This window comes from Lissotriton helveticus, chromosome 7 (genome assembly GCF_964261635.1).
Source record: "Lissotriton helveticus chromosome 7, aLisHel1.1, whole genome shotgun sequence".
Classification (NCBI taxonomy): domain Eukaryota; kingdom Metazoa; phylum Chordata; class Amphibia; order Caudata; family Salamandridae; genus Lissotriton; species Lissotriton helveticus.
The window spans coordinates 476,587,714-476,659,802 of NC_136068.1; positions in this window are offsets into that span (position 1 = coordinate 476,587,714).

Sequence of the window (72,089 nt, forward strand, 5' to 3'; positions counted from 1 at the left end):
CTCGCGAATGCACAGACATTCTGGTTGATAGGAGTGCCAAAGGCAGAGCGTCAGGCCATTTAAGACCAGAGTTTGCTTGAATTTTGGCCAATTTTAGTTTTAACGTGCCATTGTAGCACTCTACTAGTCCAGCGGATTGGGGGTGATTTGCAGCGTGGAATTTCTGTTGGATGCCTAGCCCTTCACATACTTTCTTCATCACTCGACCCACAAATTCACTCCCATTGTCACTCCAGACCATTCTCGGCATTCCAAACCTAGGGAAGAACTCTTTGGCAAGGGCTTTAGCTGTGGACAAGGCAGTGTTGTCCTTTAAGGGATATGCTTCTATCCATCTTGAAAAGGCACAAACAACAACGAGTACGTATTTCAGATTGTTGCACCTTTCCATGTGGATGAAATCTAGCTGCAAAACCTCGAACGGATACGTTGGAGGCGCAAAATGACCAGCTGGAGTTGGGGTTCCCCTACCAGGATTGTATTTCAGACACACCATACAATTTTTGACCACGCTCTCTGCACACTTGGGAATTCCAGCATTTTGCCATACTGGAGCCAACAACTTACAGATCCCTTTCACACTGATGTGAGCCATTCCATGAGCCATTGTAACAACCGCAGGCACATACGCATCGGGTAACAACCATCTCTGATGCTATGATAATTCAACCAAACAACCATGCGCATCCAATTTACCCGTACGTTCTCTCCACACACTCAACTCTTTCTCTGTAGCTTCAGCTTGAATAGATTTCACACTTTCTATCGTGTCTTTACACATTCCCACGTCACCAATCCATCTTGCAGGGCCTGCAACATACATTCGGCTCATCACATCCCTCGCTGTTTCTTTTGCGACTTCGTCAGCAAATGCATTTCCACGACCAACATCGTCAGTCACCTTCTTGTGTGCACTGCATTTTACAATCGCGACTTGAACTGGCAAAGTAAGTGATTCAAGGAGCTCATTCACCAACTGACCATGCTGAATCTTAGTTCCATGCGAAGTCAGGAACCCACGTTCTTTCCACAATCGGCCAAAACTGTGAGCCACACCAAATGCATACTGGCTGTCGGTATATATGGTCACTTTCATTCCTTTCGACAACACACACGCTGTCGTAAGTGCAATCAATTCTGCTGCTTGAGCTGAATTATGTGGGACACGTGCAGCTTCAACAATCGTATGCAAAGTCGTAACAGCATATGCTGCAGTCGTATCACCATTCGAAAGCTTGAAGCATGAACCATCCACCCATAAGGTACCATCACACTTCACAAGAGGGGTGTCCTGGAGATCTACTCTCCCTTTCGTTTCTGCTTCTGTTCTGAGGAAACAATCATGCTGTTCAGAAGTATCTAACTCAGTTTCAATCGGCAACAACGTAGCTGGGTTAAGCGTGTTTCATCTTTTTATGTACACATGACTCGCTAACAGTGTTAACTCGTAACCTGACAACCGAGCACTAGTTAAGTGCTGTGTCTTGGTCCTGTTTAACAACGTGTCCACTGCATGTGGAACCATCACAATCAATGTATTATTCATGACTAAGCCAGCAGACTGTCGAATAGAAACAGCTGCTGCTGCTGTCACTCTCAAGCAACTTGGCAACGCTTTAGCTACCGGTTTCAAGGTTGACGAAAAATACGCACATGGACGCTGCCTGTTCCCAAACAACTGTGTTAACACTGATAATGCACAACCTTCTTGTCATGGACATACAATGTAAAGGGCTTACTTTAGTCGGGGGTACCCAACACAGGAGCCGAACATAATGCATTGCGCAATTCGGAAAAACTTTTCTGACACTCTTCAGACCATGGAAGGGGATTCGGTGTATCTTTACAAGTTAATGTCACCAAAGGTTTGGCCAACAACGAAAAATTTGGTATCCATTGTCTACAATATGACGTAATACCCAAGAAAGCACGCACTTCTCTTTGTGTCTTTGGCACACTTAGTTTCGCTATTGCCTGAATTCTCTCTGGGGTCAGTTTCCTTCCCTCCTTCGATAAGAGATGACCTAAGTAGGTCACTTCTTGTCGACAATATTACAATTTCGAAAGGGACACTTTGTGATGCAAATCAGACAAATGATGCAACAATGACAATGTTGCTTCTTTGCATATTTCCTCAGTATCTGCAGCGATGAGCAGATCATCAACGTACTGAATAAGGGTAGCGCCATCAGGTAAAACAATTGTGTCAAGCTGTGCTTTTAAAGCTTGACTGTATATCGATGGACTTTCACAGTAGCCCTGGGGAGCGCGTTTGAAGCGGAAGCTTCGACCTCCTAAACTGAAGCCGAAAATATCCCTACTTTCCTCAGCAATAGGGATGCTGAAGAAAGCATTCTTCAAGTCAATCACAGAGAACTAAGTAGCGGAAGCTGGAATCATAGTCAATAGGGCAGTGATATCAGGAACAACTGGAAATTGCGGCACAACTATTTTATTCACCTCTCTAAGATCAATCACGAATCTGTAAAAAGGTGGCTGAGAAGGGTCAGTGCGCTTCAAAACAGGCAGAACAGGACTATTGCAAACGTTGCCTCTTGTCTCTTCAATGACATCTTTTTCAGTCAAATCATAAATGATCGCTAGCAACGCTTTCTCACCTTCACTAGATATTTTATATTGGGGAATTCGTGGCATTTTAACATTGGCTTTCAATGTCGCAACATATGGCGGTATTTCCAAAAGACCCACATCATTAGGACCAGTAGCCCAAAGAATATCAGGAAGAAGCGACAATTCTGTCGGAAGTTTATCCTTTGACAAATACATTGGGGAAACCACTTTCTTACCTAGTGTAAGTTGTACTCCCGAAGGAGAACAATACAATGTCGCATACAATCTTTTCAACAGATCCAGTCCTAACAAATTTTCACCACAACCTGTCGTTAGAATAAGGGGTGCTCTTAATTCACACGGTCCAACAGAAAGGGACATAGGACTAGAAATCGGGTTCCTAACCGGGGCGCCAGGTAAACGTACTGAAACATTCATTTCGCCAGACAAAGGTGCGCCAGGGAGTTTAGAGTGCATAATAGAACTCTTTGTAGCACCAGTATCCAACAGAAAAGGCTCTGGGACACCTGATGTAATCACCTCAACGTAAGGTCCACTCTGATCTACTGGAACTGAAACAACTCCCTCTCTTTGTCTATGGCTATCCTAGCAATCATTATCTTCCATATTCTCATCTTTTGCATAGTAGACATCAGCATAGTACTGAGCTGTCCTACTAGACGTGTTATTCTGCTGATCAAACCTATTCAGTGAATTTTGAGGTGGAAATGAGCGCGCGTTCTGGGGGAAATTTCCACGTCCTCTACCTCTAGGTGCTGGTGAAATACCTCGACCTCTTGCGCTAGAGGCACCATTCATACGCTGTAATAAAGCAGGGCAGCTACTTTTAAAATGGCCCTCCTCTTTACAATATGCACACTGATTAGGGCCTACAGGAAAGCGTTGTTGAGGATATTTGGTCCTTTGCATGTTTCTCTGAAACTGCTGAGGCTGCTGATAGTTACTCTGACCACCACGAGGCGGGTACACCTGCTGTAAAAGAACCTTTGTTTTTAACTCTTTCGTTTTCTTGTCTGCTCTATCTTTCTCATCGTTATCTCTATTTTCGTAATACTGGGCAGTAGCCAATATCTGTGCTGAAGAGGAAACGGCCCATGAACTTTCTGAATCCTTTAATTTCTTACACAACTCGGGAAGCAAATTATGCACGAACTTGTCAACGAACAACCGTTGACCACCTTCTGTACTCATATCTTGACCACTGTGGTCGACAAACGTCTCTTCAAACCTAGTGAAGAAATCAGACACGGTCTCATCTTTCTTCTGCTTACACGCAGACAACTTGTCCCAATTCACCCTCATAGCAGGCATCAAAGTCTTCATGTAAGTAATTATCCTACCAGGGAGCTCTGCCACTAAAGGTTCGGGTTTAGCACCACCAACTTGTCGGTCATCTGCAGCACTAATATTAGCCCATGTGTCACTTAACTCCTGATCATGATCTGCATGACGAATCTTTCCCCATAAAGGCTGTGGAACAACATTTCCAAATAACATGTCTATATTCGCTAAATTCATAAAACAAGAGCCTGCAGTCTGTGACAATTCCTTGTAATACCCTGCAGGATTTTTACTGGATCAGGTAATGTCTGCTTAAGGGCCAATACTTCAGCGCGCTTCCACGGAACATGTACCCAAACACGCTGAAAGTGTGCCAGAATGGCTGGGGGAACATTATTCAGACCAGCCACCACTGCTTCCTTCCATACTGGGGGAACCTCCCTCATGGGGTATTGTCTCACCTTCCTTTTAACAGAGGAATCAGACTCAAACAAACCCCGAGAAACACCTTCACTCCTAAACGACAACAATGTAGCAACTGCTTTCTTAACATCTGAACCCACAATTGCGCCTTTCCCAAACTCGAACCGTATATGACATAACTCAGGTGGATTGGGCTCCAAATCATTCTCCTCTAAATCCTCACTCAGGAAAGTACACATTTTCTCAAAAATGTATCTCTGTTTTGGTGCTTCCCACTGATGGAAGACATCCATAACAGACTCTAGCTCATATTTAGTCGGTTCGGTAACCCATTTATGTGCCAAATAATTCAATGTTTCCTTCTCCCTAGAATCAGGCAGTTGGCTACGTAACTGTTTACGCTCTGAGACAGGAGATACACCTGTTGCTCCAAAGAGAGGATATAGAAGGCTAGCAACAGTGCTAGTCATTCTCTGGTGAACAGAGGGAGAAGTTGATGAAAGGACAGGCAAGGAAGCAAAGTGAGGCAAGGCAGATGCAGAGGCAGTGTCAGGAGGAATACCAGGAGTGGTAGTCGATATAGTGGTCAAAGTTGTAGGAAGTAAAGGCAGAGCAGATGTCAAAGTCGGTGGCCCTTGAGGAGGCTGCACCGGAAGAGTAGGAGCCAACTGAAGAGCAGCTGGTGGCTGTGGAAGAACTTGAGGCACAACAATCGGGGGTTGCACAACTAAAGGTTGCGGTGGTGCTGTAGCACTCTGTGCATAGGGGGGTGGCGAACTCAATAAGTGAGACATTAGGGGATCTTTTTCAAGTTCTTTTGCTGCATCTTGCTGAAGAGGCGGCAAAACAGGGTAACATTTATCGATAACCATTTTACGTTGCCTGTGCAACTGCTCATTCATCTGTTCTCTTCGTTATCTTTAAACTGCATGGCAGCTTGCATTATCGAGATACCCTTTTCTCTTTTATTTTTCTTCTCTAATTTAATTTCTTTCTGTTTGGCTTCCTTACGCCATAGGCGGAAAGAGTCAAACATCGCCGGCCGGGCTTTCTTCTTGAAAAGTCTAACTTCTAGATTATCTAGGATTTCCGTGTTAAAGCTACCATATTGGGGCCATTTTAAAACACCATCCTTCCTGGTGTATTTGATCCACACTTCATTATATGTGATGGGGCCTACTCCACGCTTCACATAAAGTTTATAAGTTGGAGTTCCAATCGGAGGAACCGGACACGAGTCCTCAAATCGGGAATCCCTATTACAACCAAGACAAAACAAATTTCCAAGTCTGCTAAGACCAGGCATCTTCGCTCACTAGTCTAGCTTCAAACTTCAAGGGATTATCGATTACGATATTCTCGGGAATACACGAGTCCCTCGGCTTTGGTACTTGCAAGTTCCAAATCAAAGATCCCGAAGGGATACTCAAACTAAGGACTGGGAGACGCTCCACTTATACTTAACTGAGGTATCGATGACGTCACCAGAAGACTCGTCTATCGTTTCGCTCTACCAATCATCAAGGGTCCAAAACAGGGCGATAGTCAGGGCAGCAGTCCTTCGTAGCTGTCGGGAAGCAGGGAACCTCGCAGCAAAGACTTTCGGACCACGTCGACATGCAGGGGTCGATGAAGTGGCGGCCTTCCTCCAGAATTTTCACACAAAGCTCCTCACGAATCTCTGGCTTGGACCGGTACTGCTGATATCGCCCCACACTGGGCGCCAACTGAAGTACTGGGTTTTTCAGAACCGGTACTGAACCGGTAACCCAGCGGTGCCAGGGACAAAACCCTATGACTTCGGGTCCTTCCTGTTTCAGACTACAGAAACACAGAGTCTTCTAGGTGAAGTCAAAGATCGAATTTATTGGCTGCAACCAAGTAACAGGTATCCTAGAAGTACAACACGGTGTATATTCTCAGGAGACTGCTCAATCTTACAAAGCCAGCATGCTCTTTTTATACAAAATATTATGCTTTAGGCAAACATTCTTAAGTTTACAGTTGACCATTGACATATTTTCACCACAAAGAAAAAGCAGAGTCATGATGATAATCCCGCATTTCAGTTTGTTCAGCCCACAATCAATTACCCGGCAAGGCCCAGTATTTCATCAGATATCGACGGACCCCCAATAAAAACGGACACCTCCTCCTCGTAAAGCAAGTCATATAGGAAAAAACAGAAACAGGTGTGTGTAAGATTAAGAAAGGTTTGTGTGCGATGAAAGGTTTATGGCACGTTGTGCCTTGATGCTATCTCGACCGGCCACTGGGAGAGGAACTGCCCAAACAGGTTTGGCCTGGGGCAGTGGAGTCAGCTTTCCCAGGTCGCAGAGAAGTCGGGAAAGGTGTACGTGTCCTTCGGGACCGTGTTTGGCCTTTATCATTGACCTATGTGAGGGCAACTCACAAAATGGCTGCCGTACACAAAATGGAACCCAAAGGTTCAGGACGAAAATGACGATTTCAGGGTGAAATCGTCACTCGAATATGACGAAAATGCTTGTGCATAGTATACTGGCCATTTTCGGTCTGCTGATATCAAAATCGTCTTGATACGACGATGTTTATGACACAGGTCCAACCCAGTACTTCAGCTCCCACGCGTCAGGTCGCCTCCACGGGTCTCAGCTTTGCAGGGACTGTGGATCGGGCCGTTAGAAGGCAGGCACGCTGGGTCTTGTCGATCTCTGTCGCTCGAGTTCCGGCGGGAACTGCAACAAAGCAAACGTCGAGGTGCTGTATGGTGCCTGTTTGCACAGGGTGGTCACTCCTTGACCACAAGGGAGATTCTTCAGTCTTCCACGTCGAGTGGGATGTCGAAGGGTCCAGAGTTTCGTTTCATAAGTTTCAGTCAGGATAATCTGATGTGCATTGGCACTGCTCCCACTTATATTCCAAATCTGGGGGCTGGATTACCTGCTAGGTCCCTCCTATGGGTGGGACCCAGGAAGGGGGTGGTTACACCCCTTTCCTTTGTCAAGTTTTCCGCCAAGACTGGGGCTGGAGTGCCCCAGAACCGGTTTGACTGGAATCTGCCCAGTGACACCTTGTGTGCCCCAGGCAGTGTCTAGTTTCATTCAACCCTCCCTGCTACAATCCACTATCTCCTGTCTGGGGCGGTGTGACACCTCCCTGTGACAGGAAACCCTTTGTCCAGGCATTCTCTGCCAAGTTTCGGTCAGTAGCAGGAGGTCAGACATGTGTCTGTGGCAGCAGCATCCATTTTGTGATGCTGGGGCTCTGGTTAGGATTAACCGCGTTTTCAGTAAACTAACATGTCTTCTCCCTCTAAAAGGGTGGAATGTTACCCCCGTCGCCAGAACTGGCGAGGGGGTAGTATTCCAAAGTGTATGACACCAAACACGACATGTTTTGATAAAGCCAAACCAAAGTTAGCATTAACCGCGAGGATTATAATGCACTTAAGAGTATATGGTATGGCAGTATCACTAGAACAGCTATAATGAAATGGTTCCGAAAGCTGCAGACAGGCTCAGCTCATGCTAGAGCACCATCTCACATAAAACCAAGCACTCTGCCTCCAGGATTGTTAAGGCCTGTCATAGGAGTGACTTATAGGTATATATGTGTCCAGATATAGGTTTAGACATAGGTATACTATATCTAAGCTAGGGGTGATTACACCACCTTGCCCCAGCTGTGTGAACAGCCAGTTGTGTCGATTTAAGTACCAGCCAGGGGTGGCAAAAGATATGCTGCAGCCCATGGTAGGCTTTGGATGCACCTATGCCCTTGGCACCTATAGTGCACTGTATAGGGGCTGACAAGGTGTCCAGTATCAAATTGGTTATGTACCTATAGTACATGGAGTCCATTTAAAGAGAAAGCAGATAGCCTGGGCCCTGATTAGCAGGATCCCAGGCCAACTAAGCCGAAAACCAGCTAAACACAAGGCAAAAAATCTGGGGTAACCATAGTCAGGTATCCACCTTCCTACATTCATGGACAAACACGCAGGGCGGGATTCATTCTGCCCCCTGTTAGACTCGTTTTTTGTGCCCTTCTGCCCTCTGTTAGACTCATTTTTCCCTTGTTTTTCTGCCCTTCTGCCCCCTGTTAGACTCGTTTTTTGTGCCCTTGTGCCCTCTGTTAGACTCATTTTTCCCTTGTTTTTCTGCCCTTCTGCCCTGTTAGACTCGTTTTTTGTGCCCTTCTGCCCTCTGTTATTCCCTTGTTTTTGTGCCCTTCTGCCCTCTGTTAGACTCATTTTTTGTGCCCTTCTGCCCTCTGTTAGACTCATTTTTGTGCCTTTCTGCCCCGTTAGACTCGTTTTTTGTGCCCTTCTGCCCTCTGTTAGACTTGTTTTTCCCTTGTTTTTCTGCCCTTCTGTCCTCTGTTAGACTGTTTTTATGTTCCCTTCTGCCCTCTGTTAGGCTCGTTTTTCCGCCCTTCTGCCCTTTGTTAGACTGCTTTTTGTGTCTTTCTGCCCTCTGCATCACCACATCATCACTCAGCACTACCCCAGCATCACTCAGCACCACCACATTATCACTCAGCACCACCACATTATCCCTCAGCACCACCACAGCACCACTAAGCACCACCACAGCATCACTCAGCACCACCACAGCATCACTCAGTGCCACCACAGCACCACTCAGTGCCACCACAGCATCACTCAGCACCACCACAGCACCACTCAGCACCACCACAGCACCACTCAGCACCACCACAGCATCACTCAGCACACCACAGCATCACTCAGCACCACCACAGCACCACTCAGCACCACCACAGCATCACTCAGCACCACAACAGCACCACTCAGCACCACCACAGCACTACTCAGCGCCACCACACCATCACTCAGCACCACCACAGCATCACTCAGTGTCACCACATTATCACTCAGCACCACCACAGCACTACTCAGCACCACCCTAGCATCACTCAGCATCATCCCAGTATCACTCAGCACCACCACAGCACCACTCAGCGCCACCCCAGCATCAATCTGCGCAACCATTCAACAACAACTGGTTCAAATATGTTCTCTCAATGTTTCAAACTTTATTACAAATGTCACAAAAAGATGTTAATATTTCACTTCTGTTCTTGGATTTTCGTCACAATAAAATACACTGAACATAATCTTCACAAAAGGTATTTACAAAAGTTTAAGCTATTGCCATTATAAATTAAAATCACTTTTATTTAAGTATTAATTATTTTTAAAAATTAAAGCCACTGTAATTTGTAATATCAATACAGCTAAGTCACATAAATACAAAACATGTTGCATTACAAATGCTATAGGTGTCACATTTGCGAAAGTTATAACTGTTGGCATTGTAAATGACAAAGCTATCAATTTAGCTATTTTCAAAACCAACACATAAATAAAAAAAATTGTCATTTACAAGACCAATAGCTCAAACTTTCCTAATGCGAGACCTATTGCATTGCAAATGCTTGTTTTTATATCTGTCAGTGCTTCCTGTTGAGGTTTAATTTTCGTGACAGGTGCCTCATTGCCTACTTGCAATTATTCTCTGACCCTGCTTCAAGGGTCAGAGCAGGGTCAGAGAATAGTTGCAAGTAGGCTACGAGGCACCAGGAAGCACTTACAGGCTTACAGCAGCAGGTGCCCAAGTTGAAGTTAATTTCTTGTAACCCTTTTGTAAAAGGTTACAAAAAATTAGCTTCAACTTTTGCACCTGCTGCTGTAACCCTGTAAGTGCTTGGCTGAAAATTCGTCCCCGCTGATTCGCGGATTTTACCGCGATTTCGCGAGATTCGCAGATCGTGAAATCGTGGAAAATCCGCAAATTCCGCGAGTGGAGCGAATTTTCAGCCCATGCTTACTTTAAAATCAAGTGTCCGAACAAAAAGCGCCAGGCAATTGTAGAAGTGTTAGAATGGGCTTTTGACAGAAATGGTATGTACAGATTTTGTTAAGTCAATGTGTACTGAAGTGATACAACGGAGCATCTCACTTCATGTAAGCCTGTTATTTATCCAGTGACGGTGCGTTAGAGTACCTGCGACCATTTAAGAAGCCCAGAACACTTCAAAGGTTCCTTCCTGGTTCCTTCCTGGTCACTGGCTTGTGACCCAGACTTTGTCCCCTCTACTTTCAGGTTCTCCACTGCTCCGATCCACCCTTGGATCCATCCGGACATCTTCCTTCTGGTCGCCTGCAGCATTTTCTTGCAGCTCTCCATAGGACTGATCAACGAAACCCGACACGAAAGAACACCTATGCACCCGGCTTCCCTGGGTGAGGTAACTCGAGTACTCCGGTGCTCCCGTGGGTAACAACTATCCAAGTGTCTGAGTTTAACTGGGTTTTCCCGTAGTCCACCAGGAAGTGTCCGAAATCTACTACTTTGTAACTTTTACGTTCCCATTGAAAGTCTATGGTAACCCGCGTGTGGGTTTAGACACTGCACACGCATCCAGCCTAATAGAGACATGTATATTAAGTATGGTATTCCTTCTATAATGCACAGCACGTTATGGAATAAATATACTCGTAAGGATCCTGAGTTGCGGGAAGCCGCGCCTTTGTATGTTCCTCCTAGAAGCGAGGGAACAGATGATGATAAAAGTTTATTTATAATTGGGTCTATACTCCTTGGAATAGAGCGGATGTCATGGCCCTTAAAAATGCATTGCCTGATTCGCGCAAAAATCCAGCAGCTTTTTATGAGGAAGTTGAGGGTGCTATTAGCTCTTGTACCATGACTTTGCCTGATATTGATATGTTTTTCGGATTGATATTGCCGCCTGACATGTGGAGAACTGTGCGTAAAGTTGATGATCGTGCAACTTTTGGGGCATTATGGAAAGAGTTAGAACAAATGGAGCCTGCACAGAAACCGTGTAAATTGATTTTAGATCTCCCTACAGCTATATTAGTTAAGTTAACGACAATTATTCCCCCTAAAAAGATAGATTGGACTGTATTAGGGTCGTGTGAGCAAAAGGCAGATGAATCGGTTTCAGATTTTTTTACACGCTTTGAGGAGGCATTCCACGATTTTAGTGGCCAGTCCTTGACAGATGACACAGGTAGGCATCTGTTTGTCGGTAAATATGTCGCAAACCTTTTGCCAGGAATAGCCAGTCGCCTAAAGGCCAGTGAGAGTTCATGGACTACCTCTTCTCCGGTTTCTCTTTTGACTATGGCTCAGTATTATGAACGCCAGGAATTTGAAGCGAAGGGTAATGAGGATAAAAAGACTAAAAAGTTGAAAACAAAGGTTATATTGGCGCAGGCTTATGGTCCGCCTTCTAGAGGTAATGACAGAGGTGGATGTGTATCTTATGGTTCGTCCTTTCCTTCCTATACTCGTTCAAATTTGTCTGTTGACCAGTGTGCGTACTGCAAAAAATGTGGACATTGGCTTTCTGATTGTCCAGTGCTGCGTGCTCAGCAGAATCCATGGGGTCGGGGTCAAATGAGAAATCGTTCAGGATATCCAGGGCCTAGAGGAAGCGCAAATGATCGTGCTAGGTTTGATGCTAATACACGTGGGCAGGATGGGTTTAACACTTTTGATAGAAGGAACCAATATCAAATGTCCGACTATGTGCCGTCTGATTTTCAAGATTCTGCTTATGCATAGGATTGCCTAGGATGGGGTAAGGAATCATTTGAAGTTCCAGTAGATCAGAGGGGTCCCTATGTTACAGCACATGTTTTGGGTTCTACTGATCAGTTTCTGGTTGATATAGGAGCTACTTGTAGCGCCTTATCTAAACAATTGGTTAAAAGGGCTCCCCTGTCTAGCTCAACCATTATATTGATAGGGTTCGATGGAACGCCTTCCCTTAGCCCACTATCACAACCACTCGCATTCCATGTTGATAGGTTTACTGCTCCATGTCCATTTTTGCTCTCTCTGAACACACCAGACAATATTGTGGGTCTTGATATGCTCAAGTATTACAGGGCTACGATACGATGTTCTCCTGAAGGAGTACGTGTTATTTTGAATGACAACTACCCCATGACTGAAAGATCTTGTTTGGTTAAAGAAGATACTGCATTAGCTTTATTCCCTAGTGCTTTGTGGGCTACTTCAGACACTGATGTAGGACAAATGGATATTCCACCAGAGCATATTAGTGTCAAGGAGGGCGCTTCATTGCCGCTCTTGCCTCAATATAAAATTTCTCAGGAAGGCGAAGAAGCACTCATTCGCATTGTCCATGATTTGATTAAAGTGGGGGTTGTGGAGGAAGTCCCTTACAATGTTTGTAACAGTCCTATTCTGACCATTTTGAAAAAGGATACTGATACCAGGATTTACAGATTCATTATTGATTTGAGAGAAGTTAACAAGATTGTAGTACCACAATACCCAGTGGTTTCTGACATAACGACACTACTTACTTTGGTTCCCCTGACAGCGACTACATTTAGCGTGATTGATTTGAAGAATGCTTTCTTCTCGATCCCTATTCATATGGATCGTATAGATTTTGTAGAGTTCCTCAAGGCTATACTGAGAGTCCTAGTATTTACAGTCAAGCATTGAAGAGACAGCTTGATTCTTTCATTTTGCCTAAAGGATTGGCTCTCATACAATATGTCGATGACATCTTGTTGGCTGCCAATACGCCTGGACTGTGTGAAGAGTGTACTTTGTCTTTGCTTTCTTTTCTTGCTACACACCATCATAAAGTGTCATGAAAGAAATTGCAATATTGTAGACCGAAGGTAACCTACTTAGGTCACCTTCTGTCTAAGGAGGGCCGTGCACTGACACCAAATCGCATTCAAGCAATTTTAGACACACCAGTACCTTCCACTCAGAAAGATGTTGGTGCATTAATTGGTCTGACCTCGTTTTGCAGGCAATGGATATTAGGGTTTTCTCATATTGTCAAACCCTTGCTAGCACTTTTGACGAAAGATACTCCAATGCCCTTTTCATAGACAGATGAATGTGAGAATGCTTTTCGACAGTTACGTCAAGCTCTTTGTTCTGCACCAGTGTTAGGCACTCCAGATTACACGAAGCCTTTTACACTCTATGTACACGAAAAAGATGGATGTGCATTGTCAGTTCTAGTACAAACACACAGTGACAAGCAGCGTCCCTGTGCATATTTTTCAGCCGTCCTTGATCTTGTTGCTCGTGCATTGCCGGGGTGTTTTCGTTCAGTTGCAGCAACAGCTGTGTCCATACGTCAGAGTGAAGGGATAGTTTTGTCACACAAACTGTTGGTGGAGTACCCCATGCAGTAGATGCTCTTTTAATCAGACCAAGACACAACACTTAACTAGTGCCCGATTGACAGGATACGAATTGACACTGTTAGCACCTCATATTACCTTGAAGAGATGCGCGACACTGAACCCAGACACTTTGTTGCCATATCCTGCGACTCAGTCTCAGTCAAAGGAGCCTCACGATTTTATATTGCTTACTGAGGAACAGACAAAGGGTTGCATCAATTTGCAAGATACGCCCCTTCCAGATGTAGATGGGGAACTGTGGGTTGACGCGTCCTGTTTGAAGTTACCAGATGGCACAACCTCAGCTGCATATGCAACCACGACACTTGAGACAGTAGTGGAAACAGCTTGCATACCACAGAAGTCGGCTCAAACAGCTGAACTAATAGCTTTGACACACGCGTGTGAACTTAGCACTGACTTGTGTGTGAACATCTACACGGATGGGAAACATCCTTTACAACGCAACTTTTACCACGCAGTGCTTTTACATCGCAACTTTTACAACGCAAACCATTACAACGCATTGCGCTGGGGGGCGCTCTAGGATAGGTAATAGATTTAATTTAATATCCAACACCTTCCCTACTATCCACGGGGACTGGAGTTGGAATAGTAAATTAAACTATTCACTATCCAGCACCCCAAAGCGCTATGCGTTGTAATGGTATGCGTTGTAAAAACTGCGATGTAAAAGCATGCGTGGTAAAAGCATGCATTGTAATGTCATACATCCACACGGATAGCCGCTATGCTTTTGGAGTGGGTTATGATTTTGGCCTACTCTGGAAGGAAAGAGGCTTTCTTACATCCCACGGGATGCAGATAATGCATGGAGAATTAGTGCGTAATCTTCTGACCGCGTTGACATATCCGAAGAAGATAGCGATTGTGAAGTGTAGCGCACATAAGTAAGTGACTGACAAGATAGGACATGGTAATGCTTTTGCTGATCGCGTAGCTCGTGAGACTGCGATGCAACGAAACACTACATCCATGTATGTATTGAAATCACAAGCTGAGCGTTGGCATGATGCTAGAGAGGAAGTATTGGATATACAGAGATCTGCCTCTGTGAAAGAACTTGAGCAATGGTCTAAAGAAGGAATGTTAGATGATGAGGGCTGTTGGCGTAACAAAGAAATGAATAAGTGGAAATTGCCTGCTGCTTATTTACAACCTATGGTTCAAATGGCACATGGGCTGGCACATGGAGCTCTAGCAATAACTAAATTGCTTACGCAAGTTTGGGAGCATCCTGAAATTGCCAGCACAGCTAAAAGAGTAGTACAGTCCTGTTTGATCTGTTGGCAGTATAATCCTGATAAAGGGACACGGACTCCTACAGGAGGGTTTGCTACACCAACCGCACCTTTTGAAGTTTTGCAGATGGATTACATCCAACTTGAACGCTGCAATAATCTGAAATACGTCCTAGTGGTGGTATGTGCCTTCAGTAAATGGATAGAGGCATAGCCTACAAAGGATAATACTGCTCTCACCACAGTGAAGGTGCTTCTAAAGGAGTTTTTTCCTAGATATGGTGTTTGTAAACTTTTGTGGAGTGACAACGGACCTCATTTTATTGGGCAAGTTGTTGAGCATGTCCTGAAAGGATTAGGGATCAAGCAAAAATTCCATGCAGTCTTCCACCGGCAATCAGCAGGATTAGTCGAGAGGTACAACGCTACTTTGAAATTGAAGTTGGCGAAAATACTGGCTTCCACGTCTTTGAAGTGGCCAGCTGCATTACCCTTGGCATTGTTGTCCATAAGATTGGTGCCACATTCACGATCTGGCCTTACCCCATATGAGGTGGTCTTTGGGAGACCAATGAACATTTGAGGAGTTCCTAAGCTACGCCCCATACATGATGTTCCATGTGTTCTGATGACTGATTATTTGGCACAGTTAACCGACAGTTTGATCTCTATTCATCAACAGGTTCGAGAAGCTCTTCCTGACAGATCTACAGGTGAGGCCCATGAACTCCGTCCTGGCGACCACGTGATGGTCAAGGTCTTCGACAAATCGAACAGCTTGGAGCCGAGGTGGCGAGGACTGGAGCAGGTGCTCCTAGTAACAAGGACAGCAGTTCGAGTGAAGAACAAAAAGAACTGGGTCCATAGCACACACTGCAAATGTGTGTCGCCTGCCTTGGTGGAACCTGCTGTATTGACCGACCATCGAGAGATACTGGAAACGGAGAAAGGCCAAGCTATTTCACCTGATGAATCTGAAGGAGTCTTCTCGGACCACATGATTGCTGAAGAATCCCGATATCAACTGAGACCAAGGAAAGAATCTGCTTTGCCGAAAAAGACTGGTTGAGCTACCGCCCTGGGTTAGTAAAACGGAGAGCCGACGTGGCAAGGGGGGGGATCAGTCCTGCGTAGTGTAGTGACACCCATCTTGGCCCGTGGAGAAGAAATCAACGGCTGCCCAGGGATAAGAGCTCCAATGATTGTTTCAACGAGTTTGTAGAAAGATCAATTATCGTTGTTGCTAAAATGCATAACAAAAGAATCATTTATGCTGTAGGGTTTGTTGTTGCTCTAGTGGTTATGGCATTCATCACCTGGTTTGTTGAGAAAGTGGCTCCTGTTCGACAGCTTTTTATTGCCACTACTCCAGTGCCAGTGAAACATCACTACTTCATGCTTCCGTACCATGAGCAGAAGCATCGACAATCCTACCTAAATAATACATTCATCCAGATGTTGCATCATACACACAATGCCACGAATACTACCAACTGTTTGGTGTGTGGGATGATACCTGCACACCAAAAGAAAAGAGGGACACCTTTTATTCCTCTGCCGTTTTCTAACAATGGTTCATGTCACGCTTGCAATGCCCTTTTGTTTGCTTCGGGAAAACCTTCAGTAGGTGGGGTTAACTTTCATCTGAATAAAGTATACTATCAAGATAAACATGGTTATCCTCAAGCTAAAGGGACTAAATGGGAATGGGAAGAGTATCAACCTGACAATATTTCGACACCATATGTCTTCAAGAACATGAGAACGATTAAAAACAATGGATATTTTGTAATTTCTGTGACAAGAGCTAAAGCAGATTTGTGTATTAGTAGTGTTGGGAGAATTCCAGTAGGAAGGAGTGAGTGTACAGTAGTTCTGACCATTGAAGGTGCTAATAACAGCAGTTTTACAGCCTCACATAATACTTATTTTGTGTGCGGAAATAAGGGATATTATCAACTACCTGTTGGGTGGTCTGGCATGTGCTATGTATCATTTCTATGCCCCCTGTATTTCTGACACCTGCATCTTATCACAGAGACTATAAACTTTATAATGATATCTCTAAGAACCGAAATAAGAGAACAATAAGTATGGACGAAGTCGATCAAACTGACACTGCTCTACAACAATATTTCGATTTTAACTTAGGATTGTTCTTCTTTGTGGGTGCTGCATTGAATAGCAGAAAGATAAGGCGATTGACTCGTGTTGTGGAAGATGTCACCAATCAAACAGCTATGGCACTTGGCAACATTACAGAGGAACTGCAAATTGCAAGTATTGTAGCACTCCAGAGCAGAATGGTGCTTGATGTGATTTTGGCTGATCGGGGTGGTGCATGCGCATCATCGGTAGCAGTTGCTACATATTTATACCAGATCACTCACCTTCAGTATACGACGCAATATCAAAACTGCATAAGATTGCTGCAGAGATTCACCCAGAGACTCGTACATGGACATTTTCGAACTGGATATGAACACTCTTTATCACTTGGGGCTGGAAGCTACTGACTATCTTATGTATACTATTGATGATACTATTTACATGCTGAGTATGTATACAATGTGGTCCCATGCTTTGCTCTATCTGCATTACTGCTTGTACACCTGCCAAAAGAAATGTTGCAGAAATGAAAGCCCAACAAATGCTAAATAAAGAGGTTCCTGGGCTAATGAGTATCGATATACAGGATGCATATCTAGATTACCCCAGATGAACGAATGTCTTCAGCTAATGCTAAAAGGGTCGTCTGTTGTAATTTGGCAGCGATTGTTAGCATTAGCAGAAGTCATTATTATTAATAGGGTTTTGTTAAGCGCATTCTACCCGGAGGCCTCGTAGCGCTATATTGTTTGAGTCAGGAAGGTGTGTCATCCTGTATTTAGAGACTATCTTGTCCGTTTTGTGGAATCCATTTTGTATTTCTGGCAGCCATCTTGTTTGCCATGTGCTACCGTGTGCTCACCATGTGCTCTGTCCTCCCTCAGTGTTGACTGCTCTTGTAATCTGCCTAGAAACTAACTATATTTAGCATCTTCCACCTTCGCACATGCTCAGTTGAGCTTGCAGCTGTCCATGCAGCTGCTGTTAGTCTGTAACTGTCAAGATGTGTTCACCAGAATTAGCAACTGTTAGCTCCTCCCACTTGTTGACTGTGCATTTTCTGTATGACCTTATATGTACCTAAACCCTTCTCCTTGTACTTGTACCACCTTCTTTTGAGCCCCTGTGTGGGTATAAAAGGACCAAGGTCCTTCCATTCAGGGTGCTACTTCATACATTACCGAAGGGTGTTGTGTGAATTTAGTTCCACCTCATGAGGTTTAATAAATCTTGTATTTTCTATTCCAGTTTCTGTGCCAACTTCTATTCTATGGTCTGAGGACTCTGTGCAGAGAAGGGAGAACCCCTAGCACTGGTAGGCCTTGCTGAGGCCCACTACTACAAGGTGACAATGGAAACATCGCCATTACCCACAAAACCTCTAAAAATGATTAAGCATCCACTTCCCCTCACATTGCTTGCAGCACATTACAGGTCAAAAGGACACCCCCTTTCAGTAACCCACTAGGAAGTTTCACACACAATGAAGGTATAGAGTGTACACCTAAAAAGAAGGCAGAGGAATTTTCCAAAAACTGTCTAAGGATGTGTTGTCTCCAAGCTAACCTTCAACTCAAAGCTCTTATTCAACAGGTCTGCAATCGAGCCATACGTGCACCATTGTTACAACGGCCCACTGCCCCTTCAACTGAAGCTCTTAAAAGGACTTTAACAGGGGCGTGGCTAAGCGGCCGTGAGGAATGGCCGCTGCTTGAACGGGCTCTTCCCGACCTGAGGCGCTAAAGTGTCCTGCAGCCTGCTGACCCGGACAACAGCCCTCCCGCGGCGTCCGCAGGGATAGCTGACACCCCCGTGGTGGCTGTGAGGTGACTTTCCGGCGGGCGGCTCGCCGTTTCCTCGACGTTCGGGCGCTCGGCCGAGGAGGCGCCCGGACGGCACAAGATGGCGGCTCCGATGCGCTAGGCAGAGCGCGATCCTCCAGGCCCTTTGGCGACCTCCTGGCGTCTTCCCCCCTCCACCAGGTGGGTCGTGGAGGGGGGCTTGGCCCCGGTGGGCACTGCGAGGGCTCCGTGTAAAAATTGGAGAGGCGGCGACCTGCTCGCCGCTGCTGGTTGATGCGGGGGTGCCGGCCCCGGAGCGAGGAGCAACTCTAGGCCCCGGCTTTGAGGCCTACCTACAGTGACGGTGGCGAGGCGCCGCAACAGCGGGGATGAGAGAGCGGCACGGACCACACTTCCTGGTGACCTCTGGGAGTGCTTTGTTAGGATCTGGACGGCGCTTGGAGAGACGACGCCTCGGCAGTGCCTGGGACATATTGCGACACTGGGAGACTACTGGGGCCCACTGGGCGACGGACGGGACCCTTGTGTCGCCCTCTCCCTCCCCACCTTGCTCAGGGCGGTCCCGGCTGGACTGCTTGGCTGAGGCCTGCTTGTCCCCTTCCCCGCCCTCCTCAGTGGACTGTGCGGTGCTGGAGGCTGCGTCAAGCCACTAAAGGATTCGAGGGTGAGAGGTGTGCCCCCCGGCGATCTGTCAGAAGTGAGACGCGACGCATATCATTATTTCGGTCCTGGAAGCCGGTGGCAGCACGCTGACGCATCTTCCTTGCCGCGTCTCATCGGCTGGCCTGTTACTGGGGGGTGACAATGGCGACAGGAAACAGGAGCTCTAAGAATAACGCCCAGGCAAGGCTGTCCAAGTATGCGTGGCAGCAGGGTGGAGACAAAGTCGACTCGACCAGAACGGACAAAGACAGAGCGAAGGGGTCATCTACACAGCCGAAGGAGCCCACGCTCCATGATGTTCTGGCAGCCATCGGGGAAATGCGTTACTCCGTGCTGATTTCAAGCAGACGAATGAAAAAGTGCGTGAACTAAAGGTGGTGACGGCGGCACTCCAGGAACATACTTCCGAGCTCCAACGGCAAATGTCGGACATGGAAAAACGACAGGCGCGTATGGCACAGCAGCTCGATGACTATGAAGGGAGGGCCCGTCGCAATAATGTTCGGATTCTTGGGGTTCCGGAAAAAACAGAGGGGCCGGCGGCTGACCTTTATATGGAGGAGTTAATCACGAAGCATTTGAAGCCCAAGTTGCTATCTGTATATTTCTCCATAGAACGGGCCCATAGAGTGCCGGGCGGGAGGCCTAAAGTCAGGGCCCCTCCCAGACCTATTATTGCCAGAGTCTTTAATTTTCGGGACCGTGACAATATTCTACAAACTGCCAGAGCGGGCCCCCCGCTAAAGATTGACAACTACGAGGTTTCCTTCTTCCCGGATTTCACGGCTCGGGTCCAGACGCAGTGACGCAGCTTCCAGGCAGTGAAACAAGAACTGCGGGGCAGAGACATCAAGTACGCAATGCTTTTTCCAGCGAAATTAAGAGTCGAGAGGGACGGTAAATCCTGGTTTTTCGAGTCGCCGGAGGCAACCTGGGACTGGCTTGATGGATGGACTAAGGTCGGAGGCAAACTAGGTAGACGCCGTGGTGCGCCGGAGCGGGGCCCTGGAGATTAACCGGAGCCAACAGCGTTGGGAGAGGATCTGGGGGCCAGCGGCCTCTCGGAACAGGAGTGAGAGGCACAAGAGACCTACAGACGGACTGCCTTGATGGCCACTTGCACGTATTGGGGGGGTCGAGCTGTTTGTGGGGGGTGCCACTGGGAGTAGGTGTTTGACTGCAGTGATTCCGGGTGTATAATGTGGTGAACTGTATTTACTTAGATATGTTATGGCGATTTTTCATAGGCAAATAGTCTTGATTGCGGGCTGCAATGTTATGACCTTCATTAGATATTTATGCTGAGGGAGGGGGGGACCGATTTGCCTCTACGTAGTTAGTACGGGTGGGGGACACACAGGCACTCTGCCGGGTTGGGGGGTGGGCAATTTGCAGTCCACAGGCGGGGGAGCAGGGAGGGGGGTGGAGGGGAGTCAGGGGAATGTTTTAGGGGTAAGATGTTACAGAGATAATGGTGAAAATGACTGTAATGATTATATGCAAATTCGGATTGAATTGTTTGAGGGGGAAGGGTTGGTTGCACTTTGTTTTGTGCTTTAGTTTTTGACTGTACTTCAAGGATGCAAGTGATTGCATGGGTGGACTGCTGCTGAGCTTTCAGGGATGTTTTGATTATGATGGCGGACGGGGTCTTGGCTGATGGGATAACAAATGATAGTGCCCCGATTGTGGCTCCGGTATCCCCCGACCCTGCTGACCTGGAATGTGCGAGGTTTGGGGGACAAAATCAAGAGGGGGCTGGTGTTGCAATATGTGCGTAGGGCAGCCCCAACATTGGTACTACTTCAGAAAACGCATCTGGTGGGGTCGACATGTAGGGCTTTGGATAGATGGGGTTACACAATGGTGATACATTCTGAGTTCTCCTCCGGTTCTAGGTGGGTGGGAATCCTGATGCGTAAGAGTTCTCCCGTGATAGTGCAACAGGTGTGGAAGGATGCAGGTGGGCAATTTGCAGCAATCTCCTGACTGTGGGAAGGGAAAAGATTTAACGTGGTATCGGTATACATTCCCCTTGCCCTGCACTCGATAGCTCTCCCCGCCCTCAGTGCATTTCTGCTTGCGCTCCCAGAGGGCGAGCTCATATTGGGCGGAGACTTTAATGCGATTCTTGATGTAGGGCTTGACCGCCACCCCAACAGGATGACAGGGATGAACAAGGCGAGGCTGAAAGGCTATGTAGAAGCTATGGGTCTTGCGGATGGGTGGAGGTTCATGCACCTCGGGGAGCGTGGTTACACCTTTTATTCAGGGGTACACAATAGTCTTTCTTGTATTGACCATTTCTTTATTTCTACTGACAGTTTGTCACACATACTGGATGTAAAGATAGGCCCGATGGGTATCTCAGATCATTTCCCGCTTCTCATGGTATACACCTCACATGTAAAAACCCGGAGACTTAGTTTCCCGATCTCACCCCACTATTTGCAGATTTCTAAAATTAGACGGGACCTAGTTACGGCTACAGCAAGTTACTTCCAAGAGAATGTCACTTCCGTGGACTCCTCTGGGGTCCTATGGGAAGCATATAAAACAGTGCTAAGAGGCCAGGCAATAGCCTCCATAACAGGCCACAGGCAGACTGTACAGGAAGACCTGGTAACACTATAGCGAGACCTAGACTTTTTGCAGGTCCAACACGATCAAGCTCCTACTGAGGCGGCCCAGCATCAACTATGCCTTAAACAGGCGGAATTCACGGAGTATCAGCGGGTGCAGGTCTGACAAAGGCTTCTGCGCACTCAGCATATTGTGTACGAAGTAGGCGATAAGGCAGGGAGGCTTCTAGCATGGCTTGAAAAGAAAGACAAGGCTCGGAAGACAATAGCACAGCTCCGTTCGGCCGATGGTGTGGTGCACACTTCCCCCTCGAACATAGTAAACACTTTGGCTGACTACTTTGAAGCGGTTTACACATCCTCTTCAGATATGTCTTCTGAGGAGGCACAGACTTACATTAAAGATATTCAAATGCCCTCCATTTCAGATGCCACGCTGTTCTTCTGGAAACTGACTTTACTGTGGATGAGGTCGTGAGCGCTATCCACTCCTTGCAGTCGGGTAAGGCTGCAGGGCCAAATGGTATCCCGATAGAACTATACAAGCGCGTCTCGGATCATGTAGCTCCACATTAAGGGTGGTCGTAGTTCGTGAAGTAGCGCTACGCGAAGCTACGCGAAGTGCACTTCGCACTACGCGAACTTCACGTAGCACTATGCGAGCTGCGTAGTAGCATGTTCGCACTGTGCAAGATGCGTTTTCAATGATTGCACAGTGCGGACAAGCATCCGGCACTGTGCAAGCATTGAAAACGGCATCTTGCACAGTGCGAGCTGTAGTTTTCTGCTGCTCGAGTATATTATTACTCGAGCGGCAGCTTTCTCAACGCGAAAAGGTAGTTTCTCATTGAGAGCGGTCGCGAGCATGCGCAACCACTCACAATGAGAAACCTGACTTCCTCGCGTTGAGAATCTCGTCGGGATGTCATTTTGCTTGCTCGCGGTCGCGAACATGACGTTCAGGACCGCGAACAAGCAAAAAATGACCGCTGCACTACGCTACGCTGCACTACGCATGTTCGCAATGTGCTACGTGCAGCTCGCGTAGTGCAAAGTTGCGAAAACTTCGCAAACTCCGCAAGCGTAGCGAAGTGCTTCGCCCAGGGTTACTCCACATCTATTGCAAATGTTTACCAATAGCTTGGCTGTGGGGGAACTACCTAGAGATCAATGGACTGCAACGATTATAGCCATACCAAAACCCGGTAAGCCCCCAGACGACTGTACGTCATATCGCCCTATTTCACTATTGAATGCGGAAGCCAAAATACTGGCCAAAATGATCGCTGCGCGCCTAACCCCACATTTGGAGACTCTGGTGCATCCGGATCAATCCGGATTCATGCCACACAGGAGCACTGCTTTAAATCTACGCAGAGTTCATGCGGTTATGGCGCAGATCCCAGTCCTATCAGAACCGGCTGTGATATTTATTTATTTATTTATTTATTTATTGTAAAGTTTTGTATAGCGCGAACAAGACCCGTGGGTATCAGAGCGCTTTACATCAGAATAGTTAACCAACACAGTTACAGTGTTGACATTACAAGAAATCAAAACAGATATGAGATATATTATAAAATGAATATGATTAAGTGACAATATAAGCAAACAAACACATGTGCAAATCACATTAATATGTGGGGTAATGCTAAGCTTATATCATATGTCCATATTCCCCGTCAAGGTGAGGTAGGCGATGGTACGCGTTTGGCATATCATGCAATTCAAATTAAGATGTGGGGTAAGGCTAAATTTATCTCCTATGCCATATACCCAGTCCAGAGTGAGGAAGGAGAGGGTAAGGTTTAGGCTGTGCGAAAAAGATATATTAACACTTTGTCCTTCAGTGCATTAGGCAAGAGTATCTCTGCGTCTCTATATATCGCCCGTCTTGTGTCAACAATTAGCCTCCATATTGTTCAGGTTGGAGCTTCTCCTTCTGAGAGCAATATTAGAACAGGGCGGCGTATTTATGCAAGGTATTTGCTCATCATGAGACTCTTCACTTCCCGCTTAAATGATGCAATATTGCGAATCTTCCTAATGCATGGAGGAAGAGAATTCCAGATTCTAGGGGCAGCTCCAGAAAAAGCTCTGTCGTAAGTCTTTTTCTTTTGGAATCTGGCTGGTCGCAGTAGTAGATCGATGGCGTTCCGAGCTGGTCTGTCACCGCCCGATATCTTAATTTTCTTGGCTAGATATCTAGGAGTGTTGAAGTGAAGCGCTTTATGGGTGATACATGCTAACTTCATTTGGATTCTGGCTTCATAAGGTAGCCAGTTTAATGCTTTCAAATGAGGGGATATGTGGTCAAATTTCCTTGATCCAGTGATCAGTCTTGCCGCTGCATTGAGGCAGGCTTTTAGCGGAGCCGTTGACATTTTTGGTAAACCTGCTAAGGTTGAGCAGCCGTATTCAATCCTAGAGATAACAAGAGATTGGATAGATAACTTTAGATCAGCTTCGGAGATGTAGGGTTTCATTTTCCTTAAGTAGTTAAGGTGGAAACGGGCACTTTTAGCCATTGCATTAATGTGAGCTTTCATGTTGAGGTTCTCGTCTAGGGTGATTCCAAGCGATTTAGCTGATTCAACTAATGTTGGGGTGCAGTTTAGTGCAGTCACTAGATTGGTCCATTCCCTTATTTCCGACTGGCACCTTGGTGGCGAAATTAGTAGGAACTCTGTTTTGTGAGCACTTAGCTTCAAGTGATTGGTGGATAACCATTGCAGTGCCCTTCCTAAGGACTCGTTCATCCGATCCATGTCTTCAACAGAGGCGACCTTTATGTAAATTTGCGTATCATCTGCATACATGTGGTAGGATATCAGTGATTCTCGGAGAATTTCTGTGAGTGGTTCAACATACAAGTTAAACAGGTCTGGAGAAAGTGTCGATCCTTGTGGGACTCCTATTGTGTTGGGACATGGAGTTGAGGTGGAATGATTGACCAGGAATCTTTGTGTCCTGTTCCTTAAAAAAGAATCGAACCATTTCAGCACATTTCCAGTTAAACCCATCCTATCTCGAAGTCTGGACAGTAAGGCTTCGTGATTTACCGTGTCAAATGCAGATGACAGGTCTAGGAGAATCAGTAGGCACGCTCGATTTTGGTCTAGGGCTTGTAGCGCGTCATCCACAATATGTAGTATAGCCGTTTCCGTGCTATGTCCTGCTCTGAATCCTGATTGGCAGTCGTCAAGTAAGGAGAATTTGTTGATGTGTTGGCTTAATTGGGCCTGCACACATTTCTCGATTAGTTTGGCTAGAAGAGGGATGTTAGTCACTGGGCGAAAATTATTCGGATCAGTTGCATCCGCTGTAGGTTTTTTGATTATGGGAACCACTTGACCTGTTTTCAGGCAGTCAGGGAGGATCCCTTGGGATAGTGATGCATTTATTATATTAGTCCATATTGGAGCCAGGATGTGGCTGATATCTCTTACGCATTTTCCGGGAAGAGGGTCTTGGAAGTGGTTATTAGGTTTAATTTCTGCAGCGTTTTGGCGATCTTATCCTGGTCGTATAGCTTGAATGTGTCCCAGTTTGCCTCGTTTTTGGTCTTGATGCATTCTAATGACTGGGTGTCATCGTTCGGGGGCAAAGGATGTATAGTGGTTGCCGCATTTGTGAGCTCTTCTTCAAGCGCTTTAGCCTTCTCGGTAAAAAATGTGGAGAATTCTTCACAGCCTAACGGAGTAATTGTGTTCTCCTGGGAGGATTTAGCTAGTTTGTTTGATTGTTGTTTAAGGATTTCAAAGAGTTTTCGTGGTCTGTTTTTGGCATTGTCCAGTTCTGATCGGATAAATTCCTTTTTGGAAGTGATGATCTTTTTGTTATACTGGCTTCTGATTTTTCTGAGAGCTTTCAGCTCCGGGGATGAGGGGTGTTGTCTCCATTTCCTTTCGGCCATTCTCAGTTTCCTTCTGTCTTCATTCAGTGATCCACTAAACCAAGGATTTTTTGTCTTCTCTGTGACTCTTTTCAGTTTTAATGGCATGGTGTTGTTGACGATATTTTCGATTGACGTATTGTAGTGATCTGTAAGCTCATTTACATTCTGTAGATGGTTAGGTGGCTTTAAGTCTCTCTCACATCTTTCAACCAGTAGCTCAATATTAGCCTCTTTCGTGTTGCGGGTCCATTTTTTGAACTTGGAGGGTTGCACAGTCGTTCCCTTTCTCACTGTGGGTATCGCAAATGAAATTGCATGATGATCGGACCAGTCGCAAGGGTCTATAGAATGGATCGAAGTATTATTGTCTCTTGCAATAATCCAATCTAGTGTCGATCCTTTCAGGTGTGTAGGTACCGAACATGCTTGAGTTAGGTTTAACTCGTCAAGGAAATCTTTAAGTTTATTAACCAGTTTATCATTGTGGTCGTTCCAATGTAGATTGAAATCACCTAGGAATATGTTATTGGCATCAGTACTGTGATAGGCGGTTATGATCTCCATTACCTGCTCTATGAACTTTGCGTTGTCACCTGGTGGATGGTAAAACGCATGTAGGTTGCATGTTTGATTGCTTGCCGCTTTTATCTTAAGCCCTAGGTATTCACATGATTCTAAGGGGTCAGCTTGAATTTCTTTGACCTCAATCTCCGATCTATGAATGCAGGCTATACCTCCTCCTGTTATTCTAGGTCTGTCTCGTCTCACAATATTATATTGAGGTGGTACTAAAATATCCATGATTGGAGCAGATGATTCCTTTAACCAAGTTTCCGTTAGGATTGCCAGATCGATTTCCTTATTGATGATGAGGGCTGCTATATCTGATGCATGATTTGTTGCTGATCGACAGTTAAGTAGAAGGCATGACAGGGGTTTCCCTGAGTTACTGAGGTCCCTATCAGTAGATTCCGTTGTTGTTAACTGGACATGTTGTAGATTGAGGAGGTTGGGTTTTCTGTTGTTCTTTCTGGATGTTCTGTTGGAATCGATTGCTACTGTTTTAATTATCTCCTCACTCCCGGGGTCAGAAGGTTCGTATGTTTGGAGTAAACCAAGTATTTCTTCTTGCGTCAAGGGTTTCGTCCTCTGTGGTTGATTCAGTCTGTTAGCTAGTGCAAAGGCCCTCCCATTAAACATTATATTTGAGGAGTGTAAGACATTCTGGATATTCGCGATCTTAGAGTGGGTGTCTGCCGTTATCTCGAGGATTCTTCTAATTGCTTGTGAGGTGTTACTAGTTTCTAGTGCTAGGTTGCTAACCAGATTCTGCAGCTCTTTAATATCTTTCTGATTTCGTGCCGATTTCTTCGGTATGTTTGGCCTAGTTATCCGGTGTTTGCATTCAGTTCTTCTCTTTTTTAGATCAGTACTCCTAGTCACAGTCCTTTTCTTTCTCTCCCTTGATATAATGTTAGTTCCGAGATTATATGGGTTGACAAGATATTGTCCTTAGACGCGCGAATGGCCTTTGACATGGTCGAGTGGCCGTATCTATTTGCGGTGCTGCGGCATCTTGGCTTTCGGCCGAAGTTTTGCGCATGGATCAAACTTTTATATACGAATCCACTGGCACATGTTGTGGCCAATGCCATATTTCCAGGGATTTCCGGCTGGGTCGTGGTACGCGTCAGGGATGCCCCCTGTCGCCCCTGCTTTTTGCATTAATTCTGGAACCGTTGGCAACATGGATACGATGGGACCCCATGATAACGGGTCTTAACTGGACTGAATCATGGGAGGACCGCATATCGTTATACGCTGATGATATTCTTCTCTATTTGACTCACCCCAGGCGTTCTCTCATGGTCCTCCTTGACATCTGTAAGATTTTTGGGAGGGCTTCTGGATACACCATCAATTGGGCCAAGTCGGTTAATTTGTCCTCAAAGGGCCCCCACCAACCCTCCCGAACGACTGCCCCTTGAGGGTTACTGACGGACCATTCAAGTATTTGGGGGTGTGGGTGACACCGAATCAGGAGATTTTCTATCGCCATAACTTGCTGCCACCACTGGAGCGACTCCGCACGGATGTGAGGCATTGGCACACCCTACCGCTGACCCTATTAGGTAAAGCCGCTCTATTTAATATGATGACGCTACCGCGGTTTCTGTACATCCTAGAAAACACCCCATTCCTGGTGCCTCCGAAATACTTTCAGTCCATAAATGCATTAGTCGCGGGCCTACTCTGGGGGGACAAACCTCCACGCATTTCCCGACTAAAGTTAGTAAGGAGTTGGTTTGATGGAGGCATCGCGCTTCCTGATGTCCAGTTATATTATTGGGCATCACAACTTAAGATTGTGAATCACTGGCTCCATGCCCCGCAGACAGAGCCTGCGTTCAAGGCGGACAGATATGACCTGGGGGTTGGAGGAGTGATGACCGCGCTCTATGATCCCCGGGGTGTAGCAGCCCTGATGGGCCCTACGGCCCATATGGTGAAGCTCTGGCACATGGCATCGGCGCGTCTTAAATGTCAGAACACGATCACGCAGATGACACCACTTTGGGCGTCACGCCGCCTCAGCCGTCTTTGTAATAGTGAGGGATTTGAGGCCTGGGACTGCATAGGTATTTCGACGATTGGAGACATTTATAGACGGGGCAAGGTCCTTACTTTTGACCAACTAGCGGCACAGTTCACCTTGGTGGAGACGGAACGTTTCCGCTACCTGAAAATCACTCATGCCCTGCGGTCAGTACTCCCGGCGGAGGGAAAACTACCTGAATCTACTCCCCTGGAGGATAGACTGCTCACGGAACACCTGCTTAATAAGGCGACCTCACTGGTTTACCGTAAGCTAATTAATGATATGCCTGACCCTATGGATAGACTTAAAACCGCCTGGGAGACAGACCTAGGTGATCTCGACTAATCAGACTGGCAGACCGCGCTCTCCTCACCTCAGGAGGTTGCTGTGTCATCACGGCTCAGACTGATACAATTAAAAGTCCTACACAGAATATACTACACTAGGGTCACACTACATAAGATAGGCAGAGCCGCACACCAATATTGCCTTAGAGGCTGCGGAGAGGAGGGGACGTTTTACCATACTATCTGGGAGTGCCCTGTGATTGCTAGCTATTGGACCAAGGTACTGCGAACCATATTACAGGTGGTTCATGTCTCGCTGCTCCCTGAGCCCGACAGTGTCTATTGAACATTTGGGAGCCGAATGACCTCAGTAACCCCTTGCAGGCTTGGGCAACGTTAGGTATTATGTACGCTAAACGAAATGTGGCCAGGGCCTGGGGATCCCCTGTGTCTCCAGCGCTCAGAGACTGGAGCAAGGATTTAGACTCCTCAATGGTTGCAGAAAAGATGGTGTATTTACATAGGAAATGTCTGCGAAAGTGGGAGGCAATTTGGGGAAACTGGAATGAATATAGAGGAAATATTTGTGAACCACCCCAGTTAGAAAGTGATACTGATTCGGATGGTTAGAGAAGAAAGATGGTGGTATTCGGGATTGAGGGGCTGCTGCTGCTGAGATGTGCTGATCGTGATATTTGTTTTCTCTTGTGAGCTTATAGTGTGTCCACCATGTGTCATCATATTACCTCTGAACGATTGCTGAGTATAATGTAACCCTTGAAACTGTCCAATGTTTACTTTTATTGCCAATAAAAAAGTTTTTAAAAAAAAGAAAATGAAAAACATTTTTTTTAAAAAAAGGACTTCAACAAGGCCAACCGCTCATGAACACAGTCTATAGGTTGACTTTATGGACATTGTTGTTTATAAAAAGGGTCTTGTTTGCACTTAATCAAGATAGGACACCCCTGGGCACCCAGAAGACAGGCAACTTCCCTGAAGACTATCCCAAGACCTACATATGTTTCCCAAGTTATGTATTTTTGCATTCTTGTTCACTCTCTGTTTTGCATGGGTGCACTTGCGGTCCGGAGCCAGAAATCTGCCTCATTTCATGGAACCTACCTTGCAATGTTTGCATAGGTACCTCTCCCACCTCCTTTATGCTGAACCAAACACTAGCATTCCTTACACAGTGCCCTCCTGCACAAAAAGTTGTATCAGCACATGACCACTTTGGGCACTCAAACAACAAACAGGCTGTGTTACATGTATTCGCTGATACTCTATGCCGTAGGCACAGACAGACTTTCATATCCCAAGAAATAGCCACAGAGAAAGAAAAATGTAGGATTAGGGCAATATACAACCCAATAGAGTAGAACCACATAGAGCAGCAGTAAACATCACCTGGTATGAGACCAACCCCACCGCACTGTACTTTTTTATATATACCTAGAAACATTCAAACAGAGCTAGACAAGATGCGAAGAAGGAGCACTATAGGGGAGGACACTGTTTGGCGCCAAGACTTTGTAGAAAAGTTGCTCTTGGAGGTAGCAAGACAAACGTACCAGTTCGCAAATAAGTCTGCTCCTGCCTCCGTCTGTGGTCCCAGGGTGGCCCTTAACATATTTGGGGCCACCTTTTTTAATTACAAATGGACCCCTGATTCAGAATTCCAGTGCAGGGCCATTCACCTCGAAGACACAAGGGGAAATAAGTCCCATGGGAGGGGGGTCAAACGCCAGCCCGGACACCCCATTCGATGAGTTCTGGGATATTGAGATTATTAGGCACACATGGATGGAATGGAAGGGTCAACCCGTAGTTGTACAGATACTTATACTGTATTCTTTGTGTTTCAGAGGAAAAGGAACCATACTGCTTAGTTCAAATGAGAAGTGTGAAGCACTATATATATTGGACCCGCAATGGGGCACCTCTACGTTGATGGATATGTATTGGCAATATGGCAAGCTTGCCTACACCCAGCTCATCCCCAGATGGCGGTCCTCTGCACCCTCGTGACCATACATACCCCACCCTGGTCATCTCTGGAGAAGATCTGTCTGAGTTGTCCCAACATCTGCTACATAAGAAAACAACTATGTTGCATGAGACTCAAAGAAGAAGAACTGCTGAATACTTTGGCCGGGCTACATACAAGGACATTTAGGAAGAATTTTGAATGTTTTCTGAAACTCAAGTAAACACAGAAGGGTCCATACCTTTTTCGAATTGCAAATGAAGGCAAACACTTACTGGTTACAGATAACCAGGTGGGAAATGCTGAAGATGATCAATGACACTGAGCTTGGCCTAAACACTATCAAGGAAGAAATAAGAGCCATCTACCTTGTGGTGATACAACATTGGTATGTGTTGTACTTGATTACCTCAATGGAAGGTGGGATTGGTGCCACGATTGGTGCTTCCTATTGCATGTTTATTCCTGGAAATTATCTCGAAAATAGAAGTCTTTCTCTTGCCATTTAAGCACTGTATCGTCTACTAGCTGACATGAAGGAGGTGGGAGGTGCCCCAGAGCTGGATTTGTTTCATAGTATTTTTTCCTGGCTCCCCCTATGCGTGCCCAAATTGTTCACAAAATTGCTTCCATTTATCAATTTTGTATTACTGTTGTGTGGTTTCCTACAAATGGGGGTGGTTCCTGCTGTAAAAACACAGTCCTCAAATTAGGTAGTTTGCAAATAGCTACAGAAAAGATAGGGGACACTAAAGACACACACACTGCCTCGAATAATGGGACTGTCATAACATATGAGACAAGCATAGGCATAGCCAATAGGTCTCGACTTTGGGACCTTATAAGTGTTTAGCCATGCAACAGTTGATGTTGTTGCACCAAGGATATTGTGCTGGATAACTACACACTTATAAGGTCCCAAAGTCGCTGCCACAAACCGACTATGTTCAACAAACGGAAGAAATACAGAAGAAAATGGTTCCAAGACCAAACACTTCAATGCACTGGGCAAAAGTTAACAGAAGTTAAGGGCGGTAAGAAATGAGAAAAGGGAGGGACTGAAAGACATATTAGTCAATAGAAAGGAAGACTTTTTACACAAGAAATCATGGTTATATAACGAAACTACCCTAAATAGTCACTTTAGAAACAATGCCTGAGCCTACAAAGAGCATGAGAGTATTGCAAAAAATGACATCAGTAGAACCCTTCCAAGCTCAGAGTGTGTGCAATTATAAGGGTGGGACGTTTCTAGTGCTAAACCTAAAACCTAGACCTAGACTTAAAAAATATCTCCAGCCATTCAATTAATAAAGTACACTAACTTCGCTCAATTTTTAATCGCTGCCACCAGCACAAACACAACTTAATTATGAGCAACAAAGTCTAAGCGAAAGATAATCTGTATAGTGAGGCTCTTTATCCTCAGAAAGCTCCTCAGAAAGCATCACCAAAATAATGTGCCCCATTTGCATGTTCAGTGCCAACCAGCTTAATGCGGTCAACATGTGGTTTTGAGGTACTGGGTTTTTCAGAACCGGTACCGAACCGGTAACCCAGTGGTGTCAGGGTACACACCCAAAGACCTCGAGTACTTTCCTGATTTAGACCACAGAAACTCAGAGTCTTCTAGGTGAAGTCAAGGATCGATTTTATTGGCTGCAACCAAGAAACAAGTGTCCTAGAAGTACAACAGCACGGGATGTATATTCTCAGGAGACTGCTCAATCTTACAAAGCCAGGCTTCTTTTTTTATACAAAATATTGTGCTTTAGGCAAACATTCTTTGAATTTTAGTATACCATTCACATGTTCCTATTACAAAGAAAAAGCAGAGTCATGATGACAAGCCCACATTTTAGTTTGTCCAGCCCACAACAAATTACCCGGCAAGGCCCAACAGTTTCATCAGATATCGGTGGACCCCCAATAAAAACGGGCACCTCCCCATCATAAAGCAAGTGAGAGAGAAAAGAGCAGGGACAGGTGTGAGCAAGATTCGGCAGGGTGTGTGTGTGATGAAAAGGGTTTATGGCCTGTTGTGCCTTGATGCTATCTTGTTCGGCCACTGGGAGAGAAACTGACCAAACAGGTTCGGCCTGGGGCAATGGTTTCAACCTGCCCAGGTCAGAGAAAAGTCAATTAAGGTGTACGTGTCCTTTGGAATCGAATTTAGCTGTATTATAAGCCTATGTCAGGGCAACCCACAAAATGGCTGCCGTACACAAAATGGAAGCCAAGGGTTCAAGACGAAAATGACGATTTCGAGGTGAAATCGTCACTCGAATATGACGAAAATGCTTGTACATAGTGTATTAGCCATTTTCGGTCTTTTGATATAAAAATCGTCATGCTATGATGAAGTTTTATTTACGAGTCCAGAATTTTCAGAACTACAAACCCTCCTTTTGCCCTTACATAGGCAATTTAACCTAATCTCATGCTAATCTGAGTCCAGGTCTATATTCCTAAAGTCATTGAGATGTTGCTGTAACATCATTCTAGTACTTAGCTCGTCTCTTGATACAGGTTTCCTTACACATGATGTAGCACAGAGGCCACATATTGCAGGAGCACACTGCACGCACAGACAGAACAGGAAAAAAATGGCTAAGACCATCCCAATGACCATCAGAATTTTCCATCCCCAGGCGGATATCAGTTCCCAGAACCATCCATTAAAGACCAATCTCCTTTATCCACATGAATAGATTCGGAAATCTTATGCAGTTTAGAGATGGCCTGGTACACTGTTGGAGCGTTATCTGGAATGAAAACACAGCAACTCGATTGGATCAATCTACATACCCCACCTCGGTCTGCAAGTATGACATCTAATGCGACCCTGTTCTGAAGGGTCATAAGACGATCCGACTGGAGCTCATCAGTCAAGTTACTAAGGGCACCAGCAGTTTCAATTACGGTGGACTCAACCACCCTTGTCAATTGCCTTATGTTCCTGCTGTTAACCATGGGTCCCCAGAACGGCAGAAAACCCTTTACGAAGTCCCCAAATTCTTGTCCTGCAGTGTCTTCTTCGCTGAAGACACCTCTAACTATCCTTGTCTTGTGGTAATCTGCTGCCGCTGTGTAGGTGGGAGACAGCAGGAACGAAACAAAACATGTGCCCGAAAAGTCAGGGGGCAACCATGTATAGGCTCTATCATGGCAGATGAAATAGGTACCCTTAGCTGCTAAAAACGAAGGGGAAGTCTGGGCTGCAAAAACATAAGTTTTAGTGCAGATACTCTTCCCTAACTGAGCTCTGGGATTCTTGCCAGTACCTTGCAGACACAGGTGACCCTGATGGGGTACAATCCAAATCGGGGAAGATCTCTTAGCTTGCTGTTTCTCACTCAGAGTAGCTCCATATCCGGTCACGTTCCAGCCTATGTATACTAGTGTCTCATCTCTCGGGATAGTCTCATAAGAAATATCTTCCTTAATCATGTCTACTATACCCTTAATTAGAGCACTATTCTTAGGATTGTCTGTTACAGAACGTAGGGGGTAGACTTCATGTGCATATATGAACATTGTTCTGTATGCCCACACAGAACCATTGTGGCTGAAAGGCAGGACCAGATAAGGGATACCTTTATCCGTTTGTGTGAGGCATAAGACCACACACCCAACAGTTAGTTGTGTTCATTACAAGTTGGTGTTGGTGCAAGAGCTGAACAAAGGAGTTATTAATAAACTCTAATCTCCTAGCTGATTCGTGTTCAGGAAGGGGTTGAAAAGAGTGTGGGGAAACAGTAGAAGGAGGAGGTATAGGCGATGAAGTGGGTGCAAATGTTACTCGAAAAGAGAATAACACATAACTTATTAAAAATATCATCACACTGAATAACATGAAAATGCACAATATCAAAAAGCTTTTCTTTGTCATTATTTTACGTATCCTGTTTTTAAAGTTCACAGTTTTGGCAGGTCTCTCCATCTCAAAAAACTCCATCCTCTCTAAAGTGCTGCCCGCGATGGGAGGTTGTTTCTGCTAAGGAATGCTTCTGTCAGTTTAGGGCAACTCCCTTGGACCAACCAGAACTGTCGACCTAACGTCGTCAGCAGCACCCCAAAGTTTTTTAGGCAATCGCGGCCCTAGCAGTGGAACCGGGATGGCGGTTCGAAAAACAAAAATAAGCAAGTTTCTCAGATGGGAGAGCTGCGCTTTCAAAAATAGTACTTGGAGGAAAAAAAACGTTTATTAGTTCGTATTTCTCGGCCTCAGATTATACCGTTGTTTTCCCGGTATTGTATTATCTTGGAAAAGGAGTTCAGGTTCTGTAGTGTCCAATCGAACTGATGGTGATACAGCTGGTTGCAAAATGTTATCACTCTCTTGTTCAGTAAGTGTTCCTTTTACTCGTGCATCACTGAAAGGCAGAAAACGTGGCACGGTTTCAGTCTCTGAGTCGGCGACACCCTCCTAGACCCACCGGTCATATGGCAGAGGCAGAGGGATCCGCTTGCAGTGGATCCCGTGGATCCAGTTTTTCTTCCCCTCCACTCGAACAGCTGATCTTGTGGAAAGAAGAACGAGGTGCGGTCCGGTCCACCATGGCTGGTCGTTCTTAGTTCGCTGGAAGTTCTTCACGAGGACCCAAGATCCAGGGTCGATCTGATGACCTAGAGTTTCAGGGACCGGAGGCAGGGTGTCCTGGACCTGTTGATGCAAAACACGCAATTTAGCCGTCAATTCGTACAAATAATCGAGCAAAACAGGGTGTTCAACTTCGCTGAACTTTGTGGGCCTTGGCACTCCCCATATGTTGGCCGGGCGGCCAAAAACTATTTTGTAGGGACTAAGTCCCACTCGCGAATGCACAGTCATTCTGGTGGATAGGAGTGCTAGGGGTAGAGCATCAGGCCATTTAGGACCAGAGCTCGCTTGGATTTTGGCCAGTTTAAGTTTTAAAGTGCCGTTGTAGCATTCTACTAATCCAGCTGATTGGGGGTGATTTGCAGCGTGGAACTTTTGCTGAATGCCTAGCCCTTCACATACTCTCTTCATCACACGACCCACAAATTCACTTCCATTGTCACTCCAGACCATTCTAGGCATTCTGAATCTGGGGAAATACTCTTTCACAAGGGCTTTAGCTGTGGATAAGGCAGTGTTGTCTTTTAGGGGGTAGGCTTCCACCCATCTTGAAAAGGCACAAACAACAACGAGTACGTATTTTAAATTGTTGCACCTCTCCATGTGGATGAAATCTAGCTGCAAAACCTCGAACGGATACGTAGGAGGTGCAAAATGTCCAGCTGGAGTTGGGGTTCCCCTACCAGGATTGTGTTTCAGACACACCATGCAATTCTTGACGACATTCTCTGCACACTTGGGAATTCCTGAATTTTGCCATACTGGAGCCAACAACTTGCAAATCCCTTTCACGCTGATATGAGCCATTCCATGAGCCATTGTAACCACTGCAAGCACATATGCATCGGGTAACAACCATCTCTGCTGCTCTGACAATTCAACCCAACAACCATTTGCATCCATTCTACCCGTACTTTCTCTCCACATGTTCAACTCTTTCTCTGTAGCCTCAGCTTGAATAGACTTCACACTCTCTATCGTGTCTTCACACATTCCAACATCACCAACCCATCTTGCAGGGCCTGCAACATACATTCGGCTCATTACATTCCTTGCAGTTTCTTTCGCGATTTCGTCAGCAAATGCATTTCCACGACCAACATCATCAGTCACCTTCTTGTGAGCACTGCATTTCACAATCGCCACTTGCAGAGGCAAGGTCAGTGATTCAAGGAGCTCATTCACCAACTGACCATGCTGAATCTTAGCTCCATGCGAAGTCCGGAACCCACGTTCTTTCCACAATCGTCCAAAACTATGAGCCACACCAAATACATACTGACTATCGGTGTAGATAGTCACTTTCATTCCTTTTGACAACACACATGCTCTTGTAAGTGCAATCAATTCTGCTGCTTGAGCTGAATTATGTGGAATACGTGCAGCTTCAACAATTGTATGCAAAGTCGTGACAGCATATGCAAAGTCGTGTCACCATTCCGAAGCTTGAAGCATGAACCATCCACCCATAATGTACCATCACACTTTGTAAGAGGAGTGTCCTGGAGGTCTATTCTCCCTTTCGTTTCTTCTTCTGTTCTAAGAAAACAATCATGCTGTTCTTAATCATCTAACTCTGTTACAATTGGCAACAACGTAGCTGGGTTGAGTGTGTTGCATCTTTTTATGTGCACATGACTTGCTAACAAGGTTAATTCGTAACCTGACAATCGAGTACTAGTTAAGTGCTGTGTCTTGGTTCTGTTTAACAACGTGTCCACTGCATGTGGAACCATCACAACTAGCATATTATTCATCACTAGACCAGCAGACTGTCGAATAGAAACAGCTGCTGCCGCTGTTGCTCTTAAGCAACTCGGCAATGCTTTAGCTACCGGATCCAAAGTCGACGAAAAATATGCACATGGACGCTGCTTGTCTCCAAACAACTGAGTCAAAACTGACAATGCACAACCTTGTTTCTCATGGACATACAATGTAAAGGGCTTACTGTAGTTGGGGGTACCCAACACAGGAGCTGAACATAATGCTGTGCGCAATTCAGAAAAACTTTCCTGACACTCTTCAGACTAAGGAATGGGATTGGGTGTATCTTTACACGTTAATGCCACCAAAGGTTTGGCTAATAACAAAAAAATTGGTATCCATTGCCTGCAATATGATGTAATGCCCAAGAAAGCACGCACTTCTCTCTGTGTTCTTGGCACACTCAATTTCGCTATTGCCTGAATTCTTTCTGGGGTCAGTTTCCTTCCCTCCTTCGATAAGAGATGACCTAAGTAGGTCACTTCTTGTCGACAATATTGCAATTTTGAGAGAGACACTTTGTGATGCAAATCACACAAATGACGCAACAATGACAATGTGGCTTTTTTACAGATTTCCTTAGTATCTGCAGCAACAAGCAAATCATCTACATACTGAATGAGGGTAGCGCCATCAGGTAAAACAATCGTATCAAGCTGTGTTTTTAAAGCTTGACTATATATTGATGGACTTTCACAGTAGCCCTGGGGAGCGCGCTTAAAGCAGAAGCTGCGACCTCCTAAACTGAAACCAAAAATATCCCTACTCTCCTCAGCAATCTGGATGCTGAAGAAAGCATTCTTCAAGTCAATCACCGAGAACCAGGTGGCAGAAGCTGGAATCATAGTCAATAGGGCAGTAATGTCAGGAACAACTGGAAACTGTGGCACAACTATTTTATTTACCTCTCTAAGATCAATCACAAATCTGTAAACAGGTGGCTGGGAAGGGTCAGTTCGCTTCAAAACAGGCAGAACAGGACTATTGCAAACGTTGCCTCTTGTCTCTTCAATCCCATCTTTTTCAATCAGATTGTAAATGATCGCTAACAACGCTTTTTCACCTTCACTAGAGATTTTGTATTGGGGAATTCGTGGCATTTTAACATTGGCTTTCAATGTTACAACATATGGTGGTATTTTCAAAAGACCCACATCATTAGGAACAGTAGCCCAAAGAATATTAGGGAGAGATGACAATTCTGTTGGAAGTTTATCCCTTGACAAATACATTGGAGAAACCACTTTCTTACCCAGTGTAAGTTGTACTCCAGAAGGAGAACAGTACAAAGTCGCATACAGTCTTTTCAGCAAATCTAATCCTAGCAAGTTTTCACCACAACCTGTTGTCAGAATAAGGGGTGCTTCAAATTCACAAGGTCCAACAGAAAGGGACAAAGGGTCAGAAATCGGATTTCTAACTGGGGCGCCAGAAAAACCTACTGATGCATTCATTTCGCCAGACAAAGGTGCGCCAGGGAGTTTTGAGTGCATAATAGAACTCTTTGTAGCACCAGTATCCAACAGAAAAGGCTCTGACACACCTGATGTAATCACCTCAACGTATGGTCCACTCTGATCTACTGGAACTGAAACAACTCCCTCTCTTTGTCTATGGCTGTCCTAGCAATCATTACCTTCCATATGCTCTTCTTCTGCATAGTAATCATCAGCGTAGTACTGAGCCGTCCTACCAGATGCGTTATTCTGCTGATCGAACCTATTCATCGAATTTTGAGGTGGAAGAGACTGTGTGTTCTGGGGGAAATTTCCACGTCCTCTACCTCTAGATGCTTGTTGAAAACCTCGACCTCTTACACCAGAAGCACCATTTGCACGCTGTAATAAAATAGGACAACTATACTTGAAATGGCCCTCTTCCTTACAATATGAACACTGATTGGGGCCTACAGGGACACGTGGTTGAGTATACTCAACTCTTTGCGAGTTCCTCTGATACTGTTGAGGCTGCTGATAATTACTCTGATAGTTACTCTGAGCACCACTATTTTGACCACCACGTGGCGGATATGCTTGTTGTAACAAAACCTTCGTTTTCAACTCTTTAGTTTTCTTCTCTGCTCTATCTTTCTCATCTTTGTCCCTATTTTCTTAATATTCCGCAGTTGCCAATATCTGTGCTGAAGAGGAAACTGCCCAAGAACTCTCAGAATCTTTTAACTTTTTACACAACTCAGGAAGCAGAGTGTGCACAAATTTATCGATGAACAATCGCTGACCACCTTCTGTGCTCATATCTTGACCACTGTGGTCGACAAAAGTCTCCTCAAACCTGGTGAAGAAATCTGAGACCGTTTCATCTTTCTTCTGCTTACATGCAGACAATTTATCCCAATTTACTCGCATGGCAGGCATTAAAGTCTTCATGTAATTAATAATCCTACCAGGGAGGTCTGCTACTAAAGGCTCGGGTTTAGCACCACCAACTTGTCGGTCATCTGCAGCAGCAATATTAGCCCATGTGTCACCTAACTCCTGACGAATCTTTCCCCACAAAGGCTGTGGAACAACGTTCCCAAACAACATGTCTATGTCTGCTAAATTCATGATACATGACCCAGCAGTTTGTGACAACTCTTTGTAATACCCTGCGGGATTTTTACGGGGATCAGGCAATGTCTGTTTAAGGGCCAAAACTTCAGCTCGCTTCCAAGGAACATGTACCCACACACGCTGAAAATGTGCTGGCACAATAGGTGGAACATTACCAGGACCAGCTGCTACTTCTTCCTTCCATACTGGAGGAACTTCTCTCATGGGGTAAAGTTGCGCCTTTTTCCTACCGGATGCGTCACGCTCAAATAGTGATCGAGAAGTGCCCCCCTTACTCCGATACGACAACAATGTCTCAACCGCTCTCTCGACATCGGGACCTACGATCATGCCCTCTGCGAACTCGAACCGCACACGACACAACTCGGGCGGGTTGTATTCCAGATCATTGTCTTCCAAATCTTCACAGAGAAAAACACACATTTGTTCAAAAACATATCTCTGCTTCGGTGCTTCCCATTGACGGAAGACTTCCATGACAGACTCTACATCATACCTTACAGCGTCGATAACCCATTTATGCGCTAAACGATTCAGTAAATCTCTCTCTCGATAGTCAGGCAGTTGACTCCGCAACTGTCTTCGTTCCGTGTTAGGGGTCATATTAGGCGACCCGAAGAAGGGTGAGAGAAGATTAGTAACAGTGTTGGCCATTCTCTGTCAAACGGAAGGAGAAACTGACGGAAGAACGGGCAGAAAAACAGGGTGAGATAAGGCAGGAGCAGAGGCAATAGCAGAGGGAGCATTAGGAGAAATAGAAGGTGCACTAGGCAAAGTCGTAGAAAGCACAGGTAAAGCAGATGTGATCGGTGGGCCTTGAGGAGGCTGCACCGAAGGAGCAGGAGCCAGCTGAAGAACAGCTGGTGGGTGCTGTGGAGGAGCAGGAGGCAATGCAATCACAGGTTGCGCAACTAATGGTTGCGGAGGTGCCGTGGCATTTTGCGCATAGGGGGGTGGCGAACTTAATAAATGCGCCATTAACAGATCTTTTTCAAGCTCTTTTGCTGCATCTCGCTGAGGAGGCGGCAAAACTGGATGGCATTTATCTATTACCATTTTACGTTGCCTGTGCAACTGCTCACTCATCTGTTCTTCTTCATTGTCTTTAAACTGCATAGCAGCTTGCATTATCGAAATACCCCTTTCTTTCTTATTTTTCTTTGCTAATTTAATTTCCTTCTGTTTGGCTTCCTTTCGCTATAGGCGGAAAGAGTCAAACATCGCCGGCCGGGCTTTCTCATTAAAAAGTTTAACTTCGAGGTTATCTAAGATTTCTGTGTCAAAGCTGCCATATTGGGGCCATTTTAAAACACCATCTTTTGTGGTGTATTTGATCCACACTTCATTGTATGTGATGGGGCCTACTCCATGTTTCACATACAGTTCATAAGTTGGAGTTCCAATCGGAGGAACCGGACACGAGTCCTCCAATCGGGAGTCCCTATTATTACAACCAAGACAAAACAAATTTCCAAGTCTGCTAAGACCAGACATCTTCGCTCACTAGTCTAGCTTCAAACTTCAAAGGATTATCGATTACGATATTTCTCGTGAATACCCGAGTCCTTTGGCTTTGGCACTTGCAAGTTTTAAACAAAGTGATCCCAAAGGATACCCAAAACTAAGACCAACTAAGGACTGGGAGACGCTCCACTTATACTTAACTGAGATATCGATGACGTCACCAGAAGACTCGTCTATCGTTTCGCTCTACCAAACTTCAAGGGTCCAAATCAGGGCGATAGCCAGGGCAGCAGTCCTTTGTAGCCGTCGGGAAGCGGGGAACCTCGCAGCAAAGACTTTCGGACCACGTCGACATGCAGGGGTCAATGAAGTGGTTGGCCTTCCTCCAGAATTTTCACACGAAGCTCCTCACGAACCTCTGGCTGGACCGGTACCGCTGGTATCACCCCACGTTGGGCGCCAACTGAGGTACTGGGTTTTTCAGAACCGGTACTGAACCGGTAACCCAGTGGTGTCAGGGTACACACCCAAAGACCTCGAGTACTTTCCTGATTTAGACCAAAGAAACTCAGAGTCTTCTAGGTGAAGTCAAGAATCGATTTTATTGGCTGCAACCAAGAAACAAGCGTCCTAAAAGTACAACAGAACGGGATGGATATTCTCAGGAGACTGCTCAATCTTACAAAGCCAGGCTTCTCTTTTTATACAAAATATTGTGCTTTAGGTAAACATTCTTCGAATTTTAGTATACCATTCACATGTTCCTATTACAAAGAAAAAGCAGAGTCATGATGACAAGCCCACATTTTAGTTTGTCCAGCCCACAACAAATTACCCGGCAAGGCCCAACAGTTTCATCAGATATCGGTGGACCCCCAATAAAAACGGGCACCTCCCCATCATAAAGCAAGTGAGAGAGAAAAGAGCAGGGACAGGTGTGAGCAAGATTCGGCAGGGTGTGTGTGTGATGAAAAGGGTTTATGGCCTGTTGTGCCTTGATGCTATCTTGTTCGGCCACTGGGAGAGGAACTGACCAAACAGGTTCGGCCTGGGGCAATGGTTTCAACCTGCCCAGGTCAGAGAAAAGTCAATTAAGGTGTACGTGTCCTTTGGAATCGAATTTAGCTGTATTATAAGCCTATGTCAGGGCAACCCACAAAATGGCTGCCGTACACAAAATGGAAGCCAAGGGTTCAAGACGAAAATGACGATTTCGAGGTGAAATCGTCACTCGAATATGACGAAAATGCTTGTACATAGTGTACTAGCCATTTTCGGTCTTTTGATATAAAAATCGTCATGCTATGATGAAGTTTTATTCACGAGTCCAGAATTTTCAGAACTACAGTTTAACGGCTAGAGCGGCCATCCCTGAATCTGGGGAACCAGGCTCAAGTCTGGCAGGACGCTCAAGCATCCTGTGATTCTGGACAAATCACTTAATCTCTCCGTGCCTAAAATCCGTCTGTAATGTAATGGGTGCTCATGTAAAGTGTTCCGATACCTTGGGCTTGAGTTCGCACTACCTGAAGACTATAGGTCATTATCGGCGCAGATTCCGCAGGCTCCCCTCATTAGCAGCAGAGAGCTGACCCCAAACATGGTTTACAGATGGACTAGCTCACTAGATGGCGCTGTGTGTCAGGCAAGAAAATAAACACAGCCAAGGCGGTCAAGCAGGCACCCAGTTACAAGCTCAAAGGCACCGCCAGAGTTTCATACTCTGGTTATGAAATGGCCACAGCGCTGGGAAGAGACCAGCCACAGGCTAGGCGATCAGCACATGTGGGAGCCCGTCTTCAGTCGGGGGTATCAGAAGGGCTCAGCCCAGCCCACCACAAACGCGCACAACACACAAGACGTTAACAAGGGCACAGAGTCTATTTTGTTAAAGTGTACCGAGGTGACGCACTCACTCCAATCATATTCAGACGTCATTAGTTACACACAAAACTAGTGCCGAACAACATTATTTAAACGCTACTCCACCAGCACTAAAGCTTCTGTGAGGACACTAGCAGGCACAAAATGAGACAGTCTGCCAAGCTCACGGAGGCACATGGTACGACAGACAGCGAGCGCTACAGCAGGAAGGGAACGTATTGATTAACTGTCTAACAACATTCACCAGATTTAGGAAGGCATTTGAAACACTTAGCACTGCTAATTGTATGCCACGATTGGAGGTTTTCTTTTTAGAGAAAATGTGTCCACAAGCCTCTATCAGCACAATGGGGTCTCTCCTGCAGGGCAAGGGTAACTCGGCACACCAATGGATACCCTGGATGAGTGAGGCCTTAACCGTGGCTATACGTCCGCCGAAGAGCCCTAGTCTGCAAAAAGAAGCAGCAACAGGTGGAAAAGCACGCACGTGTAGAAAGCTACAATTTAAAACAAGTCGGAAACATGTGGACCCTGCGCGCCTGCACCTGTAGACGCTGAGGCAAGTCTGGCGTTTCCCTTGCGAGAGCAAGCAGCAAGGCACAATAATAGCTAACAGATGGCGCTGCTGCTCGCTCCTGCAAGGGAAACACCAAACGTGCACGCATTGCAATACAAAGCAATGCAAAACGTACACGCGTGGTGCTTGATTCCAAAAGGTCCCCTCCTATGCAGCGCTTGCGCACTGTGTAGGCGAGACTTAAAAAATTATGAAGATGAAAGTTCAACTATAATGGGGGAACTTTAATACTCGTAACTGCAATGTCAAAGTATGCAAAGATATATGCACACATAAAAACGTCAATACCAGTAAATGCAATGTCTATGCACACCATAATCTATGCACGTATAGCAATGTCAACACCAGTAAAAATGATGTTGATGTACGCTATAAGAAGTGTATGCAGTCAGTCAAAATCACTTTATTCGATTATTCAAAATCATAAAAGCATGTTCAAATACCTAACACAAACAAAACATATGACACTCAAAATTCATCATTAATAAAATACAGCTCTAAAAATTCAGCAATGAAATATAAAATACATAATATAAAAGGGAGAATCCATTATACAGACAAATTAGCAATTAAGGTTTAATTTCTTTTTCTCCTAGCTCTACCTGCTGCAACTATAAAACTAGCAATATTAAAAATGTCCCAAGGGCTTGTTAGCATCTGTAGATATGTTAGGACTGGTCTAACCTGTACAACGCCTTTATCTTTTAAAGTTGGAAAGATAAAATGCTTCAGAATCTGCAGATAGTGGTCACAAAACATTACAAAATGCAGAGTGTCTTGCCTCGAAAAACTATCACAAGTACAGGGTCCCAGATCCTCTAATGTATTCCATCCCAAGGGTTCAGCCAATAGAAAGTGTAAAAGGTTAAACCTAAACCTTGTCCGGACAAAGCGATTTTAAGGCTTTGTGACTATGTCCAAATAAGGCTCCATCAGAGGAGAGGTTTTTAAGATCTGATGGGCACGGACTGTTGGTTTTGATAGCTCTATTGCCTCTCTTTCTGCGGATGCTAAACAGAACCAGAATTTGCAATACAATAGGTCTCGCAGTTACGCAAGTTTAAGCTATTGGCATTATAAATGGCTATACCTTTTATTTTGTTTTTTAAAACATAAATAAAAGGCACTGTCATTTACAATGGCAATAGCTTAAACTCGCGTAAATGCGAGACCTATCGCATTGCAAATGCTTGTTAGACAAAGCAACAAGTTGGACATCTTGGTGCATACATGCCCTAAAAATGAGAGGACAGCTACTTAATCGCTCTCTGGGACTTATCCAAAGTGAAAGGACCGTACTCTTGTAGTTACAAGGGTACACTTATACAATATGTAACCTCAATGAACATAGCACTCAGATAAGGGCCTCAAAACTCCCTGGAAATCATATTATCTATCCGAATGCAATAGGGAGTGTGTAATCTACAAGATCACGTTCCATGTCAGCTGGGCCACGAGAAAAAAAAAATCAAATTAGGATTACAGAACACAGGAGCAACGTATGGTGTAAATGCCTTACCATAAAAATGGCTAACCATTTATTAAGCAGGGAAACTCAAAAGACGCATAGCACTGAAAACCTTTTTTGGGAGGGTCCGAGGGAAAGGATTTTTAAAGACCCACAAGAAGTAGTTCCCCCTAAACAGGTATATAAATAACACAAAAAACGTCTTGGGTCTGTCAGGACTTGGAAAACAGTGAAGGTTCAAAATGAAGGGCAACTGTATCTCAACAAAAGGAACCTAAAGGGGATGCAATCCCTTTCAGGACGAATGTCCTCACTCACCAAAGGTGACATGCTACATTTGGGCTTTCTCCTCCCAGTGGGAAAGCCTAGGCCCACTGAGGACTACAACTAGCCCTCTACGAGGTGGGAGCTCTGGGATGTTTTGGTTATTCACTAAGCATATGGGAATAACTAGAATCGCAAATATGAGCAAACTAATAGAGTGAGGGTGCAGCGCTAAAAAGAAAAGCGGTAAAAGGTGAATTTAAAACTGCCTAGTGCAGATGCAAAGAAACTTTATTGGCTCATCTGGCCTGGCAGGATTAAAACGCAGTGCTACGCAGTGTGTGATTAGACTGCTAGATCATAAAGGAAGGTCGACATGTTTCAGCCAAGGGCCATCTATCAAGTATGTTTGGCTTTCTTCAGGACCCAAGCTGCTGCTAAAGTGAAAGCAAGAAAAAAGATGAAGTGTCTGATACAAAACCAGTAATCCAAGATGGTCAAATGGTATCACTGGAACTCAATAAGATACAACTACCGTGGATTGAGGGTCTACAGGGACAGATTATAGACCACTGGGGGTATGTTCCCAACAAAACTGTAAATACGAAAATATACCCCTATGGTCTCGTAACAGGTGTTTATAAGCAAAATAGGTACCTCTCTCAAAACCAAACTGCTTCACAAAGAAGTTAAATTGAATCAACTGGGGGAATCATCCCTTAAGGATAGGAACCCTCACTCACCCGAAGGTGACATGCTTCATCATATGGGTCCTCCTTACCAGTGTTGAAAACCTAGTCAACACTGGAAGCTACTACTTCGGTGATTAAAGAAGGAGCTTAGAGATGTTTTCAGTAGAAAGAGGATGATAATCCCATAAGTGAGATGAAGGGTGTAGTGAGGAATGCAGCGCTGTGTAAAGGAGTGAAAACATGGGTTTAAAACTGGCTAAAGTAGAATCACCACAAGACTTTATTGATGTGTTCTACCTGTCAGGATTAAAAATGAAACAGCACAGTGGTATGGATGTAAACCACTGTCACTTAATGGTCAACATGTTTCAGCCTATAGATCTATTTTGAAGTATCTTCGGCTTTCTTCAGGACCAGATTGTTATGTGCAAATGCTGCTGCAATAATGTGAACAAAAATAATATTAAAGAAATAAAGTATTATACACCACCGGTATTCCTGCGTTTCATTTATCTGTCAGGTCATACCCAGGTATCTGTAAAGTGAAGACAGAGGGGAAGAGAGAGACACACATAACTTGCTATTTTATCACATGTAATACTATGCATACTGTCTGTTATTTACTGTATTGCATGTTAATGTGCTGAAAATGGTCATACACAGAGTGGACTTACCCTCAGTTGTAGGATAGTCCTGCCTCACCTCTACCTGGCTGGCTGCTCTGGAGGGAGGCCCCGCTCTACGGGAAATAATATCAGTGTCTGATGAAATGCACTATTCTCCATTCTCAATAATAAAGTAGTTCTCCTTAAGAAGGAGCGCAAAAAAAACAATAGTGTGACATAGTATTTTCACTAGGTAACCTAAGGCAGAAGTTTAAAGAACAAATTGTATGTTGAGGTCAGGCTTAATAAAAATATGTAAGCTGCTTAATTAAGTATGGCTAGAAAAATATGAGTTACATTCTTAGTTAGAAGGGTTTGGCCAAGTGCCACCAATAGTATAGTGTCAACCGGTATAATTCTCACAAACCAAAAAAGTCAAAAAAGTCTACATCTAAAAGTCTTACCTATCCGTCGGTACCTCGATGCCACCAAGAGCTCGCCCCGGGAGGTACCGGACGGAAGGTAGACTACTCGCATTTATACTGGCTGGAGTAATTGGTTTCAGCCGTGCACAGGGGAAGACTGGGGGCCTCGGACTTAGTCGTCTCTAAAAACGCCTGATTTGCCATGGCGCATGTGTCTTAAAGCAGTGCTCGCTCAGGTGCAAGCGCGAACGCGCCACGGGTACACTGTACTTTAGCGCATGCGCAAATGCCCCCAGCGAGGAGCCGCTATACTCTCGCGCATGCGCCGAAACGGTGTATGTATTTCGGTGCGCGAAGTCTTTTTACGGTTTTGCAAAGGTGTAGAGCGTCCTGCCAGTCTGAGCTAGGATATGACCGGCATACAGTTAATCTCAGATGACATAAAGTATGTTACAAAGGAGACTTATACCGACGGGGTCTAATGTAATTGACCTCATATAATGGTATCTGCATTAGCTAGGATTAGGCATACACATGATCTCAATGGCATGAAGTTAGTTACGATGGAGACTTATATTGACAGGCTCTAAATGTAATTGGCCTGATGCAATGGCCCAAATGTCCATATGTGGTGAATGTGATATATACACATTTGTTTGATGGTCATGTATATCATTTAGCAACCATATTATTATGGGAATGGGTAAGCCATGTTTTAAGAGCTCAAGGTATGTGCAGATATGCACCTGTGCATTAATCCTAAAAGTGTGTAAACTTGACTACTATACACTTCAAGGTCTATGGTAATGTGACCAGTTAGGCTAGAACCCAGATGAAAAAACAGTTAGGCTAGAACCCAAATGAAAAAACCAGATTAGGTTTTGGATTGTCAACCAGACATCAATGGTATTTATAAAGAAATCCAAGGTATGTCATCATTTAACCCCATATCAGCAGTTTTAAGTTTGTATACCCACTGCTGTTCTTTGCGAAAAAGAAATTTAGAGGGGTCTGACAGATGTGGTGGAATCCAGGGTTTTTCAAGTACCACCCAATGTAGATCAGTATCGGCATGACCTTTATCAATGAAATGGTTGGTCAATTTCGTTGACCGTTTGCCACATCTTATTGTACTCTTGTGTTCCTGGATGCGGGTCTTAATTTTCCTAGTGGTCATTCCCACGTAGCGTAGTTGGCACGGGCACCATATCAAATAGATCAAACGCTCACTATTGCAGTTGGTATGTTTGTCTATTTTCCACGGGCGTGACGTACCTATGTCTATTTCAACCGTTTTCTCAGTCTGGGGACAGACTGAACATGTCCCACACGGGAAGTGACCAACAACTTGAGGCAAGTTCCACAAAGTTGTCTGTAGCTCTGTTTTCTTCATGCGCCGTGGCCGGGTGTGAACTAGTTTGTCTCGGAGATTAGTGCTCCGTTTATATGCAAAGAGAGGTCTTGGGAGGGTATTGTTTGCCAGGTTTAACAAACCCCAGTGTTTGTTAATGCTCTTTTTCACAGAAAAAGAGAAACTGGAGAAGGTGTTCACAAATGTTAATCTTTCATTCGTTCCTCTAGATGTACTTCTTTCTAGCAGAGCTTCTCGATTATTGTTTGCTGCTCTTTTCTTTGATTTCCTGATCAATTGTGTAGGGTATTTCTTCTCTGTTAGGTCAAATGATAGTGCTTTAGCATGTTTTTCATATTCTATCAGTTTAGTGCAGTTACGCCTTATACGTAAAAATTGCCCAAACGGCAAATTTTCACGCAGAGCTCGTGGGTGATAGCTCTGAAAAGGCAGCAGAGAGTTGCATGATGTGGGTTTTTTGTAGAGTTCTGTCTCTAGGGTTCCATTGTTGGGTTTGATCAGCAAGTCCAGGAACGGTAAACTAGATCTGGAGAATTCAAGAGTGAATCTTAAGAAATCATCCTGCTGGTTCAACCATCCATGGAAAAGTTTAAGCGTATCTTCATCTCCATGCCAGATAACAAAAATGTAATCTATGTACCTTTTCCAGGTACATAGATGGCTAGCGAAGGGGTTGCTAGGTGCCAATATGATCTCCTGTTCAACTTTGTGGACGTATAGATTTGCCAAGCTAGGGGCACATATGCTGCCCATACAGGTACCCGAGATTTGGAGGTACAGCTGGTCCTCAAATGTGAAATTTTTTTCTTTAAGTACTTGTCTGGCACAAAACATCACAAAATCTATTGGTGTGATACTTTCCCAATTGAGGTTCTCCAGCATGGTTCTGATTGTGATAAGTGTCTCATCCTGTGGAATACAGGTATAGAGAGATTCCATGTCTAAGGATACCAGTAAATCATTCTCCGTATCAAATTGCAACTCTTGAATTTCAGACAGAAGATGTTTGGTGTCTTGAACAAAGGTAGGCATCTGTGATACCATGGGGCGGAGAAAAGAGTCGACAAAAGTGGAAAGGGGTTCCAGAAGAGAGCCGATTCCTGAAACGATCGGTCTCCCTGGTGGCGGTCTAGTGGCTTTATGTATCTTAGGCAGAACATAAAAATACGGTGTTATTGGGTTTGTGACTACCAGGTAGGCTGCCTCATGATCCGTAATCCAATTGTTCTCCTTTGCCTCTTCCACTTTGCTACTGATTTCTTTGATCAAGCGTTTTGTCGGGTCCAGTTGCAGTTTTTTATATGATGTCTGATCGTTAAGTTGACGTAAACACTCATCTCTGTAGGTATCATTATTCAAAAGAACTATCGCTCCCCCTTTGTCAGCGGGTTTGATGACTAAATCTGAATTATTAGCCAGATTCCGTAGAGCAGTTTTTTCATCGCGGGTGAGGTTTTGATATTGATTTCTGTTGCTATTGGTAATACTCTCAAAATCATAGAGTACTGCTTCTTCAAAAGCAATGATCCGTGCTGGAATCATGTGTTGAGGAGGGTTAAAAGGTACATAGATGACATTTTTGTTATCTGGCATGGAGATGAAGATACGCTTAAACTTTTCCATGGATGGTTGAACCAGCAGGATGATTTCTTAAGATTCACTCTTGAATTCTCCAGATCTAGTTTACCGTTCCTGGACTTGCTGATCAAACCCAACAATGGAACCCTAGAGACAGAACTCTACAAAAAACCCACATCATGCAACTCTCTGCTGCCTTTTCAGAGCTATCACCCACGAGCTCTGCGTGAAAATTTGCCGTTTGGGCAATTTTTACGTATAAGGCGTAACTGCACTAAAATGATAGAATATGAAAAACATGCTAAAGCACTATCATTTGACCTAACAGAGAAGAAATACCCTACACAATTGATCAGGAAATCAAAGAAAAGAGCAGCAAACAATAATCGAGAAGCTCTGCTAGAAAGAAGTACATCTAGAGGAACGAATGAAAGATTAACATTTGTGAACACCTTCTCCAGTTTCTCTTTTTCTGTGAAAAAGAGCATTAACAAACACTGGGGTTTGTTAAACCTGGCAAACAATACCCTCCCAAGACCTCTCTTTGCATATAAACGGAGCACTAATCTCCGAGACAAACTAGTTCACACCCGGCCACGGGGCATGAAGAAAACAGAGCTACAGACAACTTTGTGGAACTTGCCTCAAGTTGTTGGTCACTTCCCGTGTGGGACACGTTCAGTCTGTCCCCAGACTGAGAAAACGGTTGAAATAGACATAGGTACGTCACGCCCGTGGAAAATAGACAAACATACCAACTGCAATAGTGAGCGTTTGATCTATTTGATATGGTGCCCGTGCCAACTACGCTACGTGGGAATGGCCACTAGGAAAATTAAGACCCGCATCCAGGAACACAAGAGTACAATAAGATGTGGCAAACGGTCAACGAAATTGACCAACCATTTCATTGATAAAGGTCATGCCGATACTGATCTACATTGGGTGGTACTTGAAAAACCCTGGATTCCACCACATCTGTCAGACCCCTCTAAATTTCTTTTTCGCAAAGAACAGCAGTGGGTATACAAACTTAAAACTGCTGATATGGGGTTAAATGATGACATACCTTGGATTTCTTTATAAATACCATTGATGTCTGGTTGACAATCCAAAACCTAATCTGGTTTTTTCATCTGGGTTCTAGCCTAACTGTTTTTTCATCTGGGTTCTAGCCTAACTGGTCACATTACCATAGACCTTGAAGTGTATAGTAGTCAAGTTTACACACTTTTAGGATTAATGCACAGGTGCATATCTGCACATACCTTGAGCTCTTAAAACATGGCTTACCCATTCCCATAATAATATGGTTGCTAAATGATATACATGACCATCAAACAAATGTGTATATATCACATTCACCACATATGGACATTTGGGCCATTGCATCAGGCCAATTACATTTAGAGCCTGTCAATATAAGTCTCCATCGTAACTAACTTCATGCCATTGAGATCATGTGTATGCCTAATCCTAGCTAATGCAGATACCATTATATGAGGTCAATTACATTAGACCCCGTCGGTATAAGTCTCCTTTGTAACATACTTTATGTCATCTGAGATTAACTGTATGCCGGTCATATCCTAGCGCAGACTGGCAGGACGCTCTACACCTTTGCAAAACCGTAAAAAGACTTCGCGCACCGAAATACATACACCGTTTCGGCGCATGCGCGAGAGTATAGCGGCTCCTCGCTGGGGGCATTTGCGCATGCGCTAAAGTACAGTGTACCCGTGGCGCGTTCGCGCTTGCACCTGAGCGAGCACTGCTTTAAGACACATGCGCCATGGCAAATCAGGCGTTTTTAGAGACGACTAAGTCCGAGGCCCCCAGTCTTCCCCTGTGCACGGCTGAAACCAATTACTCCAGCCAGTATAAATGCGAGTAGTCTACCTTCCGTCCGGTACCTCCCGGGGCGAGCTCTTGCTGGCATCGAGGTACCGACGGATAGGTAAGACTTTTAGATGTAGACTTTTTTGACTTTTTTGGTTTGTGAGAATTATACCGGTTGACACTATACTATTGGTGGCACTTGGCCAAACCCTTCTAACTAAGAATGTAACTCATATTTTTCTAGCCATACTTAATTAAGCAGCTTACATAGTTTTATTAAGCCTGACCTCAACATACAATTTGTTCTTTAAACTTCTGCCTTAGGTTACCTAGTGAAAATACTATGTCACACTATTGTTTTTTTGCGCTCCTTCTTAAGGAGAACTACTTTATTATTGAGAATGGAGAATAGTGCATTTCATCAGACACTGATATTATTTCCCGTAGAGCGGGGCCTCCCTCCAGAGCAGCCAGCCAGGTAGAGGTGAGGCAGGACTATCCTACAACTGAGGGTAAGTCCACTCTGTGTATGACCATTTTCAGCACATTAACATGCAATACAGTAAATAACAGACAGTATGCATAGTATTACATGTGATAAAATAGCAAGTTATGTGTGTCTCTCTCTTCCCCTCTGTCTTCACTTTACAGATACCTGGGTATGACCTGACAGATAAATGAAACGCAGGAATACCGGTGGTGTATAATACTTTATTTCTTTAATATTATTTTTGTTCACATTATTGCAGCAGCATTTGCACATAACAATCTGGTCCTGAAGAAAGCCGAAGATACTTCAAAATAGATCTATAGGCTGAAACATGTTGACCATTAAGTGACAGTGGTTTACATCCATACCACTGCGCTGTTTCATTTTTAATCCTGACAGGTAGAACACATCAATAAAGTCTTGTGGTGATTCTACTTTAGCCAGTTTTAAACCCACGTTTTCACTCCTTTACACAGCGCTGCATTCCTCACTACACCCTTCATCTCACTTATGGGATTATCATCCTCTTTCTACTGAAAACATCTCTAAGCTCCTTCTTTAATCACCGAAGTAGTAGCTTCCAGTGTTGACTAGGTTTTCAACACTGGTAAGGAGGACCCATATGATGAAGCATGTCACCTTCGGGTGAGTGAGGGTTCCTATCCTTAAGGGATGATTCCCCCAGTTGATTCAATTTAACTTCTTTGTGAAGCAGTTTGGTTTTGAGAGAGGTACCTATTTTGCTTATAAACACCTGTTACGAGACCATAGGGGTATAATTTGGTATTTACATCACTGGAACTCATCCAAATCTGTAGGACAAGTGAGCCCACCTCCACCTGGTCACAACTCAGGGAAGGAAGCCCCGCTCTCTCCGTCGGTACTCCGTCATAGTACTTGAGTTGAAACCGGTTTCAACTCAACTACTACGACGGAGCTCACTTGTCCTACAGATTTGGACGAGTTCCAGTGATATCATTTGACCATCTTGGATTACTGGTTTTGTATCAGACACTTCGTCTTTTTTCTTTCTTTCACTTTAGCAACATCTTGTTGATATGGTCCTGAAGAAAGCCAAACATACTTGATAGATGACCATTGGCTGAAACATTTCATTTTCAACCTTCCTCTATAATCTTTTTTTTGTTATTTTTAAACTCAAAAGACAACCTTAGATAGACCGAAATTGATCAAATAAACGTTGATGGCCACCGAAACAATCGATCAAGAGATTATTATATAGTGCAGAGTATCACCTGAGATGGTATCCAGGGGCTGTGCTGTGGGTTTTAGTCAAAGAGTCAGGTCTGGAGTATCTTCCTGAAGTGAGTCAACGAGGGCGAAGTGCAGAGGTGGAGGGGAAGCGTGTTCCCGTACTTGGCAGTGAGGTGGGACGAGGAGTGCCCACTGGTGTGGCAGCAGCAGATGCGTGGTATCTGTGCGAGGGCTAGGCGAGTGGAGGTTACTGGGAGGTAGGTGGAACTTCAGAAATGACAAATCTAACTTCATTTTAATGAGGCTACAACATTGGATACATAGTTTACACACTGATGTCCCCCTTGTCTGATAGTTGTATTTATGGTTTATGACTAAGCCCAAATCTACATGCTTTACAAGAACGTGTAATTGTTTTATTGTACCTCAAGCACTGTATATATTATTGCCCAAAACTTGTGGACATTGAGACTGTCTTCAGACACAACTCTGTTGATGCTCTACTGGCTGCTGCGTTTAATTAAACCAACGTGTTTCTGTTTTGACAAACGCCTCTTGTCTTTTCAATACTTTTAAGGTAAATTCATATCCAAGCAACAACTCTATGGCACTGCACTCTACTCTGCACCACAGCACTCTACGCCACTCTACTCTACTCTGCAACACTCAGCTCTTTGACACTGCTCTCTACACCACGGTACGCTACTCGGCACCACTCTACTCTATGCCACTGCACTCTAACCTTCACCACTGCACTCTACGCCACTCTATTCTAAACCACTGCACTCTATACCACAGCAATCTACGCTGCTGTACTCTACTCTGCACCATTTTACTCTATGCTGTTGCAATCTATGCCACTGCATTCTATGCCAGTCCACTCTACTCTACCCCACTACATTCTTCTCTATGCCACTCCATGCCACTCTACGCCACTCCACTGTACGCCAATCTACGCAACTCTACCCCATTCCACAGTGCCCCTCTAAACCACTCTACCCAACTCCACTCCACACAATGCCATTCTACTCTACCCACCTTCACTCTAAGCCACTCTACCCTATGCCTCTCTACTTTACTTCACTCTACTCAACACAAGACCAAACCACTCTACTCCTGTAGTGTAGCTCCTATTTTCCCAATAGGCTCTGCGCATTGGAATAGTACCTACAGCAGTAAAGGCCTAGGCCAGACGTTAACTAGGTCTACTACTACTGTCGATACTAGACTTAATTTTTGGGTTTGCCAGCTAAGCTCAGAGTTCGCTAGAAACTTTCTCGAATGTTCAAGGAAGGATTAACTTCCCTGATTAGACAAGAAGGGATTTAGTTTCTGACAACCATAGAACATGACAACTTTGCTCTCCCCTAATCAAGAGTCAATCTCAAGAGTCGTGTGAGCACAAGGCAATTATTTTACTCAGTCAGTACGTGCATTCTTAGTCTCATCAGAATGTAGAGAAAAGGAAGAGACGGGCGTGTTCAATAAAAAGGTGTTATTTATTGATCAGTCTCTTTTCTCGTACAAGAGAAATGGATCGATATTATTGCAATACTTATAGTTAAGTAAAGTGCATACATTAGAAGCAATAGTATAAAATAATACTGTAAAAACATTGATATGGTTTCTGAGCCATATGATGTTTAAAATGATTAAAATATATTTACATACACATATACATTTGACTAAACGTACTCAACTGGTGTTTCTAAATACGCCTACCCCGTGTACCTGACCTAAGTCTAATGCGTGGGCGGGAATAGAAAGTTACAGTTTAAGTTAAGTTTGTTTTTGCCAAGTGAATAACTAAAGAATTCTCTGTGAGGGGTTATTCAGTTCTGTACCTGGAAGTTAGGATGAATGAGGAATGGTATCTCTTTCTCTGCTCTCGATATTCCAGGCTGCCTGCGAGGGCTGCCCAGAAGCGCCGGTGCTGGGTCTCTCGGCTTGAGATAGCAGCGCGTCTCTCAGCGCGTCAGGAAGGCGGGGCTGCTGCCAGCGGGGTCTGCTTCTGCTCTCGGCTTCGGCAAGTATGGCTGCTCCGTCTTGTCACCACGCGTGTGTTTGCATAGGGCAAGGTCGGCAATATTTATACCTTAAAGGTGCCGAGATTGACGTAAGGATGGACATAGGTACGTCAATAAAGATGTCATACGACTTGCTCGTTAGCACATTCTTTTGCAAAAGTTCTCTGTGAAATCAAAACAATGGCCGCACGGATTATCCGGGTTGTCATAGGTTTGATTTGTTATGAGAACGTCGTATGCCTTATCAGGGGCTGGAGGAATGTCGCTTGTCTAATTAGATCTCAAGCGTTATGACCTAATCAGATAACACGTTCCTGTGCCGTAGTGTGACTGCGTCAGATAACGGTATCTGCATCATGGGGGTTTTCTTGCCTCATGGGCTGACTGTTAGTTAACTTGATAGTTAGTTTAACCAGAATAGGGTCAGGAATAGGGGGACTGATTCAGAACCTATAGAAATACACGACACCCACTCCACGCTAACTATGGTCATATCTACTAATCTATGCATAGTATAACATAGTACAACATACTATAGAGTATAGTGTATACCTTACCACCCCAAAATACATAAATGCATTTCGAAATTTTCAAATATACTGAAAAATTGCAGTCATATATATTGTATGCACTTAAGCTATGAATTAAATGCAAAAGTAAACACGCATTGTTATGCATTATTGCTTTTTGGTATATGAGAAATACACATGAAATGGCTCTTAATACGGCTATACAGAAAGGAAGTCCGAGACCATTTCATCACATAATAAAATATTTGTGAACCTACCAGCGGGCAGCTAAAGTCTATATAAAGTATCTAAAAATAGAAATCTTAGTTCTCTAGGAATAGTTTCTTACTTTAAGCAGAAGATCAGTGTCCCGGAAAAAATATAGGAAGAAAAATATTTTAGGGGCTTGCTGAAAAAATCGCTGTCCGTGAACTGGATTGTAATTGTTCATGTGACTTTATTTTTAAAGTTGAAGGCCGAATTCAGGGAACGCCGTGTGCGAGTTTACTCAAAAGTCTCTATTTCTGTTCTGGAGAGAACATCATATCATTCAGGCTTTCGAAAAAACTGTCAACAGCTTCATGGGAAAGTTCCACTAAGTCGGAAATAGGGGTAACCATGCATTCGTGCGCATGATTGTCTCCATTGACATTCTGATTTGCATTGCTGACAGAAGGTCGTACCTGTTCGATGTTGCTTTCATCTTGAACTTCACTACTCTTCAATCGTAGTGGTGAAGATTCCAGGAATGCCGTCATCAGGATTGGCAGCCTTTGAGGGCAGCACAAAGCGTGAACCTTGGTAGGAACCAACAGTGTATCTGCATCCACTGGCGCATCCGATTGTAGCGCCAGACAGGTGTCTAACACGCATTCTTCTCCGCATAGCAGACACCTTAGTACAGGTAAAACACACCTTTGCCACATTGGTCGAAATGATAGAAACCAAGTCATGTTTAGGTCTCTAAGCCGGGAGAGTCCCAGGATTTTTGATATCCGGTCCCGGTATCCAATGGCTAGGATCGTATCTTCCATTGTCGCGAGAGTTTGATCTGTGACATGGGTTGCCATAACGAAAAATAAGGACTAGGAATAGGATTCCTGCAATTAGTCCCAGGATCAGGGGAAGTCCGCCAAAAAATCGAATGGACGAAATCTGGAAAAATACCCAGTATGGCTTTGAATGGTGTTAATGCCATCGAAAATACTGTCTTAAATACCTTTGAGACCCCAGTGGTATCAGAAATATTTAAGATTTCGCTCAGGATTTCCGCAAAATGTACGGGGGAATTAGTTGATAATAATGTATGTATCTCTGCAGTCGTCCTTGCGACTTGTAGATCATACGTTTCTTTTGATGACGTGAGCCTTGTAGGCGTCTGAAGAAGCACTGTTTTCATTCTGCTTAAAGTGTCTATTCGAATAGAAGTAATTTTCAAACTGGGCCATGCCCTTGCCTCCCTGTCTGGAAAGGAGCTGGGGAACAAAGAACGTCCACAGCACTTGACCTTCGCTGTTGTAGTTACTAGATAAGGAGTCCCGGGCATAAGACTGCAACATCTGCGGTCTACAATAAGAATGTAACTCCCATTATAGAGTCTTTGAAAGAATGGTTCTATTTCAGTTGCAGGTGCGCCTTGCTGGTGACATGAAAGGTTGTATGAATTCCCTTCACAGGCTCCATGCAAACTAATTCCGTTACACAGAAGCGTGCCGCTTAGTGACATAGCACAATTGTTGCCACTAAGAAACACTTTCTGTCCTTTATTACTGACACATGCATGTGAATAGGGCAGGTTCCAAGTTGTTTTAAGGTACCCCTTTCCCAATTTCTCGTACATGCCAGCCTGTATATATTTTTGGCAGTATTGAAACCTGAAGGTTGAGATTGGAATATTTATGATTCCGTGGATTATCCATTCACTGACAGGTCGTTCTGACATTGTCATTGGTAATCTTTCTAGTTTTTCAATGCTCAAGATTGTATAATCAGCACCCTTTTGCGCCATACCGATTTGTCTATCAGTAAGGTTAAAGATTTGGAATAGTGACGTTGTGTTGAGTAAACGCCAAGGCACATAGCCTGAACGCAGATTTTGTAACGTCCAGCCAAGCTGTACAATGGAACGCAATTGTGACTGACCATGTTGTAATAACAGTAAGTCTTGCGATAATATATCGATTGCTGAAGACACAATGCTGTCCAATGAAAAAATTCTGGAGGACAGAGTCATTAACCCATTGTCCACTACAGAAAGTGATTTTTCCAAATTGATACGGTCAATTTCCCGTATTCTTTCTGCTGTCTCAATTTGAGTAACCTTCCAGGCCTCATTGTATGCTGCATATACAGAGGCTGCTATGAAACGCTTTTGACGCTGTTTGCGTGGTCCCAGTATGAAATCACGCAAGTCAGCACCATCAGTAAGTAAAGTTAGGTGTTGCTTAATTTCAGGCAGTGTGGAAGTCTGTAGCCATTGAAGGCATAATTTGCCCACACTGTAGGTTGTTATTATCCCTGGGTGATGTCTTTGGGGATATCTAGGGTCTGGCCTGGTCATTTTGAAACCCTGTGTTTTATTCAGGAATCTATCTTGACAGTTATTTGTATCTGTGGGCCAGATCAACCATTGTTTCCAATCAGGATGTGTCCTGTTTTGGTTAAGTATATGGTTTACGTCTATCTCTTCATCTGTATCAGAGCTATTGCTAAACATTGTTGGCTTTGGAATAGACGGGTTATTTAAATCTTTGATTTTGGCTAAGCCAAGACAGGTGGTTTGTTGAACAGTGTCATTTAAAAATATCATTTGTTCTGGGATCATGCAGGCTCTAAACAAAGCTTCTAAACCCTGTACTTGCCATTCTTTTGTACCCCAAACACTTTTCAAATCAACATTTTTGTCCCAATAATCAAATCCAAAAGTATTCATTTTTTCAAAGAATGAATCTGAATATATCAATTTTGTGTTGGTTATCATGGTTTTCATCCCTGTCTTGTTTGACAATTTAAAATAAAATGTTTCAGCATTACTTGTGTTAAAACCTGAAAAATATGAATATTTGTCGTAAACGGTTCTAGAGCTTCCTTTTGGAGGCGTAGCACAATGTTCCCATTGATTATAATTTAAAACATTTCTAGGTTGTGCAGATTTATGCAAAAAATGGTTACCATAATGGTTATAGCAATACATACTATCATAATTTGTAGAACCTTGCAAATAATCATGTTTTGTAAATTTAGCAGACATTACTAAATCAGACATCATATTGTTAATACTTTCGAAGTCCCAATCATCAGCAAATGAGTTTGGTTTTGCAAAGTCACTCAAAGAGATCTTGATTTGGTGTGGATATTTCAGGATCTCGACCGGACCATAAATTTCATAGTCAGTGTTGTCCCAGGCTACCCCACCAGGTATCGGATTGGCTGTGAAGTTGGCTGAAGAAAGTTCTGGAGAAAGTTCTCTTTTCTCGACGTGTGAAGATGTGTGTGGTTTGAGGATCAAGTTGATGTTCTGACTTGCTGTGTCCATTTTAGCATATTTTCCCTCAATGAAGCGTCCCAAAGTAAATACCATGATGAGCCAAAGTATGAGGATAAATGCACCAAAACCCACCCAAAATTCAATCCATGGAGAAACCAGATATGTTTCTTTCAGTTGTTTCAAAAGTTCCTTCGCTTTGTCTTTAAAGGATTTTGATGATGGCTGTGTCTTTGATTCACTGAAGCCGTCAGAGGAATCATCGAAGTTGATGAAGTAACTGGATGCAGTTCTGTCAATTGTTCCAATTGGTTCAGGATTTCTGTTTTTTGCATTTTCACTTGGTACTTCAGTATAGATTGGTGTGTCTCTGCTAAATGTCTTTATTTGGGTTTTCAGAGGTCTGAGTTCTATTGCATTGTTGCATAGTCCTTCTTGTTCTTCTTTAGGCGTTTCGAATGTGATGAGCCTTTTGTTAGGACCTCTGTGCTGGTAGCAAACCTTGGTGTTCTGCTACTTATTGGGAGTCCACTTGGCCTACTGTTTGTTATTGGCCACATGTTGTGGTTTTACCAGGTCGATGGATACAACTCGGTTCTCCTTTTTACCAGCAAGTGGCGGTAGTACAACTGATCTTGTCCCGTTGACAGACAAGACAGGAACTGCTTTTCTGTAAGAAGGCCCAAATTCCTTCTTTACCGCGATCTTCTCCCTGACTAGATTCCCGACTTTTGGAATCCAGACAGGTCTTGCTGGGACAGGTGGTGATTCTTCAGTGGTCGTTGGCTGTTGTTTCAACTGTATGTTGCTCAGGTCTTTTCTTGTTTTGTTTAAGTCCTGTAAAATAGCCAAACGGTCTTTGACATCAAAGGTTTTTTCTATTACCACTGAAGTCTGACTATCAAGGTCAGAGATCAACATCCTAGTTCCGAATAATAATTCGTACGGACTGAATCCCTTCAGAGAATTTCTTGGCAAGTTATTTAGACTACGTTGGACACTTATTAGATGTTTGACCCACCCAGCTCCCGAACCTAATACCTTTGCCGTTATAGATTGCTTTATGTCACGGTTTTTTCTTTCAACAATTCCGTTCCCCTCAAGGTGAAATGGACAAGAGTACCGCAATTGCACGCCCATGCTGACCATGGCCTCCTTATAAGCCCGAGAGCTAAAAGCAGGACCATTGTCCGAATGCAGAATGCCAATTGCGTATGTGCCGATGAAGACCCGCAAATCTTTTATAACAGTTCTGGCGTCAGCCGTTCGCTGGGGCCACATCCATATGAATCTCGTGCATGAGTCCACTGCGACCAAGATATATTTATAGTTACCATCCCTTTGTAAGGGACCGCAGTGGTCTAGATAAACACAGGCTAATGGTTTATCCGAGATTAGAAGGGGCGTCTGCGCTGGACGTCTCACCGTTGATACTTTCATTTTTTGACATATTTCACATGCTAGAACATAGTTCCTTGTTTGTCTTCTCATCTGTGGCCACCAGTATCTCTGTTTTAATAATGATACTGTGGCTGAGACGCCAGCATGAATAGAAGCAAGCCCTTCGTGTGCCGCTATTATTAGTCCTAACCTATGTTCCATGTTTGGAATTGCCCTATCCCCCACTCCAGGGATTCGAGCAAAAGGAACATTGTTTGCATCAGTTATGTATGAGTATTTTACTGGAAAGCCTTTAGGGAGTGGTTCTATCGAATCCTTTTCTGAAGCGCTGACAGCTTGTAATATTTCGCTGTCTATTTTTGTTTTTGACCGGGTGACGGCAGCTACGGAAGCCGTTTGCACAGCTGCTTTCGCGGCCTCATCAGCCAATGAATTCCCTGCAACGTGAACGCCATCACGTTGATGACTCAGTGTATGTATCACGTGAGTCTTTGGTAGTTCTTTTTGTAAAAGAGCTACTTGTTCCCAGAGCATTTTATGCTTGATTGTGCCACCCTTTGCATCCTTGAAACCGTTCTGAAGCGAGATCTGCAAGTATTCATTATAAGACTGAACGCAATAATACGAATCGCACACTATAAGTGTGGGGAATTCTCGATCAGTATTTTCAAGCGCCATCTTGAATGCTAGTAGTTCAGCTCGCTGAGCTGTGCAATCTCCTAGAGATTGTGTTTTAGTGAGGGTTGGTTTAAATTTCCCTTCGTGCCAACGACCTTTAACAATCGCGCACGCAGCACTGTAAGCTTGTTTACCCCCTACTGCGGGTTGTGCTGATCCGTCTGTATATATTATACGGCCGTATTGGTCTAGAGGCAGAATTTCGGTCGGCGGAGGACATTCAAATTCATATTGGAGAAATTCTTGTGTTTTTAAGTAAGGATCAAATTCGTACACCACGTCTGTTGCAGCAAGAGAGTTAGCCCATTGTATCCATCTCGGATGGAGTGCTTTAGCATTTGGAATGCTTGCCTTTGTTACCGCCTCTAGGGCTGGTATTGGTGTCACGATTATTATTCGTTTACCTTGTGCCAGGGCTCGTTCTTTTGCTATAGCTGTCTGTGTCGCTGTAAGAATTTTTTCCGTTGGGCTAAATTTCATTTCAGCCTTAGTGTACAAGTGTGATTTGAATGCAATTGGTACCTTATCTCCCTCATTAGAGGTTAGGTATGTGAATCCGCATCTCCCTGGGATGATTCGGATCACAGGGTTGCGTGTATTATCACGGGTTTCTAATTTTGTTTTAATTAGCATGTCTGTTTGTAAGGATCTCAAAATTTCTGTGTGTGTTTGAGTCCAATTGGATCTTTTAAAGTCTGGTTTAATTAGATCATAAAGGGGTTTGACCCTTTCTGCGTAATTTGCAATGTATGTTCTTCCGAAATTTAGGAAGCCTAGAATTGACTGTAGGTTTTTTAGTGTTTTAGGAGCTTGGATTACGGCACATTTCTCTAGGAAATTGTCTGCCAGGCTTTTGCCTTCACTTGATAACTCATATCCTAAGAATAGGACCGTCAGATGGGCAATTCTGGATTTTTTAACGTTGAATTTGTAACCCTCTGCAGCGAACCCAAGTATTATGGTGTTCACCCTTTTCAAGTGAGTCTCCAAGTCATCATCTGTTAAGTAAATGTCATCGACATAAGATAATGCTTCATCATCATATAGTTGTAGTAATTCTGTTACTCTCGCTGAGAATACCCCCGGGCTGTTCTTGTACCCCTGGGCTAACCGACAGAATTGTTTTTGAGTGCCATTTACTGAGAATGCAGTTAAAGATCTGCTCTCTGGTGCTATGTTTTGACAAAAGAATCCATTGGAGATGTCCAAGGTTGTTTTGTATTTTTTGCGCACTATGTTATTCATTAGTGCAGCACTGTGTGAGTTTTGCACTGCAAAGGTTTTGCAACATGTGTTAAGGTGTCGGTAATCCAAAACTAGACGGTACGAATTGTCTGGTTTGGAGACCGGAAACAAAGGATTGTTCATTTGTGAGGTGCAAGTTTCAATCACCCCCTGGTATTCTAGCTGATCTAGTATTTCATTTACTTGTTTTTTAGCTTCTTGCTTAATTGGGTACTGCCTTTGTGCAGTTGGTTGTGATTTTAACTGGATTTTGTGAGGAGGGGAGTCCTCATCCCATCCTACATGATTTTTATATAAAGCAGGTGCTAAGGCCACTGCCCACTTTCTAGCAAGTGTGTATTTTTTATGAATCGGTATTTGATTCGAGAAGGCAGGCATAATTACTTCTTCGCCATGAGGGCACTCCCTGACAAACTCTGGTGGCCAGTCTTTTTCAGCTAGAAGGATGTCATAGCCTTTGGAGAGGTTATCCCAAAATAGTCCCCTTATTTTCCTAGTCTTATCTCCCTCTATACGTAATGTTATCTCGTATATCTTGTGGGGCTTGCTAACTCTGGTGTCTGCAGTTTCCACTTGAAGGTATTCATTCGTGTCCACTGTCTCCAGATGATTCATAAGGACTTTGCGAGCTATGCTCACCTCTGCTGCGCTGTCTAGCATTGTCTGAGCCCACTCTCCGTTTTTCAGTTGTGTCCTCAGTATTCTCGGCATTTTTAACTACCTTGATACTGGCTACCTTCTTTTTTGGAAATTGTAATTTCTTTTTTAGTTGAGCAGGTTCCTTGTCTTTGGACTTGGCGTGCTCTTCTGATCGTCCTCTTCTTTCCGATTTCTGCGAGGAAGTCTGAAAAGATTGAGAGGGACGTGTATCAATGTCTTGATATCTATCAGGTTTTTTAATATTATCCCTATTTCTAAGGTTATATCTATTCCCAGAGGGGTCACTCTGCGGTGACCTCTGTCTTTGGTTTGGAGATTTCTCTCTTCGCCTAGGAGACCTTCCTCTGGACTGGAATTTCTTTTCTTTAGGATTGGATTGTTTGTTTCCATCCCAGTTCTTTTTTGGTGAATTATTATTATTAAAAAATATTTTTTCTGGACTTGTAGTCAGTTGCGGTTTTACTGGTATTCCACCTAGACTATCTCTGCCTAGTTCTTCATAGGATTTTTCTATGATTCTGGCAATTTCAGCTGGTTGGTCTGCTATATCTGTCTCTTTTTACCTCTGGCGGATCGCCACGTTTGCTGCTTCACCTTTTATGTTGGCTAGTAATATAGCCGAGACCTGCTTGAAGTCTTTCAGTAATTTCATACCAAGAGTTAAAGCAGGTTCTGGACCGTATTCATCTTGAATTTGTTTTAGCACATCTGGTATTACCGAAATGGATGGAACACCGTGCGTTTTTGTGTAGATGGAAGCAAAGACTGTACCCCAAGTGTCACAGTCCTCAATGTGTGGTGCGATTCCCATTGGGAGACATATAGTCAGAATCCTGTGTTTTTCCAGCGGGGTGGTGTCAGGAAACACCGCCTCTATTTGGGTGATTTTCTGTGCCAACCAGAATGGTATTTGTTCCCGTTTAGCTGGAACTTTACCTAGGCAGGATTGGATGTTCTGTGGTGTAATTTTATTTGTGTTCCCCTGGTGAGGGGTCAGCTGTGGAAGTTTAATCGCTGGCTGAATTGTTGAAGTCCGCATTACATACTGAACTAATTGTCTATGAATTTTTAGTAATTGTTTTAGCTGTATTAACAGCTCTGCTGCAGGCATTCTATCGATGTCTGGATGCGGTGTGTATCCGGCTAAGACCGGCCACGTTGCTCCTGGTCTTCCTAAAGGACCGAGCCTTGTAATGTGATTGTTATGTATTAGGGCGCCATCAAATAAGAGCAAATGCTCTTGGAATTTGAGTGGTACTTCCACCTCCTCGAAAGGAGTGTACGTTTCAGGAGGTTCCTCTACTTTGTAATAGTGGAAGTACTTTGTTACAGCATTTGCTGCTGGAAAATGTATCCATGAATAGTATACCTCTGTCTGCCGATATTCGTGTGCCTCAATTACGAATATGACTGTGCCACCTCTAGGTGTCAGTCCAGTTTCTATAAGTTTTAAGGTTATAGATCTCCTTTTGGCGACCTGGATGAGTATTATATTCGGGTCTGCTGCTTGCATGGTAGCATCAGCATCTGCGAGTTCAGTTGCTAATCTAACTGCCTCTCGTTCATCATCACTCTCTGCCATTTTACAGACAGGATGGTATTATGTTTGTTTGCAGATCAGGTTTCTTTATGGAACAAAGATTAGATGCACAATATTTCGGAACTGTTTATCCTTCAACGTTGACTTGACCAAGAACCATACATAGGAGTTCCCTCCTGCGAGGTTTTGGAGGATATAACCTTTCACCCACTCCAGACGTCTTTGGAGTATTCGGGAAAAGGGGTCTGAGTGAGAAAGCACGACTGAGTTACTCTAAATGTCTTACGTTAGTTTTATCGCCCTTTCCAAACGCGTTGGGCGCCATGTAGTGTAGCTCCTATTTTCCCAATAGGCTCTGCGCATTGGAATAGTACCTACAGCAGTAAAGGCCTAGGCCAGACGTTAACTAGGTCTACTACTACTGTCGATACTAGACTTAATTTTTGGGTTTGCCAGCTAAGCTCAGAGTTCGCTAGAAACTTTCTCGAATGTTCAAGGAAGGATTAACTTCCCTGATTAGACAAGAAGGGATTTAGTTTCTGACAACCATAGAACATGACAACTTTGCTCTCCCCTAATCAAGAGTCAATCTCAAGAGTCGTGTGAGCACAAGGCAATTATTTTACTCAGTCAGTACGTGCATTCTTAGTCTCATCAGAATGTAGAGAAAAGGAAGAGACGGGCGTGTTCAATAAAAAGGTGTTATTTATTGATCAGTCTCTTTTCTCGTACAAGAGAAATGGATCGATATTATTGCAATACTTATAGTTAAGTAAAGTGCATACATTAGAAGCAATAGTATAAAATAATACTGTAAAAACATTGATATGGTTTCTGAGCCATATGATGTTTAAAATGATTAAAATATATTTACATACACATATACATTTGACTAAACGTACTCAACTGGTGTTTCTAAATACGCCTACCCCGTGTACCTGACCTAAGTCTAATGCGTGGGCGGGAATAGAAAGTTACAGTTTAAGTTAAGTTTGTTTTTGCCAAGTGAATAACTAAAGAATTCTCTGTGAGGGGTTATTCAGTTCTGTACCTGGAAGTTAGGATGAATGAGGAATGGTATCTCTTTCTCTGCTCTCGATATTCCAGGCTGCCTGCGAGGGCTGCCCAGAAGCGCCGGTGCTGGGTCTCTCGGCTTGAGATAGCAGCGCGTCTCTCAGCGCGTCAGGAAGGCGGGGCTGCTGCCAGCGGGGTCTGCTTCTGCTCTCGGCTTCGGCAAGTATGGCTGCTCCGTCTTGTCACCACGCGTGTGTTTGCATAGGGCAAGGTCGGCAATATTTATACCTTAAAGGTGCCGAGATTGACGTAAGGATGGACATAGGTACGTCAATAAAGATGTCATACGACTTGCTCGTTAGCACATTCTTTTGCAAAAGTTCTCTGTGAAATCAAAACAATGGCCGCACGGATTATCCGGGTTGTCATAGGTTTGATTTGTTATCAAAAAATCAAATCAAATAAGACTTTATTTCGGTTAGTGTTTCAAACCATAAAAAGTGCATACATTGATTACTTTATCGAATTACACAACAATACATTATTAAAAAACTTTATACACAGATATCATTAAAAATCATCATGATTGTTAGTTAGCAAAAAATATCCTTCTGGTCCTGACATGGTGCAGTATTGCTTAAAAAGATCATAGGTCTAAGCAAGTTCTTATTCTCAGTGCAAGTTTTAAAAATGACAAAATATGGAGTACACAGTCCTGGTGCAAAAGCTGCAAATAAATAAGGGCAGGTCTAATTTGTTTAAAATCCAACTTTCTCAGCAAGTCAACAAGAAAGTAGCGTCTGGGATAGTCATAAAACCTGCATAAAAATATAAAATGTAGCATATCCTGAGGAGACTTCCCGTCGCAGCCACAGGGAGCTACATGTTTGCTAAAAATGTCAGATTTGGGTCTTATCAAGAGCTGCTGAAAAATGTTAAATCTGAACCTAGTCAGCAAGAACTTTTCATGTGAGCTAAAGGCGCAAGCCAGGTAGGGCTCTATTCCACCACACGACTTTAGCATGATAAACTTTCTGACACTTGGTTTCAGCATTTCCACACTTTCTCTGTCCGCCAATTTAAACTTGAGATAGGCTCTTTTAACCGCTATTATGTCACCCTTCACAATGCCACTCGGATGGGAGAACAGTTTGGGGCACCCCAGCATTTCAAAGCAAGATTTAAAGTATTTTAGCCAAGGGATGCGCATACAGCTATCCTGAGATGTTACATCCCGTACAATCTGGTGAGTGAGTGGTATCTCCTTGTTAAGCCACAGCGAAACCCAGCAGATCAGTGGCTTCATTGCTAGGTTATCGCATAAAAACGGTGTCCTAGCTCCTCATGCACAACAAGGTTCGGGGTACTCGCAGGGACACATAGTAACCGTTTAAAGAAGGTGTTTTCGATAACCTGTAATTGAGTATTAGACACATAGCCCCACAGTTCACTGCCGTATACCGCCGTGGCTACAGACTTGGCATTATATAACTTAATCATTGCAGTTATTGGTTTCTTTCCTATCTTTTTCGCGATGTTAAAGATGGTTCCATTAACCCTCAACATATCATTCTTCTTCTTCACCAGATGAGGGGCCCAACTTAACTTCGAGTCAAATAGCACGCCCAGATAGGAAAAGGTCTCTGTGACCGGAATGGGACTATCATCAAGCTTGAATACAAAATTCTTTCTTGGGCGTTGGCCAACCTGCATTATATAGGACTTGGAATTGTTGACCATTAGGTCCCTATCAGACATGAAAACATTAAAAGCAGTTAAAAGTGCCTGGAGCCCCTTCTCCGTGCGCGAGATTAAAACCGCGTCATCCGCGTATAACAGCACGGGGATGCCCCTTCTGCCTACTCTGGGGCAATCAACCTGTATAGATTGTAAAGCTGCATCCAAATCATTAATATAAAAATTAAAAAGAAAAGGGGCAAGAATACATCCCTGACGTACTCCTTTATTTATCATAAACTTATCAGTGGTGTCCCCATTAGATGAATATCTTACATTGGCACTATTTTGATGATGCATATCCACCAGGAAGTCGACAATCCCAATGTCGACTCCCCTCGCCCTCATGTGCTGCCACAGCCTCCCCCTGTTAACACAGTCGAAGGCTGACGACAGGTCCATGAAGGCGAGGTGGATCGTACCCTTCTGGGCCACCGTGTATTTGCTGAGTATGAGGAATAGATTAAGACACTGGGTTATCGTGGATCTGCCCTCACAAAATCCATATTGAGATATGGACATGACATTATTTGCGGTTGCCCAACTGGTGATTCTCTTCAACAAAACTCTCCCGATAACTTTAACCTTTGAATCAATTAGGGAGATTGGACGGTAGCACAGTGGGCTACCCCTATCTCCCTTTTTGAAGACCGGGACAATGGTTGACACCCCCCAGGTCACAGGACATCCTACCACTGTGGCAGCATTAAAGACCGCCTGTAAGATAGGAGCCCAGAAGTGTGGTCTGGACTTAAATAAATCAGGGGGGATGCCATCTGGGCCAGGAGCTTTGTTTGATGTTAAGCCTTCTATGGCTTCAAGCACTTAGCCACACTCAAACCTAAGTACTCCTTTAGATTCACTAGGATAACTCACACCATTGCCATGGTCGGCTGAGAAGTACAGTGATTCAAAGTGACGAAACCAATCCTCTTTCATTATACAGCACTCCAGCCCATCCCCCGGTTGTTCTGACAGGAATGGTTTTTTTACTATCTGCCAGAATTTCGTGCTACTATTTAGGGTCTCGGGGTCCAAAAGCTCATTCCAGGCCTCCACACGCAAAGTCTCCTTGTGTGTTTTAAGGGAAGACTTGTATACTTTGCGGCAGAGTCGGATTTTCTCCTGGTTCCGCGGTACATCTGCCAGTGCTGCCTTCAGATTACGGGCAGCTTTTGAACACTCTTGGTTAAACCACCTTGGCCCGCATTTCTCTAAGTTTCCCTTAGATGGTTTCGTGAGTAACCCTGACACTTTCCCCGCCAAAGCTTGAAAGGCATTAAGCACCCCCACCGGATCTGTCCCTGTACAATTAACAATTTCATCTGCACAGGTTTCCTCTATATTTTTATACAGAAGGTCTGGGGTAATAGTTGACCACTTTAAGCGCCGCCTCCCATCAGTCGTTGTCAAATTGCCTTCAAGGCGTGAGGGCATGACATCTGAGAGGCCAAAACCCCTAAGACAAACCACAAGAGGGTTGTGATCACTGAACTCACTTTTGTTAATATCAAAGGATTCTAAGAGAGGCAGCAGAGCTTCAGAAAATAGCATGTGGTCAATAAAAGTGCCTCTGCCATGCCCCTTAAAAGTCGGGGTGTCAAAGCTTTTACCGGGATCTCTAATTTCCATGCCCATTGTTAAAACTAAGTCATTCATCATTGAATTGCAAAATTCACCCTCTGCTGTATGTGCAAAGTGTAGCCCATCTGCTCTATCGCAGTTTAAATCCCGTATACACTTCCTAAGGGGATCGCCACAGAGGTGCACGTTGAAATCTCCCATGATCATTAGATTAAGGCTGTGTTTCTTCATAGAGACATTAATATATTCATCTAGTACAATTAATTTGTTAAATGCTAGTATGGTATTAGTAGCATTGTAAAAATTGACCAGTCCAACCCTATTGCTTTTGGCAGACAAAACAATACCCTGAACACATGAACGTTGAACATTAATGGGGAGGATACTCGAGGTTATCAAAACAGAGACAAAAATCACCAATCCTCCCTTTGGTCTTCCTCTATTAGATGGAGTTGCTGGCACAAAGAATGCTTTATAACCTTCTAAGAACATTTCACACTCCACATCCCAAGTCTCTTGGAGGCAGATAACCTTAAATTGTTTAATAAAAGAAACCCATTTTTCATCCGCCATTTTGGTTGTTAGACCCGCAACGTTCCAAGACACAATATTCACACATTTATTATGCTCCTGTGGGTTGGTAGAGTCAGTATTGCATGTTAGATCAGCTACATTTAATCCATCCTTACCCACAGGTACTTTATGTCAGTCACACATATCAAGACCGGACAGAAGTTCGTATCTGTTATGTGTGTTGACATTATAGGCCTTCTGGCGTTGCCCACCGGGATCAAGTCTGTTCCCTGGGTTAGTTGGAAAACCTGGCCCGCCAGAGTTAACTACATTGTATGTAAATTGCATCCCATTATTCCCAATGTTCGGGGTCAGAGTATCATACCGAGGTGTTGGCCTGCTCAGTTGTGGGTGTGCCGTGCAAAGGTGAGCATAAAAGTAGCCCAGTGGACGAACACAAATACTACCCTCGTTGTATACCAGGGATGCAGCTCTCAGGAGTACAGTTGCCACATGTTGGGGGTGTCTAAAATTAGCCACGATGCAATCCCCATTGCCCACTTTGTTAGAAGGCCCCACCCAGTTTACCCTTCTAACTAGTGTTATCTGATCTGAATACCCGACGGGGAAACCGCAGTTCTTATTTAGCCATGAGACTGTCTTGTTTTTTAGTGAGTCATATGACTCGTCATATGGAGATGCCGGGTGGGTGCCAACTGCAGGGACGTTTGTTAAGACCACCACAAAAGGCGCACAGTCCGGAGGGAGATTTAGATAGCGATTCCTTCTGTTAGGTCTAGAGTCTATCTTGTTACCTGTAGTTGGAAATGAGCCTACACATGGCTGCGGGTTTCCTGCTTTAGGTTGGGGGAGACTGACAGGTGGTGGCTGCTGGGGTCTATTCCCTTGTGTACACTGTGCTCCTGCCGGATTGACTGCTACTGGCACATTTTTCCCCTGTTCTGCTTGGGTGGACCTTATTTCTTTTAGTATAGTGCTAGTATCACCAGCGACCTTTTGCTGCGCGGAGACAAGCCCCCCAAGCCTGTCTACTTCTTTTACAAGAGAATCGATTTTTTCCACTAATGGTTTAAGAGCCTCCTCAATCTTCATCCCCAGACTAGTCTCCATGATTGAGAATAGGGCAGTAAACTGCTCAGTAGTAATGTTAACACTGGCAGACTGCTTGGGGGTGCCTGAGTCAGCTCCTGTGAACACAAAGGGGTTGTTAGCTGCTGCCCAGATGTTATCAGTAGTGTGGCTAGGGTTTGCTACCGCTAAATTGCTAGTTGGTTGTCCCCCTTTACGTAATGCCGTCTTTCTGCACTGCCTTAATGGCCTCTTATTAGGGGGTACCCCCTTACTCACTTCACTATTTATATCGGGTTGCATGCTCTCTCCTGAATGTACCATTGCCACAACATTTACAGAGTTGGGTGTTGGTGTCAGCATACATGTTGATGGACTAGCTGGTAGCGAGTCGGGTGCCCTCAGAGAGGGCATTTCCAAGTTGGACAAACTAGCCCTGTTAGTAGCCTCTGTGTCTAGTGCAACAACCAGGGAATCATCCTGTGTACATACTGTGGTATCTCCTTTCCCTAATGAGGCACGTCTATCGCTATTTATCTGGGCGACCATTTTTACCATATAGTTATCAATGGCACTCTGTCCCAATGGCATGTTGCCTACTTTGGCCTTTGACATTGAGTTAGGAAAAAACACACACTATAAAAAGATGAACAGTGCAAAAACAGAACCATACAGATTATAGGCACAATGTTTACAATGTCTCAGTTGCTGCTAAGAATCAACAAACAAAAGGGGCCTACCCAGTCCGAGCAGCGTTTCTGGCCCAGACCAGACTCCTCCGGCCTCTGAGGGCCACAGAGGGCCCGCCCTTTGCCCGGGCTTAGCCCCGGGCGCGATTCGCGGGGCGATAGGGCGCGTGGAGCTTTGTACCGCCTCCTGTCGCTCAGCACCCGTCACGGTGCGCCGCCACTCCCGAGGCTTCTGGGGAATGTAGTGCCGTTGCCCTCACGGCTGCCCGATGGCGTGAAGCAGCCCGGGTTCGAGCTAGGAAGTCTCTCGGCGCTTCCTGTCTGCCAGAGTCCCTCGAACCGCACCACCGTTTCCCTCACGGCTGCCCGATGGCCTGGTAGCAGCTCCGCTGATTTGT